Genomic DNA, 72,089 nt, shown 5'->3' with positions numbered 1-72,089 from the left:
CAGAGAGCTCTAGCGCCCAGAAACCTACGAGCACTTCCGTTCTTCAAATTCCCATAATCGTTTCCGCGAAGCGTCCTTCCTAGAAGAGATTTTCAAGCATCTCACCAGTCGTTTGTGAAGATACCCGTAAGTTCCATTTGTTGCGTCGCTTCGAATTTCTCCTCGGATTTTACTTTTCTCCTCGGTTTTTATTTCCGTCCCTCCAGTTCAGCCTAGATGGGTAGATTCAAAGACCTAGTAGACACTCCGGTTGCCATGGAGGCCTTTAGGGCAAAATACCACATCCCGCAGGGGGTGGTTCTGCGGTACTGTCCCCTAGAAGGAGTATTGCTAGATAGAGACGTGGGTGAAGTGGTCATTCCTATGATTGCCTTTATACAAGGAGGAATGACACTTCCCATGCGTAGGATTACCCGGGATTACTTGTTCCACCATAGGCTGACACCACACCAGTGCGCTCCAAACATGTTCAGGGTATTAGGCTGCATAGATGTCTTGAACGAGCGAATGGGTCTAGGCCTGACCTGGCATGATGCGGTTCACATGTACAAGTGCCACTACCTCGAGAAGAGAGGGTATTACCTTAAATCTCGATCCGAGGTGGTTAGGCTAATCTCCTGCCTCCCTATATCCAATAAAACTATGAAGGATGACTTCCTCATTGCCTCAGGAGAATGGAGCGATGGTTTTCATTGTCCAACTCGGGCAAGAATTCCAGGTGCGGCGCCTTTAGGGCCTTTAGGGAGGGGGTTTAGCTCTTTGGATTCACTCCCTTTTTTGCTTGAGTCATAAATTTTGTAGTTTAACTTTAATTTTCTTCTCGGCTGTATTGCAGATAGAGCTTTGGTTGCTCCCAGGCTGAGCCACGTGAATGTTCCGGCCTTGAACTATCTTCTAAGGTCAGAAATCTACGTTGCCGAGGACGGGCAACTATGCGCGTGTCATTTGGTTTTGGGCTATCAACCACTAACCTGTTCTTTCCAAGCCATTGGCCACGCCATCAGAGCTGGTAGTCCCAGGTTGGCTAGGATTGACGTATCCAAGCCTAAGTTTCTGGCCTGAGAAGATCTTAAGCCAGTCGTGCTACCTGGTGTTCGAGATCCTCCACCGGCCATGCAACTGCCTCCACCAGACAACCTTGAAGTTGCTGTGCCAGTTGAAGGAGAGACCGAATCATCTCGTCTTTCTCTTGAGGAGGAGATAGACGAGTTCTATTTTGAAGAGGAGGTTGATAAAGCCCCCTTGATTGAGCTTTCGAACCCTGAAGGAGAGCAGGATCGAAACTCCGTGGTCGGCGCTCCAATTATTATAGCCTGCTCGGACGACTCTTCAGACGAGGAAGTAGACAACATGGCTGGCAAGGGAAAAACCTTACGAGAATTGATGTCCAACCAAGGAAAGGGTCAATCTTCGAAAGTGCCTGCTCAGTCGCAGGCCTAGGACCTTCCTTCAGCTGCCCCTCAGGTTCCTTCAGACCTTGGCCTCAAGGTTAACCCGGACCCAAAAAAGAAAAGGCCGGTTGACATTCCTGAGGAAGGTGAAGTGGCCCTCCGCCCGGCCAAGCAGCAAAAAACCACTCGGGGGCAGAGGAGTAAAAGGGCCAATTCCGTGGAAAGCCGAGATGAGGAGAATCGGGCTGAAGTGCACATTAATCCACGCGTATGGAGTCCGAAGCTGGAGTTAGACGGGGTCGCTATCCCCTATACTGCCTCGGTCCGAGAATACAACAGGGGCAGAGCAGGTTACATAGCTGAGGCCCTGGAGCAGCCAGTGCTCCTTCCTCGGGACATGGAGGCCTACAAGCGATTCTCCCAGCCCGAGCTCTTTCTATCCCTTAAGAGGGACCTTGCGATGGTAAGTCATTCTTCTACCCTTTCATTAAGTCATCAGACATTGTTGCATTCTAACACAATTTTTGTTTTGTTTTGTTGGCAGATCACTCAGCAGGTGTTTGTGGCTGAGGAGTTCTGTCGCAGCAACCGCAGCTTGGCTAAAGCTGAGGTCCAGTCTCGGACAGAGGTGGAGAAGACCATGGGGTCCCTCAAGCAAGAGAACCTTGAACTTGCGGAGAAGTTCAAAGAGTCGGAGAAACAGCACCGGAGCGCTGAGGCTGGCCTGAAGAACGCTGAAACCCAAGCGGAGGATCAGCGCCAACAATTGTACGTGACCGAGACCAGTCTTGCCACTGAAAAGCAGACGGTACTGGATCTTAAGGCCGCTCTGCAGAAAGCTGAGGAGGAGATACGGCGGGTTAAAGAAGAGGCTCAGCTGATCCGGGAGGCTGCAAAGGTTGAAAAGAAAGCTGCTCATCAGCTCGGGATTCAGGAAACTGAGGCCAAGCTCTCTGAGGAAATTCCCGAGGTGTGCAGGGATTACTGCAGCATCTCATGGGCTCATGCCCTTGATGTTGCAGGAATTCCTGCAGATTCGACGCTGAGATTACCTGAGAAGGTCTTCTACCCTCAGGAGATCCGAGAGAATCCTGATGGCGCTCAAGCAGCTTCTGAGCAGGGCTTGGCTGTGCCTGATGCCATCCCCTTGCTTGATAAAGCCAAAGATCCTGCCAAGGACTCCATCTCCGAGGTTCCTCCTCCTTAGCCAGAGCAGAAAAAGGATCCTCCTGCTGAGGCTTAGCTTTTAGGTTTTTAATTATTGTACTCTTTTTTTTTTTGAATGAGAGTTGTCTTATTTTTGTTCTTTTGTAAAGACCTCTCTTTGTATTGACCTCGGAATATTAGTATAGAATGTTCTCTTCGTTTTCTACGGATGTTTACTAACACTATCCCTATATTTAACGTTCGCAATGATATAAATAAATATAAACGAATAAGAAAGAAGAATGCCGTGCAGTGAATTTGAATAATGGTTGTAATAATGCTAGACTACGCACGTACCTTGAAATTGCACAAGAGTTCTAAGTAATAATTTCCCCCAAGTCTGTGGTCCGAGGGGCCATGCAGGACTTAAGTTCTGTTTAAAACTTGAATAGATGCCATAAGTATTAATTTCCCCTAAGTCTGTGGTCCGAGAAACCATGCAGGATTTAGGTTCTGTTTAAAACTTGAATAGATGCCATAAGTATTAATTTCCTCTAAGTCTGTGGTCCGAGGAGCCATGTAGGACTTAGGTTCTGTTTAAAACTTGTATAGATGTCATAAGTATTAATTTCCTCTAAGCCTGTGGTCCGAGGAGCCATGTAGGACTTAGATTCTGTTTAAAACTTGTGTATATGTCATAAGTATTAATTTCCCCTAAGCCTGTGGTCCGAGGAGCCATGCAGGACTTAGGTTCTGTTTAAAACTTGTATAGATGTCATAAGTATTATTTCCCCTAAGCCTGTGGTCCGAGGAGCCATGCAGGACTTAGGTTCTGTTTAAAACTTGAATAGATGTCATAAGTATTAATTTCCCCTAAGACTGTGGTCCGAGGAGCCATGCAGGACTTAGGTTCTGTTTAAAACTTGAATAGATGTCATAAGTATTAATTTCCCCTAAGTCTGTGGTCCGAGGAGCCATGCAGAACTTAGGTTCTGTTTAAAACTTGTATAGATGTCATAAGTATTAATTTTCCCTAAGTCTGTGGTCCGAGGAGCCATGCAGGACTTAGGTTCTCTTTAAAACTTGTATAGATGTCATAAGTATTAATTTCCCCTAAGTCTGTGGTCCGAGGAGCCATGCAGGACTTAGGTTCTGTTTAAAACTTGTATAGCTGTCATAAGTATTAATTTCCCCTAAGTCTGTGGTCCGAAGAGCCATGCAGGACTTAGGTTTTGTTTAAAACTTGAATAGATGTCATAAGTATTAATTTCCCCTAAGTCTGTGGTCCGAGGAGCCATGTAGGATTTAAGTTCTATTTAAAACTTGTGTAGATGTCATAAGTATTAATTTTCCCTAAGTCTGTGGTCCGAGGAGCCATGCAGGACTTAGGTTCTATTTAAAACTTGTGTAGATGTCATAAGTATTAATTTCCCCTAAGTCTGTGGTCCGAGGAGCCATACAGGACTTAGGTTCTGTTTAAAACTTGTATAGATGGAAATGGATCGGTGGGTATGCGATGATCACGGAACAAAACACAGGAAAAGCCGTTTTCATTAATAATAATATCTTCTTAGGTTATTTACATTCCACGGGCGAGGTACAGTTTTTTCATCCAAATCTTCTAGATAATAAGCACCTATTCTGGCCATAGATGTGATGCGATACGGTCCTTCCCAATTGGGCCCCAGCTTTCCCCAAGAGGGGTTTTTTGCGCTGCCGAGAATCTTTCTCATCACGAGATCACCTGGACCTAAAGGTCGCAGTTTAACATTAGCATCATATCCTTGTCTTAGCTTCTGATGGTAATAGGCCATATGGATCATTGCTTTTTCCCTTCTTTCCTCGGCTAAGTCTAGACTTCTCCCCAATAACTCGTCATTGTTGTTTGGGGTAAAGGTGTTAGACTTCAGTGTGGGGAAGTTGTTCTTGATTGGGAGCACAGTCTCAGCCCCATAGGTCATTGAAAAGGGGGTTTCACCGGTTGACCGTCGCGGCGTCATCCGATAGGTCCATAAGACGTGTGGGAGCTCTTCCACCCATCTCCCCTTTGCCTCGTCCAACCTCTTTTTCAGTCCATTCACTATGACCTTGTTCACGGCCTCGGCTTGTCCGTTTCCTTGGGGGTAGGTAGGAGTGGAGTACCGGTTTGTGATCCCAAACTCGCAGCAATACTCCCTGAAGTTCTTGCTATCAAATTGGAGACTGTTGTCCGAGATGAGTGTGTGTGGAGTTCCGAAGCGGGTAATAATGTTTTTCCAGATGAATTTCTGGGCATCCATGTCCCGGATGTTGGCTAAAGGTTCAGCTTCCACCCATTTAGTAAAGTAATCAGTTCCAACTATTATGTATCGCTTATTCCCTGCAGCTTTGGGGAAAGGACCGACAATATCAAGACCCCATTGAGCAAACGGCCAGGGGCTGGAGAGGGGATTAAGGACTCCTCCGGGTTGGTGGATATTTAAGGCGAATCTCTGGCACTGATCACACTTCTTTGCATATTCTTGGGCCTCCCTTTGCATGTTTGGCCACCAGTATCCTTGGGTGAGCGCCCTGTGCGCCAGTGACCTCCCTCCAGTGTGACTTCCACAAATCCCCTCATGTAATTCTTCAAGCAAGGACTCGGATTCTTCTGGGTGTATACATAGTAGGTACGGCCCAGAATAGGAGCACCGATATAGTTTGTGGTCCTCTGATAACCAGAACTGAGGAGCATTCCTCCGTATCTTCTCGGCCTCCAGTTTTCCCTTTGGTAGTGTGTCGTCTTTGAGGAAGTTCTTTATAGGATCCATCCAGCTAGGACTCTTTCTAACCTGATGGACCTGAGTTGGGTCTTTTCTAATGGAACTTGCTTGGACCAGATCCTCAACAAGGATTATTCACGGCAAATCATGCACCGAGGATGTGGCAAGTGTGGCCAGCGAGTCTGCATGGGTGTTTGCACTTCTGGAAACGTGTGTCAGATTGAAGGATTCAAAACCTGACTGGAGGTATTTAACTCGTCCGAGATACTCTTGCATTCTAGCATCTCTAGCTTCTAACTCACCCATCACTTGGCCAACGATCAATTTGGAGTCCGAGAATGCTTCCATTACCCTTCCGCCCAATCTTTGAACCATCGTCATCCCTTGAAGTAAGGCTTCGTACTTGGCCTCGTTGTTCATAGCCGAGAACCTGAGTCTTAGTGATTTCTCAATGGCAACACCGTCGGGCGATATTAAAACTATCCCAACTCCAGATCCTCTTTGGTTGGCCGCGCCATCCACGTAAACCTTCCAACGCAAGGTCTCCCCTGCTGAAATTGTGCCAACCGATTTTCCATCCATGTCTTTCTTCTCGGTTATTGTTTCTATAGAGGGTTCAGCGAATTCTGCGACTAAGTCTGCGAGGACTTGACCTTTGATAGAGGATCTGGGCATATATTTAATATCAAAGGCTCCCAAAAGCGCACTCCACATGGCGATCCTTCCTGTATAGTCGGCGCTTCGAAGCACTGCTCGAAGGGGAAGCTGGGTTAGAACGATGACCGTATGTGCCTGAAAGTAGTGAGGGAGCTTCCGTGTGGCGTGCACTATCGCCAGAATTGCTTTTTCCAAAGGTAAGTATCGCACTTCGGCCTCGTGTAATGATTTGCTTACGTAGTAAACTGGTTGTTGTACCCCATTATCATCCCGTATCAGTACCAGGCTTACAGCATGGGGAGCTACAGCTATGTATGCAAACAGTACCTCGTCTGCCTCAGGGCTGGACATGATGGGTGGTCGCGACAAGTATTCCTTAAGTTGCTGGAAGGCCCGGACACAATCTTCTGACCACTCAAACCCTTTCCACTTATTTATCAAGAGGTAGAAAGGTCGACATCGGTCCGCAGATCGAGATATGAATCAGTTTAATGTTGCGATCATGCCAATGAGTTTCTGCACTTCTTTCGGATTCCGAGGAGCCTGTAGGCAATTAATCGCTTTGATTTGATCTGGGCTCACCTCTATCCCTTTGTGGGTGACCATATAGCCCAGGAATTTCCTAGACCCAACCCCGAATGAGCATTTGGAAGCATTGAGCCGCAACTTGTGCTCCCTTAAGATGCCAAAAATGATCTCTAGGTCTTTCACGTGCTCGGACACCATTTTACTTTTTACCACCATATCATCTATGTAGACTTCAATAACTTTGCCTAGTTGCGGTTCAAACATTCTGGTCATCATCCTTTGGTACGTTGACCCTGCGTTCTTTAGTCCGAATGGCATTACCTTATAGTGATAGTTTCCGATGGGTGTCATGAACGCCGTCTTCTCCTGATCCTCTAATGCAAGGGGTATCTGATGATAGCCCTAGAAGGTGTCCAGGAAACTCATTCGAGGGTGACCTACGGTTGCATCCACCAATCGGTCAATTCGTGGTAAGGGGAATGGATTCTTCACCACCACCGTATTTGCCAGCCATTCAGGGTAAAAAACTTCTTTAATAGCTCCTGCCTTTTTCAGTTTCATCACTTCGTCTCTAACGGCACTGGCATGCTCCTGTGAGGGACGTTGGGGTGGTTGTTTCTTTGGAATAGAAGATAGGTTAACATTCAAGTGGTGACAAATAAGGCTAGGGTCAACCCCTGGGGCGTCGTAAGCGTCCCATGCAAACACATCGACATTTCTTCTCAGGAATCCGACTAGTTTATCTTTTTCTTGAGGAGGCAACTCGGAGCCGACTTGGAAAAATTTCTCCAAGTCGTTGTCGACGATAAACTTTTCTAAACTTTCACACCTTATCTCCTCGGCTGGCTCATTATCTTGCCCTACCGAGGTGGCTGGTTGCTATGAGTTACCAGAGGCCGAGGACTGGGCATGGGACCGATGTGAGATGGTGGCCACCATACATTGCCTGGCCATAGCCTGATCTCCACGAATCTCTTCTACTTGGCCTCTAGATGGGTATTTTACTTTTTGGTGAAGTGTGAAGGATACAGCTTTTAGGGCATGGATCCATGGCTTGGCTACTATCGCTGTGTAGGGTGAGTAGGCATCGACCACGATAAAGTTCACCTCCACCACCTCTGATCCAGTCTGTATGGGTAGTCTGATCTGCCCTTTTGGCGTAACAATCTTCCTTTCAAAGCTGATAAGGGGAGAGTCATATGCCGTCAAATCCTCCGGCCTCAAGTTCAGCCCCTTGTATAGATCAGGGTACATTACCTCTACTGCGCTTCCTGGGTCTACCAACACCCTTCTCACATCGAAGCCTCCGATTCTTAGTGTAACCACTAAGGCATCGTCGTGAGGTTGGATAGTTCCCCTCTTATCCTCGTCCGAGAATCCTAGTATCAAAGAGTTTCCCTTTTTAGACCTTTTAGGTTCCCTCTGCCTGTCCTCGGAGGGGAGCCGACCAACAGCCAGTACCCTGGAAGGAGATGGCCCAGTTCTTCTTGGTGCGGCGAGGATGACGTGTATCGTCCCGGTGGGGGGTCTTAATGATTCATCCTTTTGAGGCTCTTGCATTGCCTGACTCGGATGGCCGCTCGAGGGGTACAAAAGGTAACGTAACTTCCCTTCTCGGACCAACTGATCTAGGTGATTCCATAGATTCCTGCAATCCTCGGTGGTATGCCCATGGTCCTGATGATAGTGGCAGTACAGGTTCTGGTTATGTTTTGAAGGGTCTCCAACCATCTTTCCCGGCCATCTGAAGAAGGGTTCGTTCCTTACTTTCTCCAGCACTTGTTGTACTGGCTCTCTGAACACGACATTCACCGTTTGCATGTTACTCTGTCCAGCCTGTCTCGAAAAATCTCTCCTCAGCTGGTTATGGTTATATCGTTCCGACCTGAAATCATTCGCTTTGGGGGGAATGATCTTCTCCTTTCCCTTTCCTTGTAGTTGATCTTCTTCCACCCTTTTGTATTTGTCAATCCTATCCATCAACTGATGAACGTTGGCAACTGGTTTACCAGTGAGAGATTTCCTTAAGCCATGCTCTGTGGGGAGACCGCTTTTGAATGTGCTGATAGCAACATCATCATGGTTCTCATCTAACTCGTTATACATCTCCCAATATCTATCCGAATATGCTTTCAGGGTTTCTCCCTCGTGCATGGATAAGGACAATAGTGAACTGAGGGGTCAAGGGACTCTGCTATTTGTAATAAAGCGGGAGTAGAAAGCCTGAGTGAGCTGCTTGTATGAGCCTATGAAATTTGTCTTTAGGCTGTTGAACCATCTCATCGCCATTGGTCCCAAGCTGGATGGGAAGACTTTACACATCAGGGCTTCATTTTGCGAGTAGATAGCCATTTTTTGGTTAAACTGACTCACGTGCTCCACCGGGTCTGCTCGGTCGTTATAGATGGTGAACGCTGATTGATTAAAACGTTGAGGCAACTTATCCCCTTCAATTCTGTACATGAAGGGTGATCTTGAAATCTGGTCTAGTGCCCTATTCATAGCATCGTTCCCCGAGCCCTTGCTGGATGGGCTCTCGTATTTTCGTACAGAGCGTGGTTCCCTCTCGTAAGAAAATGTTTCACTTGGGGGGGTTCTCGACCTCTGTCGATAACTCGCGTCCTCCCCATTAGAGGACTCATTTGAGCTAGAGGGAGATCGCTTTCACTGTACACGTCGTAACTTCCTTTTCAGGTCATCTATCTCTCGCTGCATGGTCTGATGACTGTTTCGATACGTGACTACCTATCTGGGTGTGACTCTGGCTCGTCTGGGTAGTATGCACGCTTCCCTCACGATTCCCTCTGCCGTTTGGGTTGGCAGGATTATTTTGCCGCTGGGACTCAATGGGTTCTGTCTGTTGAGGGTTAGCCTGGTGAGGATTCTCCTGGTGTGGACCTAGTTTTGCCATGCTCGATCGTTGTGCTTACTGATACTTTAGTTCTTCCCACAGACGGCGCCAATTGTAGGAACACAATTTTAGTTGACCCGGTCCTGAATGGTTAGGCCTTGGTTAGGCCTTGGCCCAAAAGGTCCCACACAATGAATTTTTGTAGAGTGTGGGCTGAAGAACTTGGTTCCAGTTGGCTTAAACGGTTCGTTGCATGGGCTCAGGAGATATAGAAACAAGAATGAAGAAAGTGGATGTGAAGGGGGGAATTTTATTCATGGGCATGCATTCGTACAGTGAACTTTTGCTCCTCTGTTCCTTCTCTCCTTTTTTTCTCCGTCCCCTTCTCTTAGGGGACTCTATTATATAGGCCCTCTTTTATCATCTGAGCCTTACACTTGTTGATCATCCAAACCCCTACATGAGCACTTGTTCCATCAGACACCCTTATCAGTTCTTTGTGAGTTGCAGTGACCAAGGTAGTATTGTTCAGGGGTCTTCTCTTCATTAATGTGGCCAGGAGAGTAGCTGTGGTGCATTTAATGTGGTGGTGACAGCCTTTGCTGGGATATTTTGGGACTCCTTTCTTTTTACGTGCTTGGAGGGAGGACTACAGTAGCTAGGATGCACCTTTGACTTGGATTTTGGAACGTCCGAGGAGGAATTACTCCTCGGATGTGTTCTCTTTGCTCCAGTGGGCCTGAGCAAGGATTCTAGGCCGCGACGTCTCCTCGGACGGGCCCAGGGCCCAACCAACCTATTATTCTGGGCCGGTCCCCACAATAATAATCTCCTTATTCCTTAAGAGTTGAGAAATTTAAATAATAAATTTGAAACTAATAAAGTTTAGTTGTATATTAGGCAAATATAATACATCGCAACAGAAGTTAGAAAAATATGATTCACCTTAAAAAATATTAATAAAAAAAAAAAAAAAATAGAATGATATATTTGTAGAGAAAAAAATAAAAAATATTTGTAGAAATATTTTTTTTAAATAAAAAATACTTGAAATAATTGTTAATTTTTATATATTATGCTTGGGTTTCTTCACTCCAAGGGCGGAATTAGGAATTTTTGTTTGGTGGGCCAAGTTGCAGCACTAATATATTTATTAAGACAACCCCCACATACATAGATAGATACACACACATTTTTTTTTATTTTTTTTTTTTATTTTTTTTACACACACGCACACACATATATATACACTTTTTTCTTTGATAAGTTATATATATACACACACCCAACAAAAAAAAAAAAGTTTAGTATTTTCAATCAAAATTATGTTTGATAGCGATCTTTCATAGAATAAAATTTATTTTTTCCATTTTCATAGTGAAATTCTTAAAAAGTTTCATTTTAAATACAAATTATCAAATTTTATATTAAAATAAGTAAAAAATCTTTCAATTGAATTAATGAAAATTTCAAAAAATGCAACTAAAGACTTTAAAATAAATTAGGCTCTAAACATAATTGAAACTATCTTGCTCTAGCCTATTATGTGGCAACTAAAGACACATTTCATCTATAATTTTAGTGACAAGAATTTTTTAATGAGTCAATGACTTGTTAATTGCCACATAACGGGTTAAAAAAGATAAATTCAAACATGGTTGATGTTAAACTTTATCAAATTTTTAATAGATATAAGAGAACAATTTACAATAAAAAATAGAATTGTGAAAAATAAGGTTATATCTCTATAACTATTAGGGGCGAGGGAGGACTTTTATTTTTATAAAATAAATTTTGAAAACATTAAAATAATTATATATATTTTAAAAACTTTCAAATTGGGAGGGGGGGGGGGGGGGGCATGGCAACCCCACCCTTCAACATAGCTTCGCCCTGCTTCACTCTCTCCCCTTCTCTATCATGGGTGGTTTTGTGAATCAATTGCAAATACTGGTTTAAATTTGGTATTGGTTTGTGAATTTCTTATGTGTAAATTTATTTTGTAATTTTTATTAGGCAAAAATGTAAAACTGACCCTTTAACTTTTAGCTTTTGTCATTTCAGTTCTCTAACTTTCAATTTTGTCATTTCAGTTCTCTAACTTTCAATTTTGTCATTTCAGTTCTCTAACTTTCAATTTTGTCATTTCAGTCCTCTAAGTTTCAATTTTTGTCAATGTAGTATTCTGTTAGGACTCAGTTATTGCTGCCGTTAAGAAAATAAAAAAAGCTGAAAAAAGAAAAAGAAAAAGAAAGAAAGAAAGAAAGAAAGAAAACATGGAAGGTCCCCCCCTTTCTGTCTTCATCCTCAGCCAAATAAACATTCATTTTTCTGACGCCTTCCGCTCTCGATCACGCTCGTCGGACTCTCAATCAGATCTAGCACTACCACCACGTCATCCCAGGGGATCTGATCGTGATCGTGATCGCTTCCTTCGTTCATTCCTCCTCTAACTCCTCCAATTCTCAACCTTCGAAACACGGCGTCGAGAGCAGAAAACGACGCAGCAGTGGTGAAGTCGTTGGAGGTGGCGGAGGAGCGGAGCAAAGCGTGGATGAGGAGGTTGAGTTGCTTGTTGAGTAGAGAGAGCTGTAAACGACATCATTTGGATGGAATAGTTGCGACTTGAATAGCGAGGCGGACATGGTGTTTGCAGTGATGGTGCTCGACGACGAGTTGGTTTGAATTTTTTTTTTCTTCAGTTCTTGAACTACTACTTTTCCTGCTGATGAGAATTACAGAGAAAATGATTTCCGTTTCATTATTTACAGCTTTTGTTATACAAGATTGAAAAAAATAACATAATAATAAGAAATCAAAACTTCAGATATAGATTAAAGTAACGAAAACGATGAGGAAAAAGAGATTAAACTTGAATCTTATAGAAAAAAAAAAAAAAAGCTTACCGGATAGAAGCAACGAAGAAGAATAGAGACTTTCTCTTCTGGTTTTAGAGAGAGAGCTCCATGTTTGGTGGTTGTCTACTTTAAAGCATAATGCATATATGATGGTGGATTTGAGAGAGAGAGAGAGACTGATCTTGAGAGAGAGATCAAGATTTTTCTGTTTTCCAGTTTTGATTTCAGGGTTCCCCTTACAATTTTTTTATTTTTATTTTTATTTTTTTTATTTTTTACAGTTTTTTTTTTCATTTTATTTTAATTACTAAAATTATCTATATATATATATATATATATATATATATATATATAAAACCGAAGCCTTTGTCGCTCCCACAATTTTCCACGTCAGCATTTTTTTTTTTAATTTTTAAATCTGATTTATTTCTTTTAATTATATATATATATATATATATATACCCTCCTTTCTCAATCCAAATACTCTTCCCGTTATAATTCTGAAACCAAACATAGAATGGCAAAACCTAAAGCAACAGTGTAAGGGCAGAACGGCAGAACCTCTCCTTTCGACAAAACCAAATCCAGCACCTCTCCTTTCGACATTACTCACCAAACACAGAACATCTTCACTCTCTCAAACACAGATCCAAGCTATTTCGCAGAAAGCTTGCAAGGGCACGACCATGGGAGCCAACGTTGTCAATCTCCGACCCAGCCTCCATACAGAGCATTCTATCTCGGTATCTCTCAATTAATCTATGAATAATCTCTTTTTCTATTCTCTTTAATTAGGTTTTTCTGATTCAATAAAAAAATTTGAATATTTGTTTGTGTTGTTTGGATGGTTGAGATCCATTAGTTCATGTGTTTGATAATATAAACCCAATGTTTTTAATTTTAATGGTAACGTGCTGGGCACTTTTTCGTTTTACTTTTTTAAGGGGTGAAATTATATTAAATGTGGCTGGTTGGTGGTGCAGAATGATGAATGCAAGAACCTAGCATTTAGGTCGCAGTTCCATGCAATTTTCGATCAGACCAAATTAACCCACAAACCTTCACCTTCATTCATCTTCGTGTACTCCTCTTCGCCTTCTTTTTAGGCTTCTGTTTCCAACATGGATTGAAGAGCTGAGATTCGTGGATTTAATTTTTCTGGGCTCTGGGTTCATGTTCAACAACAGATCTGAATTCATGTTTTTTCTTTTAATTTCTTTAAATTGATAAATTATTATTTTTGCTCATATGCTAATGTGTCATTTTATATTATTATTTTAGTTGCCACCTAAGCTTTAAGTATGCCAACCATGCATATCATTTATCACGTATGCATTTTCCGTTAGTGAGTTAACGGTAGGGATCAAATTGAGTGCAAGTTGAAAATATCAAGGACCAAATTGATTGCTACAAAAAGGTAGGGACCAAATTGATTATGACTTCAAAATGTAGGGACCAAAATAGTGTTTTTGCCTTCAAGTTTTGCTTTATTTTGCTATCTAGGTTTTCTAGCACATCTAATTTAGCTTAGCTTAATCATTTGATTGATGAAGTAATTATTTGGGCACCTAAAACGTCAGCCTTCTTTGTCTCCACTTAGTCCCCTATTTTTTTTTTTTCCAAACCTTCTACCTCTTCTATACAAGTTCATGTCTTTTTTGTTTTGGTCTGTCTCTGATTGTAAAATGTAGGAAGAAATTTTGGGTTGTAGCTGTTGTTTTGTTTTATAGTAGAATTGTAGTGAAACTCCAGTAATTATTCTTTTTAAGCTATTCTAGCAAATGTTAAGCTTATTCTTTGACATACTTGATGTTAAGTCTTTTGGAAAGTAAAAAAATAAAAATTTGATGATTTCTGATGCAGCAACAAAGGAAGAAGATACAAAAAACACTTTAAAATTGTCTTTCAATCTCTAAGATTTTCTATGCACAATTTGATTTTAATGAATTTGTGATTTTGGTACTAAAGATGTATTGTAACAAAGGAAATTTTTTTGCTTTTATGCACAATTTGGTTTTAAATTGAAACAGGTAGGAATTAAACTCTTATATTTAGTTGTTTGAGGATACAACTTTACTTCAACGTTTTTTAAATATAATGAATGCATTGAATATTTAGTAGAAGACATGAAATAAATGAAATTGAAAACTAAGAATGTGCTACTAGAGAATCGATGCTAAATTCCAATAGCTAATGTCACGTCATTTGGAAAAAATTGGTAGTTTTCCCGTGCATCGCACGGGTTAGCGACTAGTTAAAAATAAAACCAAACTTAATGGGAGGAATAATTTATACCTAACAGAATACTACATTGAAAAAACTTGAAACTTAGAAGACTAAAATGACAAAACTTAAAGTTAGAGGACTGAAATGACAAAGGCTAAAAGTTAAAGGGTCAATTTGTATTTTTGCCTTTTTATTAATAAAAAAAATACCATATCATTAAAAAAAATGTTAAGTTATTGTTCCATTAGTTACGTAAGTAACACCACTAACGGCAGTTAGTAAAAGTACTAATACAACTTAGTTTTAAAACTTGAAGGACCAATTGTATTTGCTTGAAACTTGAGGGACCAATTGTGTACACAGGGTAAACTTGAGGGACCAATATTGTAATTTTACCTAAAAAACAGTAATAAAAACACAAAAAAATAAATAGAATGATATATTTGTAGAGAAAAAAATTAAAAAAATATTCTTAGAAATTTTTTAAAAAATAAAAAATACTTGAAATAATTGTTACATTTTATATATTACATGCCCTATTACATAATATTTATCTATTTCCATGCATCGTGTGGGCCTGCAGCTTGTAATTAATAATAGTAATAATCTTGATGCAATACATCAATAGTATAAAAGGGTAGAAGTAAAATACATCTCCTTACACTCAATTAACCTTTTTTTTTTTTTTTAGAATCAACGTAATGCTTTTTATTCAATGAATTCCATTAGAATCAGCTAGTACAAGAGAATGAAATTGTGGTGGGACATCCTCCATCCACGCATTATAATCTAAGACATTTAAAGCAAAACGAGCTAAACCATAAACGACCATATTACCCTCTCTTTTTACATGAGAGTAGTGTAATTTACTAAAACATCTAGCCTTTGACCTCACACCATGAAGTATTATGCCATCTATTGACAAGAAGTGACTGTAATGTTTGAGAGCAAGCATGAGGACCTAACAATCCCCCTCCAAAATTACCTCTTGGAACCCCAGGTCCGAAGCTAGCTGCAAGGCAGAGGCTGCAGCTAGCCCTTCAACTTCAAACGGTGAATGTATACGGTGAAGGATCCTGGACAGAGAGGCCAAGACAGCTCCCTATGCATTGCGAATAACAACTCCAATTCCAGATTTTTGCTCCCTACTAAATAGTGCACCATCAAAATTAACCTTTACCATGTCCAAGATAGGAGCTCTCCAACGAACTCGGATCAGTGTGGACTGTGGTGGGGAAGGTAGCTGGACCGCCTGGAATTCCGAAAGGAGTTCTTTGGCCATGTTTGCGAGTTGATTGGGACTGCAATAAGGATGGTTGGTTCTGACTTGGTTCTGGTGTGTCCAAATTGTCCAAACCGTGACCGAGAACAGCTCTGTATTTTGCTGCGCACTAATCATCCACGACAGCAATTCTTCGAAATCCATGAATGTAGTGGTTCCACGACAAGCCCATAATGATTCATCTTCCCATACGACGTCCAGTTCGCTGCATGACCAGAGGGCATGAAGGGGAGTTTCAAGTTCTACCTTGCATCTGTTGCAAAGAGGGTTGTCAATGATTGTGCGATGAACCAGGTTCTGTTTTGTGGGTAAAGAATTCCGGCATGCTCTCCATAACAGATTTCTCATTTTGTTTGGGATTTGCAAAGACCAAACACCCTTCCACAGTGCCTGGTCTGAATCAACCTGTATCGTAACCTCGTTGGGAGCCTCATCTGCTTTGAGAAACTGGTACCCGGATTTACTATTAACACCCCGTTGTGTGTGAAAGGCCAGAAGAGATTGTCCTCACAAGCCACGGATGGTAATGGTAAATTCTTGATTAACTCCACCTCTTCCTGAATGAAAATGCCCTCAACCATGCTGTGATTCCACTCCCTTGGTTCGCTGTCAATAAGAAGTTCGATTTTCGCCTCAGCCAAAGTTTCACAGATTGGAGATAGGACTTGTGGAGCTTGCTGCCTTGGAAGCCAATTACTAACCCATATGCCCACTGATTTCCCACTTGCTATTCTCCATCTACAACCCCTTTGTAACACATCCCTCCCATGTAAAATACTACTCCAAGCATATGATCCTCACCTAGAATTTTTGGCTTCCATGATCGAACACTTGGGAAAAACCGAGCCGTAAATACTTTATAGAAAAGAGAGTCTTGGTTTTTCAAGAGTTGCCATGCTTGTTTCACCAAAAGTGAATCATTATACAAAGCCAAATCTCTAAATCCCATTCCTCCAAGTTTTGATTTTGTCAACTCTTCCCATTTCAACCAATGAATTTTCCATCTCTCTCCCTTTTGTCCCCACCAAAATTTCTTGATCAATGCTTCAATATCATGACAAAGCCCCAATGATAATTTGAAGCATCCCATGGCATAAGTTGGGATAGCTTGAATGACCGTCTTAATCAATACTTCACGACCTGCTTGAGACAAAAGTTTTCCTTCCCAACTTTGTAATTTCCTCCATATCTTTTCTTTAATGAGGTTAAAGCTTTGTTTCTTCCTCCTACCCACCAAGGATAGTAGACCCAAATATTGCTCTTAGTGTTTTTAGAAAAGATACTGCTATTTGTGCTTTCTTGATTAATACAATCATGTGTTTGTATTTAATTGGAAAACCTAACATATTACAGTTAAGGAACTATACCTAAATTTTGCTTTGTATGAAAACTTTTATTATAAATTCAGAAGGACTAAATTTTTTGAATTACGTAAATCCTTTCACATTTCACAATTATAGAGATTTTAGATGTGAGAAATAACAACAAAAAAATGACATAATGAATGTGCTCTGCATTTTCGTAATCAATTTTTCACCAAATTATTATTCTTAGTAATATTAGTATTAGACTATATATTAGTTTGCATTTTTAGTTATTTTTATTGATATTTTCATTTTGAAAAATAAGTACCGATATCATTTCCCTTAAAAGTTGGAATAATAATCAAAAAAGAGTTTTAATTCAAAGTTTCAAAATTTTAACTTTAACTTAAAGAAAATTTTCAGTTTTACACATAAAAGATCTTGCAAAATTACATGGAAAAATTTGCTAAAAATATTCAAACCTTTGTAATTTCTTTAGAGCTTCTTATTGCATAGCCAGGAAATCACAACTCGCACATGTTATTTTATATTATTTTTAATGGGAAATAAAATGGCAACAATGTTTAAACTAGAGATACATACTTTGATATCATGATAAATTACTTATTATTTCATAAACTTAAAATCTTGAAACAATTTTTAATTTATTAATTCTTGCCTAGTGGTATGTTATTGAGCCTTGGATTAGATTTTATTAATACTTCAAATATTTCACTTAGATTCTTATTATGAGCGATACCACTTGCACAATATAAGTCCACAAATCAATGTCCATTAGATTCAAACCAGTATATAACCAATGCTTTGAAGAAATTTATTTATGCTGATTATCTCTCACAATCTAAGAAAATTTAGTCACCTTAGTCAATTTGTAAGTAAAGTTCCTCTTTAAGTTGTTTGTAAAGTTCACCTAATTATAAATATCTTACGTAAGATTTAACATGTTTTCACTATACACACTTATCCAATTCAACTTAGGTATCACAATTTTTCTTTTAAACTAGAGATATACCTTCTTACATTCTATGGTGTGTTAATCTAGCCTCAACTAAAATTGAAAATTTCAACTGTCAAGGACATAATAATTTGCAGAAGTCATTAAATCGAAAGAAACTTAGAGCATTCTCATCAAAGGTCTTAAAAACCCAACTTTATAACATATAACACATCATTTTACAATATACCTTACATCAAAACTTCTATTTTTTTAACGCTTCATTTAAATATTCTTCCTTTATTATTTTTTATTCTTCCTCTCTCTCCTTGTCTCTCTTTCCTCTATCTTTCTCTTTCTCAACCCAACTATTCTCAACATTGCCAACCACCACAATACTAACAGTTACCACAAAACCCACCACCCAACCACCCACCAAAAACCCACCACCCATACCACAAACCTACCACCCATGCCACAACTAACAAAAAACAGAAGAAAAAAGAAAAAAGAAAAAGAAAAAACCACAGAAGAAACAAAGAAAAGAGAAATAAAAGAAACCTCCACATCCATGAACCACACCCACCACATCCACATTCGCCCATACCACAACCACCACATCCGCCCACCATCACTGCCACCAGCCACCAGCCACCAGCCAGATCCACCTTCAACCACAAACACCAGCAGAAAAAAAAAAAAAAAAAAAAATTCCACATCCACCCACCACACCCACCACATCCACATCCACCCATACCAAGAGTTTGTTTAAACCCCTTTAATAACAGATTATTTACCCTAATTTGTTAGGACATATGTAGGATATGTTAGAACATATGTCATATAGAATTGGCTAAATCTTTTGACAAAATGCACTTTACTTGTACTTTGGTAGATTTAGGATGTGTTTAATACTTCAAGAAACAAGAGTTCAAGTTTAAGTTTTGAAACCATGCAAATCTGTCTAAGAATCAAGTGAAGAAGTGTTGTTCATTAAAACTCGAAAGATATCTCGACAGATGTATTTATTGAGATTTAATATGTGAAGCTCGACAGATAGCTCGACAGCAGTATCTATCGTGAATTACGAAATTTAGATTTCCAGATCTATTTTTCACGCATATCCAAGTTATTTGTGTAGGGTTTCTTTTCTCACAACCCTAGACTTTTCTCACAACCTTAGACATATATAAGGATTATTTTAAGGGCCATCAAAGGTGATGCAAAGGGTTTTATTGATGCATATTGTGACCGAAGACAATCTGCCCTAGTTCATCTTTCTCTTGAAGAAACTACTGCGTTTGTACACCAAGAGTTTTGTAATCAAGGAGCTTCTTGATCTTCATCATGTGGATGAATTGAAGAACTTTGTAGCTAACATCCTTCTCAAGTTGATGTTTTAGTCATGTACTTAGATCCGTACATTGATTGGTTAGTCACGTAATTGGAGCCGTGCATTGAAAGAAGAGATTATCACTATATTACAAATCCAATTATGTATTGGGGTAAGGGTTTAACTGTAGGTTGGTATAAAGTACTGGGATTCCTTTATTTGTAACTGTTTGTTTTGATAATAGTGGATTTTCGGGAGTAGTGACCTTAAATTCACCCAGTGGAGTTTTGCCTCGGTGGTTTTCCCTATTCTTTAAAAAATCTCTCGTGTCAAATTTAATTTCTACTTGTAAGGTTGAATTTATTCAACCATCTAATTGGCTTTATTCCGTGCCAAATTTGCTTGTAATTCAGCATTTAGTAACCCTGTATTTAGGTGGGATTGTTGTAAGGGTAGTGAGTGAGATAGTGTGAAGATTGCTCAAGAGTGTGCAAGAAAACAGAGTGTCGCGGCTGGGACTCGCGGCTTCAACCCGCCAGAAGATGCACACGTGCCAAGCATGCTGGAAGATGAACAGTCATGCTAGCTGGAGCACTACAGGACAAAACAGGACAACTGGCCATACGGTTAACTCGCGACTGGAACTCGCGACTTAGTCAAGCCGCGAGGTCAAGCCGTGAGCCACCCCTGTTTTGGAAAAACCTGACGTTTCGCATTCCACTCTTCTTAAGTATAAATACCCTTTTAACCCACGATTGAAAGAGAGCTTCCAGAGAGAATTTTGAGAGAGAAACCCTAAAGAAAAACCAGATTGTTTCACCCACAATCTCTACCTTAGAGTCTCATCAAATTCCCTCACTCTCTTCCTCTCCATTGTCATATCCTTGAGAGGCCATTATACCAAACCTGGTTCTCACCATTATCATCTCTGTGAGACAGACGTTTGGAGTTCTGGGAAGCAGTTAGGAAGGAGCCAATATTCATTGGTTGATGCTACGGTGAAGTAGCGGAATCCGGAAAGCTAGAAAAGAAAAAGGTTCGGCGCAACCTCGTTGGAGCAAGAAGCTTGGAGGGCTTAGGTGCATTGGGTAGATTAGGCTTGGAGGGTCTATTGCTGTCCTTGTATCCCAACTGTATTTTCTAGTGGATTGATTACCGCTTGGAGGGCGGCGGAGAGGTTTTTCGCCGAGGTCTTCGGTTTCCTCTTCGATAACATATCTGGTGTTATCGCTGTGTTTGCATCTTCCTTCCTCTCTATCTCTGCCTTTACATTAATCTGCTGTGGTTTATTTTGATGTGGCTTAGATAGTTGTTTAATCAATTCCTTGTTATAGCATATGTTAAGTTTCCGCACACTAGTTGTTTAACATATTGCATGTGTTGATTAAATTGGTTTTTGGGGGTCTAAACGTTCAAAAGTGTTTTTGTACACGTTTTTGAACTTTCATTTGGTATCAGAGCGGGTACACATCTGTTTGGTTTCATTACCATTGTGTGATCCTTGACTCCCTTTCTTTTTGAGATGGATAGGTCTCAATCCCTTAATGCACCTCCATATTTTGATGGAAGTAATTATGCATTTTGGAAGGTTCGTATGAGAGCCTTTTTATGCTCTATTGATGAATCCGTGTGGGATGCTGTTGAGATGGGTTGGACCAAACCTGAAGCAGCCAAATCCACATGGGATAAGGCAGCACTTACTGCATCTAATGCTAACAGTAAAGCACTAAATGCTATTTTCTGTGGTGTGTCTCCAGATGAATTTCACAGGATTTCTCACATTATTATTGCCAAAGATGCATGGGAGATTCTGGAAACAACTTATGAAGGCACGAAGAAGGTGAAAGATACCAAGTTACAAATGCTGACCACTCGGTTTGAGGAGCTCAAGATGAGTGAGGATGAGTCTTTCGACTCGTTCTATGGGAAGTTAAATGAAGTGGTTGTCAGCAAGTTTAACTTGGGGGAGAAGATGGAGGATTCTAAGATTGTAAGGAAGATCCTTCGATCATTGCCGGAAAGCTTCCGTGCCAAAGTAACAGCCATTGAAGAGAGCAAGGATCTTGACGACATCAAGGTTCAGGAGCTGGTTGGTTCTCTACAAACCTATGAAATGTCGCTGCCAAATCAACGGAAGGGTAAATCCATTGCTCTAAAGACTGTTAATGAGAAGGTGGAAGATCAAGGCTCTTCGGGAGAAGATATGGTGGACAAGGATGTAGCCTATCTTGTTAAAAATTTCAAGAAGTTTTTGAAATTCAAAAACAATGGAAAATTTGATGATAAGAGAAAATTCCAAAATTCTGGAAGGGAGAAGAGGGATTTCCAAAGGAAAGATGGAAAAGAATCCCAATCCACACAAGGTGTTACTTGTTTTGAATGCAACGGGCATGGACACTTCAAGAGGGAATGTCCTAACTATTTGAAATCAAAAGGCAAGGTGTATGCCACGACCTTGAGTGATTCAGACTCGTCCGACTCAGAATCTGAAGAGAGCTGTGATGGAGAAGGGAACTACTCAGCTTTCATGACTATTGCTCATGTTGAGTCTTCGGATGAATTGAATTTGCTTGTTCAAGACCTTGGAGAACATAGTGAGGATGACTCACTAGGAATTGCTGAAGAATCTGAAGCTGAAGAAGAAGAAAGCACAGCAACTCTTCAAGAAAATTACAACTCACTTTTGGAGAAATCAGGTGAATACACAAGGGTAGCCAAGGCTGCTGTGAGAAAGATGAAGAAGGCTGAGGAGGACTACAAAAGTCTCCTAATCCGGTATAGGGAGGCCAAATGCGAGATTGAAACTCTTAATGGTGAGCTGTCCGAAGCCTACACTAAAGTGAGATTCCTTGAGAATGAGGTTGTTCAAGCAAATGCAAAAATAGAGAGGGTCACCACCAAGAAGCTTGATGATGTTATATCATCTCAAAAGAGCTTCTCAGACAAATCCGGACTGGGATATACCGGAGGAAGTAGCTCAACTGGAAATGTCACTAAAGAAGTGAAGTTTGTGAAGTCCAAAGATCCAGTTGTAGCTGACTCTACGAGTGTGAACCTCGAGGTGGAGAAAAAGAAGAATGTGGTGGACCAACGGATGCTGAATCATCGGAATCAGTCTATGGGCAGGTCTGAGTCTCGTGCCAAGTCACGTCCTCGACCACAAAGAGGTCCTAGAGGAATGTATGTGTGCCATTATTGCGGACTTCAAGGGCACACTCGACCGAATTGCCAAAAGCTGAGAGCAAAGAACAGTGCTACTCCTCAAAGGTCAGGAGGACCAAGAACTGATAGGAGAACTTGGGCAGGGGATCAACCTAGAGAGCAAAATGGAGATCCCGGAATGATGGACGTGATGAAGATGATTGGTGCATTCACCAACTGCTTGGAAAGCTTCTCACGAAGGTTTGAAAGCCCTAACTCCCGTACCCAATCCTTTAAGGAAATCACCCCAAACGCAAGTGCCGTGTGGGTGAAAAGGGGTACTCATGCATAAGCATTACAACATGTCCATGCATTAATACTTCCTATGCTTTGTGACTATGTTTGTTCGGTATGCTTGTTGCTTTTGATTTTGTTTGTTTGTTTGTGAATTTTTCTTAATTGTGTTTTATCAATCTTTTTGTTTCTTGAGTCAAAAATCCAAAAATTACATAAAAAGTTGAAAATCAAAAAGCTTGATTGACTTTGTTGAGTTTTGTCTTAAAACTCGTTTTGCCGTGTACCTTTGTGCTAATGGCTTTGTGCATTTTCGAACATTACTTGTTTTCATGCACTCATATCACTATGGGAAAAATCTTGAAATCTATGTGATTGTTGTAAATAGATCTTCAAACTTGTCATGAATGATTAGTGAATGGTTATGTTGATCTTGAAACATGCATAGACTTGTGTCTATATCTCTTCCCATTTTTTATTTTTTTTGCTAAAAAGAGCTCACTAAATGTAAATCTCCAAATGAAAAGAGATATTGAGCTGCAAAAGCCTGTCGCACATTCTAGTATTTGACTAGGAAAAAGGGTAAGCGACCTTATATCAAAAGTGAAATTTCTTTCAAAAAGGCCAAAGGCCTGTTCTTCAAAGAAAAATGTTGTCTATACCTCTCACAATGAGAGATGATTGCCTCAAAAGATCAAATGTTATGGCTGAAAGTGGAGTCAAATGAAAGGCTCCAAGTTATGTTATCAAGTTGTGTGGGAAGTCATATATTCATATTTCTATAATTGAGATTGGTCACATGATCTAGTGCTAATTGTGTATGCCTTGGTTGAATTGATCATTGAAGCTTCACATTAGACAAAGGACTATTTCATTGTTGATATCCACACACAACACACAAGTTTATGTTTGATAAATGCCGTATTCATTTGTGTGATTGTACTTGATAAAATGTGTTTTCACATGCTCAATCTTTGTTAATTCAAGCACAAAAAGATTTTTGAGTGTTTTAGGTGTTTTTGGAAAGTATTTTGCTGGAAAAATCTGAAAATTTCAAAAATACAGTTTTGCCCTGTTTTGGCGGCTCAGTCGCGGGTATGTCAAGTCGCGAGCTTCAGTCGCATCTTCGCTGGTCAGTTTTGGCGATTTGTTCGCGAGTGGAAGGTCCAGTCGCGAGATTCACTCAGAGATTTTCGCGGCTCAGCTCGCGATTCACTCGCGGGTAGACCTTCCAGTCGCGAAAAACACTTAGAAAAATTTTTCAAAATTTTCCTCTTGTGTGCTTTGGCGGCTTGAGCTGGCGACTGTGTGGCGACTTGAACCAGTCGCGAAAATCGCGTGTTTTGCAGAAACAGGAGCAGTTTTTAAACATCTTTCAGTTTTCCCTCGAACTTTTGTAACTGTTCATTTTCTTTTAAAACTGTTATTTCCTCCCAAAACTCTTCGTGAATCCTTTTCTCAAACCCCTTTGGTGCTTCGTTTCTTCTCCGAATCATCAAGAAAAGGTATGGGTTTTGTCTTCTCAATCTCTTTTTCTTTTCCCTGCATATTTTTGTTGCTGTTTGGACTGGTATTGTATTCGTTATACTTATCTCTATGTGTAATGGGTATGGAGTGTATTGGTTGATATTGTTCTCACCTGTTTTCATGCTGAGCAATCACAATGTGTTTTTTTATTGTTCTGATTTTTGCTTATTATTGAATCTGAGAATCGTTTCTGAAATGGGTTTGGTGTCTATGTGACTTACTCATTACATTTGCCTGATTATTGATGTTGGTGTTTGGTTTTGGTTTCTGGGTTGATATGATAACATACTGTTTGTCTCTCAAACACGTGCTCCAGTGTGGATGTTAGGTTTCTTCATGATTGAAATATTTTCCCCATGTTCATGTCTCTGATGGAGTGATTTTTGTTATCTGTTCTAAATGTTCATATGCTGTTTGTTATTGCATATCATGGTCATGTTAACCTGTCTCAATGACAGTTGTGACGTCTCTCTTTGTCTTGGTGCACTTTCACCAAGTTTGATGCACGTATTGGTTTGTGCTTCTGTGGTTTGTTGGAAGGATTGGTTGGGTCTGCACTATATTCAGTCTGGGTTTTTATATTGAAATATTGTTTATACTGAATCTTGTTGACAATCTTTTGTGGGGTATTGTTGCTTGGTTCGTTTCTGTTGGCCTGTTCTCTTGCAGATGTCTCGTCGATCTTCAAGGGGTAAAGACATTGTTTCTGACGAACCAGCAACCCCAGTTGCTAAAAGGACTCGTCTTTCATCTCAAGCATCTCAAGATCCCAATGAGGATAGATTCAGAGTTCCCCTGAACTCACACGCCTACTCAAATGTGTTTGACAAGTCAACAACTATAGTGGAGCGGGTAGTAGAGTTCAACACCTTAGGGACTACTTTCATCCCTCGAATCTTTGAGAAACGAGACTGGGCAAACTTGTTCGGAAACTTTGATGATCCAATGGATGAGCTGGTCAAGGAATGCTTCTCCAATGCATCTGATCTTGGACCTATCCTCATTTTCTGGGTCAGAGGAACTGAATTTAGTGTTACCCCAGACTCCATCGCAGATCTTCTCGGCATCACCAGACCTCAGAATGTGAATTTAACTCCCTATGATGAACGAAATCCAGAGGTTGGGGAAATTCTACAAATCCTAGGACACGATCATGAGGTGTCTAGTGCAGGAACTTCCATCAGCACCGCAAAGTTTGCACCTGAGTTGACCACACTGAAGTTGATCATGTTCACCAATCTCTACCCACTGTCCAACACTACATTCATCAATCTTGGGAGAGCTATATTTCTGTGTGATCTCATTACCGGAGCCCCCATTGATATATGTGCTCACATCTACTACAACTTGAGGAAGACCGCTTGTCGATCTACAGCTAGAGGAATCATTCCTTTTTGCAGTCTCATCATGAAACTCATCCTTAGTGCTGGCATTACTCCTCCTGCAGATGGTAAAATGTTGACTCGTCAACGTCCCATTTCTTTGTTCACTCTTCAAGCGAGCAGAAGTCACTCCTCCAAATCACCAAGACATGCTCACATCTCTCCGGGTCCTTCATTTGCCCCTGACTCAGAGACACCTGCACATACCACATCTGCATCTCGTGATGTTCCTGAAGCTTCACCGGCTGGTATTCCGCAAGCTCAAACTGCTTCTCATACTGACAGAGTTGGCAGTGTTCTTGAGCATATTCAGAAACGAGTTGATGAGCTTGTGGCACTTCTCTACTCCACAAACAACCATGTCCAAATGCGCCTCGAGACTATGGAGAATCAGCTAGATGAGATTCAACGGAAGTTGGACGAGAGTCTTTAGCTATTCGTGACAAAAAGGGGGAGAGCATTCAGTAAGGGGGAGAAAAGTTCAAAGGGAAGTGTGTATAGTGATAGGGGGAGTACACACACACACATATTTTTGTTTTCGTCTTATCTTCTAAACTAATGGTTATTTTGGTTTTGATACACTGTGTTTTGGTGTATAACTGTTTCTAACTTTCTTCATATACTCTTGGATAAACTTTTATATATATGTTTGATGATGTTATTCAGGTATTTGTTGGTTTGTACCCATATGCTTTTGTAAGCTTTGAGGGTTTATGTTTTATGCATAGTTTGTAGGCCTTGTGGTTTGTACCATGCTTAAGTGCAGCCTTTATGCTATGTTGAAATCAGTACTTTAAATCTAAATGTTATGCATTATGATTGTTGTACTGTCACTCTTGTGCCCTTGTAGGATTGTTCCTAGATGCATATGCCTTGTGTGCTATGCATTGGTTGAGTGTTGTACATACAAGTGTCTTGCCTTGTGCTTGTTAACTTGTATGTCCTTGTGTTCATTCCAAGTGTGAATGAACACTGTGATCACTACCTTGTGGTGTTCACTTGGTTGATCAAGCCATGGTTTGTTCATTAACTCCATCTTATGCTTGATCTTATATTGCCTGTTTCATATGCATTTATAATTTTCTGCTTACAATGATCATGGTGTGTTGTTGTGTTTCAGGAGTGTATGTTCATATGATTCAAGTGCTTCACAGCTTCTAGAATTAGGTGTGAGTGAGTTTTGATCAACTGTTCCCAACTCACATGTTAAGTCTAGAGTCTGTTTTAGGGTTTTGTCACGGAATAGCCAAAGGGGGAGATTGTAAGGTTGAATTTATTCAACCATCTAATTGGCTTTATTCCGTGCCAAATTTGCTTGTAATTCAGCATTTAGTAACCCTGTATTTAGGTGGGATTGTTGTAAGGGTAGTGAGTGAGATAGTGTGAAGATTGCTCAAGAGTGTGCAAGAAAACAGAGTGTCGCGGCTGGGACTCGCGGCTTCAACCCGCCAGAAGATGCACACGTGCCAAGCATGCTGGAAGATGAACAGTCATGCTAGCTGGAGCACTACAGGACAAAACAGGACAACTGGCCATACGGTTAACTCGCGACTGGAACTCGCGACTTAGTCAAGCCGCGAGGTCAAGCCGTGAGCCACCCCTGTTTTGGAAAAACCTGACGTTTCGCATTCCACTCTTCTTAAGTATAAATACCCTTTTAACCCACGATTGAAAGAGAGCTTCCAGAGAGAATTTTGAGAGAGAAACCCTAAAGAAAAACCAGATTGTTTCACCCACAATCTCTACCTTAGAGTCTCATCAAATTCCCTCACTCTCTTCCTCTCCATTGTCATATCCTTGAGAGGCCATTATACCAAACCTGGTTCTCACCATTATCATCTCTGTGAGACAGACGTTTGGAGTTCTGGGAAGCAGTTAGGAAGGAGCCAATATTCATTGGTTGATACTACGGTGAAGTAGCGGAATCCGGAAAGCTAGAAAAGAAAAAGGTTCGGCGCAACCTCGTTGGAGCAAGAAGCTTGGAGGGCTTAGGTGCATTGGGTAGATTAGGCTTGGAGGGTCTATTGCTGTCCTTGTATCCCAACTGTATTTTCTAGTGGATTGATTACCGCTTGGAGGGCGGCGGAGAGGTTTTTCGCCGAGGTCTTCGGTTTCCTCTTCGATAACATATCTGGTGTTATCGCTGTGTTTGCATCTTCCTTCCTCTCTATCTCTGCCTTTACATTAATCTGCTGTGGTTTATTTTGATGTGGCTTAGATAGTTGTTTAATCAATTCCTTGTTATAGCATATGTTAAGTTTCCGCACACTAGTTGTTTAACATATTGCATGTGTTGATTAAATTGGTTTTTGGGGGTTTAAACGTTCAAAAGTGTTTTTGTACACGTTTTTGAACTTTCACTACTACATTTAGTTATTTAGTGATTTGTTTGTACTACCATGTGTGTTACATGTTAATTAACTTAATTAATTCACTTGACTAATTAACTGGTTAATTTACCTAAGGAGTCAATACATTCTTTGTTAATTATTCATGGGCTGTTGTCATGAGGTTAATTCCTGATTGTATTATGAAATTAATTTCACTGAGTCCTGCCATTAGATCCTTTCTTCAAGTAACGTAACATGCACAGTACTTTCTAAATAATACATCCAGACAGAGAACCTTTCTTCAAGTAACGTAACATGCACAATACTTTCTAAATAATAAATCCAAACAGAGAACGCATATAGATAATTGAGTAAAAGTTATTTGTCAATACTCATAGTGTTTCAAATTATGCTCCACAAATTGTAGTATGTTATGCGTTTGATTTTTTTTTTTTTTTTTTTTTTTTTTTTTTTTTTAATTTTAAAATTCGGTTACTTTATAGAGAGAGATAGATGTGATAGACAATTTTTATTTTTTATGATAGAGATGTGATAGACATTTTTTATTTTTTATTATAGAGATGTGATAGACATTGTTATGGTATAAAGTAAAATATATAAAGTGAGATAAGATTTTTATTGATAGATAATCTTGCTTGGCCTTACGATGAGTCCATAAAAAGTACATCAACAAAATTATTCATAATACCACAAAAAGTGAATAATAACTCATTTTTCACACTTATAAGCCAACTAGCTCTCAAGGATTCACCACACTACAGTTCTTCCTAATCTCCCCCGAAGTTCCTGTAAGCACTTGAATGGCTCCCATCCTCATAATCGATTGAGCAAACTCCGTGAAAAAATTCTGAGAGTTAAGCAGCTCATTGACATTGAAGGTAGCTTCACTGTCAGTTAAAAGTGCAGCATCAGATTGGAAAAGACCTTCCTTTTGCTTCAAGATTTTGAAATAATTGTTGTCAAAGGATAGGGGGCTTCCAGGATCCATTGGCACGGTAGTTACATTGTTTGAGAGGCTTTTGCATTGGGTTTTCAAGAAAGCAGCATAGGTTGAGTTTAGAGAAGGATCTTCATCATTTTTTCCTGTGAAATTGTATAGCCTGTTGCTGAAGAAATTGCAAAGCCCAACACCAATTGTATGTCCACCTAACCAAAATTAATTTATAAATCTTTGGGGCACAGCAGAAGATATCATTTTGAAAGAAATAGAAATAGATTGTTACTACTTAAGACTACTAGCAATAGGGCTTAAATTTTACATCTACATTTTGTAATATAATAATACTTTGTGAAAACAGAATTATTGAAACCATGTTATCATATTACAAGCTTATTATATAAACCTTCCCTCCCCCTCCCCCCCAAAAAAAAAATAGAATCTTTACCTGATAAAACAACAAGATCATGAACTGAGAGGCTTTTGTTTGCAAAAGATTGTTTCAGGGAGGTGAAATTGAAGAATGGTGATGGGATATTGGCAAGGGCCTCTGACTTGCGCGATATGATTCCATCCCTTCTACCGGTAAGTACATCCCAAATTGGCCTTTGAAACTGCAATCATTTCCACAAGCACTTGATTACCTAATGCTAAATTAAGAATGTTATTCAAAAAAGAAGAAGATAGAAAGAGCTTGAGGTATGGCATTTTGCTAGCAAAATTAATTTATATACACAAAAAAGGTAGATTTTCCCTTAAAAGATAACATAAACTAGGTGAACTGGTGCAAAACTCGAAAAGCATCCTCTTCATTTGAAATGGATTTGTTTCGTAATTTTAAATAAATATTAGAAATCTATATATATATATATATATATATATATGTAGAGTCATATTATATAAAATTTTAAATGACGTGGCATTTTATACACCGTTAGATATATTAAAAATAAAATCTTAATTGTGAATTTGGTCAAAAACATCAATTTCACTAGCTTGGCTTGGTTTTTCAAACCAAACACATCCCACTTGTGCTACTCTGTTGTTTCCAAGTCACACTAGAATATTTTCAGTACTTACTTGGTAGGAAACCGAGTCTCTAGCAGCCAAAGCAACGATATCTGCACAAGAAACTACTCCAGGACAAGTCTTCTCTAGTTCGGTCTTCACCTCATCTATTATGTCGAATCCTGCTAGAGATAGGTTTGGAATTGCTGCCTTCTCAGCCAAGTTATTTGCAGTAGAGTCTATCAATACAGAGGCATCACAACCCTTACACATTATAACCATTCAAGACCTTAGATGTTTGGTAAACATATAACAATGCATGTGTTTCCTAGTATGAGAAATAAATGCTAGCTATGAATGTAACTAACATGACCCGTTATGATTTAAAAAATATCACTTACACCTAAGTTTACTAGTGACAATACTTTTATTATGTGTCAATTATAAGAAATCATGTTAATAATTGTAAAAAATGTTGTAATCTTAGATTTATTGTAATTTTAGGACGTGTATCATAAGGAGGGGCATAATTCATGAAGAGAGAAAGAAGGGAGAGAGATGAATTACCCTGACGAAACAATCATGAAAATGCATCCTCAGAAACTTGGCAGGCAAAGTTGAATTGCATGCCACACGGTTCCATATGATTTCCTTCACAATTTCCTCAGCATGGGGGCAACTCTCCTCATAAAAATGCATTCTCAACTGTCCATGACAAACTCCTAGAAGCCCAAACACTGCTATAAAGATAAAGAAGGAACTCAAATTAGTATTCATCTCTCTTTGTTTCTTTGCTCTACTACATACTTTTCCAACACAAGCATTGCATCCTTAAATAGAGGTAATGGTTTTCTTTCTCCGAGTAAATGGTTTCATTACAGGAATGTAAAATAAATTTAAATAATGTTCAATCTGTAGTTGATATTGAGATTTGCGATAGGGAGAGATTGTTTGACTTGGCTTACCACTTTTTATATATTTCTTTCTTTGCCTTAGTTAAAATTACCTAACATAGCAAATAAATTATTTAGGGGAACAACGTCAATTGGTTAGGGCAGTTATATATATATATATATATATATGTATATATATTTATATATTAATTTCAATTATCAATGTTGTGTATAGATCTCGAGTCTACTTAGACATTACAATGTCTTCTTTCTTTTCCTTATCATCAAGTATGACTTAAGCAGCGGATTCTTTTTAATCGAGAAAGACACATGCGGAGAGTAGCATATGGATGTGACATGTTTTTCATGACAGTCATGACTTACGACCGATTCTAAAATTTTGAGGACTTGGTTGTTGTTATTATTATATATGTTCTTACCTACTGTAGTGTAGGTCAGTGCTTCATTTCTTCGCTGACCAATGTGCGTTTAGATCTTAATTATAAGATAGTTTATTTTTTCTTCTTTTTTGTACTATATTTTATAACAGTACAGCAAAAAACTATAAATAAACTATTCCCAAACAAAAACGTTTGTTTTTCACTAAAAAAAAACCATAGGAAGCATAGTCGAACATGCATGCTTTATTCTTGGAAATAAACACTCTAATTTCTTCTGCATTAAATTGACAATCTGGCTGGTGGTAGCCATTTGAACTAATTATTCCTTCCAAATGCTGACACAAATTGAAAACAAATTGAATTTAACGCAAATTTAGTCGAATTTGTTGCATCCTCCATCGAGGTTTCTTTGCTAGTTGTGCAAGGGTGCCTTTTCTTTTTTCTATGTTGTGAAAGTTTACAGAATCTTAGATTAGTGACTATAGTCAAAGACTACTGTCTCAAATAAGATATATTGCATTTCTTTCTTATTTTTCATTTAAATTTTATTAACGTATATCTTAAGTTATATATTAATAAATTATTTTATAAATTATCTTTTTTAAGTATTATCTTTAGTTCACTACTCTGCATGGTATATAATATATATATATACATATATATATATATATATATATATATAAGTTGTGTTTACGGACACCGTAAACAACAATTTTTTTGCAACTTTTTATCTATTTTTTGTAGCTTTTTATTATTTTTTTTGACAAATTTTTAGTAATTTTTTATCCTTTTTGACATCCTTTTTAATAACCTTTTGTCATTTTTATTAAGTGAGACTTAAATAGGAAAATCTTAACAAGCATATATATATATATAGATATATATATATATATATATATTTTGCTTCCATGCAAGGACACAATATTTCTTCTTTTTCATGACATTGTAGTCATAGTTGTACACTTGATTATATGGGCCAGCTCAAATGGAAATTAATGTCAATGCAGCAGAAGATAACCGAAATGGCACGATGTTGGCCATGCACATCAGAATGTCAACTTGACAAGATGCTTGATGAATATAACTACGTACAGACAAAGAGATAATTACATTATAATGTAATTCACGAGCAGAGGATTCCTTGACAACTGATGAATGATGATAACCATCAAGATCATTGGCATTATAAAAAATTTAAAATGGTTGTCAATTTTAACGTAAGATTTTTTATTTAAATATTTATATAGCTACTTTTTAAAAATACTTGTATTATATTATTTATTTTATACTATATTTTATTAAAATATTATTTCTTTATTAATTATTTATTACTCTCTCAAAACATTTCTTTTTGTATATGAGTAAAAAATATTAAAAAAATATTTACATGTAAATAGTAACCGTGTATATTTATATGATTATGTAACAACTACACAAGTTTACATAAATTAATGTAGGTGATTTTTGGAGTTTGATGAGCAAGATTTATCCTTTATAATATTATACATTAACTAATATGAGTGGTCTTATGCTTATTATTAAACTTTATGATATTCAATCTGGCTATTTCTCCCATGATGGGTCTTATATTTATAAGATCTTTTTTGACATAGTAGGAAGCATATAACTTTTCAGATTAATAAAGTGTTGTGGCTTTTGCAAAAATCGGAGCTGGGTGCTCACACTTTAAACGCGCAAGCCTTTGTATTTTAAAACGTAACTTTCTTCAAAACACTTTTTTAATTGGTTACTAAATGCTCATTTTAAAATTTCAGTTTTAAAAAGTTCATTTTGGCTCAAGAAAGTGGAAACAAATGCACACTAAAGCCAATACCTAACCTTGTTGATAAGCTTTTCAGACTTAATTTGCTATCTTTTATGATCCATTATTAAATTAATTAGCTGTACAGCCTGTGGACAATAGACACCTACAAAAAAAAATATATATATATATATATATATATATATAAATGGCCATCGATTTTGTGCTAGTCAGTGATCATCTGATGATTAAGTCAGTAAATATTATTTTGAAATAAAAGAAATATTTTCCTTGACTCAAATATCATATCTATGTTGTTTTTCTTTCATTTGTGCAAGATCATTTATGGCCGTTTTTCTAAATCTTTGTCATCATGGACAGTTGTAATTATTGACATGGTTTTTTTTTTAATATATATGATTAATTAATGAGTTGATTGGTCTTTGGGTAGGTTCAGATGAAATCATCACCGCCTTTGCTTGGTTGCTCAAGCTGGGTTGTCCGAGATGAATTGGTAGCCGAACCGAGTGGGCGTTAAGGTTGAATTCAGCTGATGAAATAGATCAAATGCGACTAAATCCATATTATTTTGTATTGGTTTTTTACTTAATGCCCAAGATATATTCATGCTTACACGGTTTCGCCTCCATGTTTAATAGATTTAAATAGCTAAGAACGTGTACTACAACTAAATTTTTGGTGCAATCAAATTGTTTACTTAAATAAATAAATATTTTGTTTTCCTATAAAAAAAATGTCTCGGTCACTAGGAACTTTGATTATATCTAGTCAAAGGAACACGGAGTTGTTTGCCAAATTAATCACAAATTTTTTGGGGGTGATGATTTTTCTGTTATAGAAGAATTTTACAATAATGTCAAAGTCAATGATGTTTTATTAAACTATTGATAAAATTAATAATGCTATATTATTAAAGTACACACAAATAAGATGTGATTCTGAATCCATTGTATTAACCTCAATAATGATCAATAAGTAAATTTTGCTTTCCAACCTTGTGGAGGTGGAGAACAGCACCAAACAATTTGGCAAGTCAGCATAATCAGTACTTTAGAAAGCAAATATTAATGAGAAAGCCTTGCAGATTAAGTGGTTGACACATGCTAGCATCTACCTCCAGAGTTCAAATCTCCTTTCTTATTTATCGAATCATAAATAATAAAAAATAAATAGAAACAAATATTACCTTTATGAAAAAAGTTTTCCTCTAAAGCAATTTAAAATTTTTTCCTCCAATCCACTACATGATTGTTAAAAGGTCCATATTCATGTATAGTTTTAGTCACATAACATTTTTAATAAATTATAAATTGTTTAAATAATACACATGGTCGATGGATAGTCTTACCTTTATATTGTGCAGGAAGCAAAAATTAAAAACAAAAACTAATTATTGTCAAGTTCGACACTATCACAAATACCCTGGCATCCAAAATTTCACATCCTATAACAAATTAAGAACATCTTTCAATTAGCCTAGACCAAAAAGGAGACTTATTGTTAATTGAGCAACAAATTAAACAGTTGAACCGTACTAGTGAATAATACAGTACCATTATTCTGGAGTTCTAATTTCTAACTGCCTTTAAGGAGAATTCAATTGAACACAGTAATTACAAGGAGACTAACAAATGTGTGCTTAGAAAATGGGATGTCATCAGGAAGATTAGTTTTCATTTTGTTGCCCCAACAGTCAATAAATATATTGTTCCTTGCTTCCATTAGATTTCTAGAATAAGTGTATATGAGTCCAGTTAACGGGTGCGCTTAAAGTATTTGTTAATGAATAATTTTAGAAAAATTTTAATACCACCTTCATGAGAAATATAAAAAAAGTTGTCAAAATTTTAATTACTTTTTTCTTTTCCCATAAAAAGTTTGAAAAAAATATTTTCTAACCTAACGCCCTTAGGACATTAGTTAACTTTTTTTTTTTTTTTTTTTGGTGCTATCTAGAATATGTATTATTTAATGTACTAATCGATTTTCCTTTGACAAAACAACCGCCCTCCCATAACTAGCTCACTTGGTGAAGAGAATGAACTTAGCCGAATCCCCTAAAAAAAACCTACCTTACAAAAACCTACTATTGAATGCAACGTGGACATAGATAATTATATTAAAGAGGGGAAGAGTCGGTCATATTTTTATTTAATTAGGAGGTTGAATTATGATATTGATATACTGAGTTAAGAAAAATTTAAACCACATAATTATATATACATTTACATGTGTATGCATTAATAAAAAAAGAATATTAGATTAAGTCATAAGTTATTAATGGAACCTCTATTTGGAACCTATTGAAAGCTATCTTCAATAAGTGGATTGATCATGTTTACCACGAAACTAACCAATGTGCTGATGCATTGGCAAGACTTGGATCGGGAATTATCTCCTCTTTTGTAATATTTTTGGAACCACTGCATGTGATGGAAAAACTAGTAAATTTTGATAAAGCTGGTATGTTATGTAACAGGCTTATTAATTCTTAATCTATGCATATCCTCTACTTATCCTCGAAAAAAAAAAAAAAAAATTTAAGAGAACTTATTTTTATAAATTATTCATAATGACACAAAAAATAAAAAAAATACAACTTATTTGTCACACTTATAAACCAACTAACTCTCAAGAATTAACCACATTACACTTCTTCCTAATCTCTCCCGAACTTCCTGTAAGCACATGAATGGCTCCCATCCTCTTCATCGATTGACCAAACTCCGTGAAAAAATCTTGAGAGTCAAGCAGCTCATCGACAGTATTGGTAGCTTCATTGTTGGTTAAAAGTGCAGCATCAGATTGGAAAAGACCTTGATCCAGTTTCAAGTTTTTGAAGTAGTTGTTGTCAAATGATAGGGGGCTTCCAGGATCCATTGGCACGATAGTTATGTTGTTTGAGAGGCTTTTGCATTGGGTTTTCAAGAAATCAGCATAGGTAGAGTTTAGAGAAGGATCTGCATCATTTTTTCCTGCGAAATTGTATAGCCTTTGGCTGAAGAATTTGCAATGCCCAACTCCAATTGTATGTCCACCTAAACAAAACTAATTTCTTAATCACTTGTACATAACTTAAGATATCATTTTGAAAGAAATAGATTGTTACTGCTTAAGACTAGCAATAGGGCTTAGATTTTTACATCAAAAGACTTTGACTTAGTGAAACAACTTTATCATATTACAAACTTATATAAAGCTTTTTCCCCCATATAGAATCTCTACTTGATAAAACAACAAGATCATGAACTGTGAGGCTTTTGTTGGCAAAAGATTGTTTTAGGCTGCTGAAATTGAAGTATAGTGATGGGATGTTGTTGAGGGCATCTGAAAATACGCGATATGCTTCCGTCCCTCCTACTGGTAAGTCCTTCCCAGATTGGCCTCTGAAACTGCAATCATTTCCACAAGCATTTGATTACATAATGCTAAATTCAAGATGTTGATGAAAAAAAAAGGGGGAAAGAGAAAGAGCTTGAGGTATTGCATTTTGCTTGTAGAATTGATTTATAGGAACAGTAAAGGTAGTGTTATTTTGGTAATGGCGTGTGTATTTATACTTGAAAGAGTAACATAAACCAAGTGAAGGTGTAGAACTAGGAAAGGAGATAGTTTCATTGTTCAGATTAAAATTTTACGAATCTAAAAGTAAATCTAGTGTCACATTATTTTAAATGATAAATAACATGACATTCTATATGCTGTTAGATGTTTGAAAATAAAATCTTAATCATGAAAGGGACTCTTTTCATTTCCATTCCATTTGAAATGAGAAGGAATTTGGTCAAAAACATCAACTCCACTGCCTTGGCATGGTTTTTCAGACCAGACACATCTCACCAATGCTACTATTTTGTTTTCAAGTCACACTAAAATATAAAATATTTCCAATACTTACTTGGTAGGAAACCAAGTCTCTAGCAGCCAAAGCAACGATATCTGCACAAGAAACTACTCCAGGATAGGTCTTCTCTAACTCAGTCTTCACCTCATTTATTACATTGAATCCTACTAGAGACAGGTTTGGAGTTGCCGCCTTCTTAGCCTGGTTATTTGATGTAGAGTCTAGCAATACAGAGGCATTACAACCCTGATACATTATAACCATTCAAGACCTTAGATGTCTAGTAAACATATAACAGTGCATGTGTTTCATGGTTTAAGAAATTAATGCGAGTTATGAACGTTGTTGATATGACCTATCACTACAACAAAATGTATTTTTAGTGACGAAAATTAGTGAGGAAATATTTTTCGTCGCTAAAAATATAGCTTTAGTGTCGAAATATGAATTTTGTCACTAATAATGAAAAAAATTATAACATTTAGTGACGAAAAATAAATTTCGTCGCTATTGTGATCTGAAAAATAAGCGCCAATGGAGGGAAACTTTGGCGCAAGTTTAATTAATCTATAGTGACAAAATATTTCATCTCTAAAAGTTGAAATTTTTAGTGACGAAATTTTTCATCATTGTAGGTACTACTATGGATAGTATTAGTGACGGAAATCTTTTCGTCACTATAAGGAAGAATTAGCGACGAAAAATATTCATCACTAAAAATAATAGTATGTTTGCACTTATATGTTTTTAGTGACGAAATCACAATTCGTCACTAAAAGTATGATTTAGTGACAAAATATAAATTTCGTCTCTAAAAATCTTAACAAAGCCCGGTCTTCAGTGACGAAACTGGAATTCGTCACTAAAGACTTATAAGCCTAATTTCAATACCCAGCACACCCAAAAAAAAAATCCAAGAGCCACAAAATACATTTCAATAGTAAAAAAAAAAAGAAAAAAAAAACCCCAACGCTTTAGTTCTTCAGCTCGCCATTGCAAATGGTTAAACTCCAAATCGCCGACGACTCCAACCAGCGTCGCCGTTGAGCTCAGCTATCGTGATTAAACTTAACGGCAACGCTTTAGCTGTTGCCGTTGAGCTTAGCCGTTGCAAATAAACTGTTGCCGTTCCAAATCCAACTCCAAATCGTCGACGACTCCAACCCACACTAATACCCACTCCAAATCACACCAGCGACCCTTCACATTCCTTCGAACCAGCGACCATTGGACTTCCGGCGACCATTCGGCTTTCGCTGTTGGCATCGTTGTGACGCTTAAGCATCGCCGTCGCGACGCTTAAGCATCGCCATTGGCGATTGGTGCCGATCGCGACACTTAAGCGTTGCTGTTGGCAATTGGCGCCGATCGCGACACTTAAGCGTCGCCGTTGGTTGGCTCCATTCGAGTTTCTAGTGAAGAGCGTGGCTGGCTCCACCGCTGAGCTCCTCTGTGGATTAAAGAAAGGCGATGTGGTTGAGCTCAGCCAGGTCATGGGACGTGGATTCGATATCGATCGGGTCGACCCGCCCGAGTCATTTCCTACGCTTCTCATTTTTGCCATTGGATCCAGAATTAGGTCAGATTTCTGTTTCGTTTACTTTGTTTTTTTAAATTTTAATGTCTACGTGTCTCTGCAAGATTTGAATTTGAGTTCGAACTTTATGAATGTGTTAATATGGGATCAATTTGCTAATTAATTTCAGTTTTGATTTGGAGATTTAGTCAAACTAGTGTTTGAATTGGATTGGTAAGCTTGTAAAGGCAATGCAAAGTTGAATGGGGAACTTCTTTGATCTTTATGAGTTAATGTTAGAAAGTTGCAAGATTTGCTTTGTCTGGCCTCTTTGTGTAGAAAGTTTAGGGGAAAAGGGAAATGTGCCAATGAGCTCTAAGTCAAATGGCATGAAGGGTTAAGTTGTGGGTTTAAAGTTCACTTGGTGTGTGTATAACTTACACTGTTATGCTTTTATTTTATTAGGTTTGTTTTTGTTCACTAAGGAAAACGTCTTCAATTTATTTATGTTTTCCATCATACCAAACATCAAAAGATGTGGAAAACGTTTTCCATAGAACCAATGGAGTGTATTAAAGAAACGAAGGTGTAACTGTGTAATGCTTTTCCCTATGTTTTTTTTCTCATCATAAATGGGAGTATTTTTGTGCTCAATGATGGAAAATTTTGTAATGCTTTTCCCTATGTTTTTTTCTCATCATAAATGGGTGTATTTTTGTGCTCAATGATGGAAAATTTTGTAATCCTAAGAGTACTTAGGAATTAGTTTGCTTGTCTAAATTACTAATCATCCTTTGTTCTTAGAATTTATCGAGTTTCATGGTAAAGCGTAATGCAGTGTTGTTTTACTTGTGGATTGACATAACATATGGTTAAGGTATCTGGTGTGTAATAAAAATTGTTCATCAAGCTTGTCCTTGGATTTTAACTACATATTGTTTTGTTACTTAAATTTTGTTTTTGAGAAAGCTGTGTTATTGGTTTGCTCTTGATAGTGCTTAATCTTCTACTTTATTGTTTATCATGATTGTATGAACTTCAGATTATAATTCTTTATGGTACTCTTTTGTCTACTTCCTATGTATTTGTGTGTCTCATTTTGCCAATAAGATTTCTATTACTTATAGAAATAAAAACAAAGGAATTTATTTTTTGAAGTTTTGTTGTACGTGTATATTTCTTAGATTCAGTATGTGAAGAGCCTATGCCTTATGGTCTCTTGATGTTTACTATTTGGTGGATGGGTTTTAGTTATTTGGAAGACTTGTCATCATAATTTTATTAATTTGTTTGTTCTATTTGGATTGTGCAGAAGATTCTTTGAAACGAGAGTCGGGAAGTAAGGTACAACATGCCAACATTCAAGCATCAAAGGTATGATGCATGTTCATTTAGGTTATGTGTTGAATGACTTGAATTCTTATGATAAAATGTTCTATATATATGCCAGTTTAGTTATAATTCTTTACCCATGAAATAAGGGGTGCAAACCTCCATAAGTATCTGGAAAATTAGGTCTAGTATCTTAATTTGTATGCTTTTGGATGAATAATTGAAACCCTTGAAGATGAGTTTATACATTTTCTATGATGTTTAGGCTATGGTGTTCTGATACAGGGCAGTTATGATAATCTGCCTATTTATGCATATATGGTGGTAGAGATTTTGGAAATTTTGTGGTTTAAGGGCTTTGGTGTCTTGGATTAATTAGTTGTTTATGGGGGATTCTTTGGTTTCACATTATTTCAAGGTGATCTAATGTAAGGGCTATATACATAAAACTTGGATAGAAAAGGGTAAAATGAGCAGGTAAAGAGGCGTGTTCTTGTTAAGTAATTTTTTTTTTTTTTTTTTTTTTTTTTTTTTTTTTTTTTTTTTTTTTTTTTTCAGGAAAAGGATCCTCTTCATTTGTCTTTGAAATGGAAAATGTCCATTTAATGGTGTGCATGGTATCTTGTCCTCAAAAATAAGTATTCATTCCTTGATGTAGTAAGAATAGAATATTAAATGATGTGCCACCATGTACACCTTTACATCCGAACACTGAAATGGAAAGTATAAGGGAGTCCTATAATTTGAATGTATATGTCACCAAGAGCCTTGTACTTTGCAGCATTGGCACATTGTCCAGTTCTCTATAGAGGCAGGAGAACTTGAGTTTGAATCTCCCTCCTCCACTTAATGTTAGCCAAAAAAAAAAAAACTTGAACATGTATGTCAGAAATATTAAACAATGTTAGTTTTAAGAATCTAGTTTCATATTTGATGGTAGATGCTAAGATTTTGTTTGTGGTAATATGTAGGTTTTTGGTCCCTCAGCTCAACAAAGAGATCTTTATGATCAAGCAGTGATTCCAATAGTACATGAAGTTTTAGAATGCTTCAATGTACCAAGAGGAGCGAGCTAGGGACCAAGAGGAACGAGCTAAGCAAGAGGCATGAGGACATCTTCCGTTAGTTCTAATTATATTATGCTATACTTTTTGTATTGCTATAAAACATCTTGAGTTATTATATGTGTTGCAAACAATTATTGTATACTTGTATGGAAGGAGTTTGAATTGGATACTTGTTTTATTTTTTACTTATGGAATGTATGGATCTTTTTTTATAAATGTGTTGTTGAAATAAATGTGTTATTCAAATGTGAGGTTTTAATAATGTAATGACAGATTACAGGTTAATATCAAAGCCATGAAAAAAATAAAAACAAAAAATAAGTTTTAGTGATGAATTTTTTCGTTACAAATATAGCAAAAAAATTGTTTTAGTGACGAAAATTTCATCACTAAATATAGCAAAATTTTGTAAGAAATGGTTTTAGTGACGAAAATTTTCGTCACTATATGTGCCTGGATTTTATTAAAAATAGTTTTAGTGACGAATTTTTTCATCACTATATGTAACCGAACATAGTTTTAGTGATGAAATTATTCGTCACTAAATATAATTTAGTAAACTAAAGTGTTTTTAGTGACAAAATATTTTCGTCACTGAATAATGTTTTTAGTGAGGAAAAAATTTAGTGATGAAACGTTTTCGTCACTAAAAGTTAAAAAAAAAAAAAAATCAAATCAGACTTTTAGTGACGAAATTTTTCGTCACCGGGACTTTTAGTGACGGGGCTACAGTGACGAAATGAGTTTCGTCACTAAAAGTCCAATTTCGTCACTAAAGGTCCTTAGTGACGAAAAACTAGACTTTTAGTGACGAATTGTTTGGTCACTGAAAATACATTTTGTTGTAGTGTATGTTATGATTAGGATAATATTACTTCCATTTGAGTCTACCACTGACAATATTTTATTATGCGCCAATCATAACAAGCTATGTCAACAGTTATAAAAAATATTAATTCCTAAATATTGCAATTTTAGGACATGAATGATAAGGAGGAATGTAATGTATGGAGAGATATAGAAAGATAAAAGATGTGAATTACGTTGACAAAACAATCATGAAAATGCATCCTCAGAAACTTGGCAAGCAAAGTTGAATTGCTTGCAACACGTTTCCAAATGATTTCCTTCACAATGTCCTCAACCAGGGGACAACTATCCTTGTAAAATTGTTTTCTCAACTCTCCTCCATGAAAATCTCCTAGAAGTGATCCAAAGACTACTGTAGAGATCAAGAAGGAACTCAAATTAGTATTCATCTCTCTCTTTGTTTCTTCCTTTTCTCCACTACCTTGCTAACACACACATTGCATCCTTAAATAATAGTGGTAGTGTTCATTTTCTCTTAGTAAATAGTTCATTATAGGAAGGAAAAATTTATTTTAATAATTGTTAGGACATATGTAGGAGTTGTTAGAACATATATCATATAGAATTGGCTAAATCTTTTGACAAAACACACTTTACTTGTAATTGGGTAGATCTAGGATGTGTTTAATACTTCAAGGAATAAGAGTTCAAGTTCAAGTTTTGAAGCCATGCAAATCTGTCCAAGAATCAAGTGAAGAAGTGCTGTTCATTAAAACTCGACAGATATCTTGACAGATGTATCTATCGAGATTTAATATGTGAAGCTCGATAGATAGCTTGACAGCTATATCTATCAAGAATTATGAAATTCGGATTTGTGTAGGGTTTCTTTTCTCACAACCCTAGACATATATAAGGATTATTTTAAGGGCCATCAAAGGTGATGCAAAGGGTTATTGATGCATATTGTGACCGGAGACAATCTACCCTAATTCATATTTCTCTTGAAGAAGCTGCTGCATTTGTATGCCAAGGGTTTTGTAACAAAGGAGGTTCTTGATCTTCATCATACGGATAAACTGAAGAAATTTGCAGCCAACATCCTTTTCAAATTGGTGTGTTAGTCATGTACTTGGATCCGTACATCGATTGGTTAGTCATGTACTTGGTGTCGTGCATTGAAATGAGAGATTGTCACTACATTACAAGTCCAATTGTGTATTGGGGTAAGGGTTTAACTGTAGGTTGGTATAAGGTACTAGGATTCCTTTACTTGTAATCGCTTGTTTTGATAATAGTGGATTCTCAGGAGTGGTGTCCTTAAATTCCCCCGGTGGGGTTTTGCTTCGGTAGTTTTCCCCATTCGTAAACAAATCACCCATGTCAAATTTAATTTTCGCTGCATTTAGTTATTTGGTGATTTTTTTGTGTTATCATGCCTATTGCATGTTAATTAACTTAATTAATTAACTTGGCTAATTAATTAGTTAATTTACCTAAGGGGTTAATACATTCTTGACATATCAAGTGGTATTTGAGCAGGTACACTCTGATTAGGGTTAATCTTTGCTGTGTGATCCATTGACCCCTGTTTGTCATGGATAGAGGATAGTCTCTTATTATACCTTCTTTATTTGATGGCACTAACTAAGCATACTAAAAAGTACACATGAGAGCTTTCTTGCAGTCATTAGATAAGAAAGTGTGGCAAGTTGTGGAGATAGGCTGGACCAAGCCAAAGGAAGCTGACTGATTAGGATGATGCTAAGATCAAAGCAGAAAACTTCAACAACAGAGCATTGAATGCTTTATTCAATGCGGTCACAAATGAGGAGTTCAAGAAGATATCCTCCATTGAAACTGCCAAGGAAGCATGGATCATCCTTCAGAAAACTTATGAAGGAACTAAGACTGTCAAGGATTCAAAACTTCAAAGGCTTACCACGAACATTGAAGAGATTAAGATGGAGGAGGATGAATCATTTAATGAGTTCTATGCCAAGCTGAAGGACATAGTGAACTCTGCATTTAATCTTGGAGAAACCATTCCAGAACTCAAGATTGTTAGAAAAGTGCTCTGATCTCTTTCAGAGAGATTCCATGCTAAGATCACCACCATTGAGGAATCAAAGGACATTGATTAAATTCCTTTGACAGAGTTGGTTGGCAACTTGCAAACCTATGAATTAGGTTTGTCTAGGATAGGGAAATCAAGCAAGAGCAAAAGCATGGCTTTGAAAGCCAAAAGCAGTGATATTGATGAGTCTTCTAATGATGAAGATTCTAAGATGAAATCCTATACCACAAGGTAGTTCAAAAAGTTCATGAAGAATGCCAATGCGAAAGCATTCAACAAAGACCATAAGCAATCCAGTTCTTCACAGTTCAAGAGCCAAGATAGAGGGAAGAAGGATGCTAGGGATGGTGGTCAATACACTGTTCCCTCCAGACCAAAATGTTTCAGATGTCAAGGTTTTGGACATATGAAACAAGAATATCCAACTTATCTTAAGACTATTGGGAAAAGCAAGGCCCTTGCTGCTACCTTGAGTGACACCGAGCCTGAGGATGATTCAGATGATGAGGGAATCTTGAATGCTTTCACAGCTACAGTTGATCCTATTGATGGGGGTTCAGAAATAGTAAATGATGAAGATGACTTGGTGGACTCTAAGTTTGAGAAAATGGACGATCAAGATGACATCCATACAGCCTATGAAAAATTGTACAAAATTTCTGAGAAGCATGAGAAACTATATAGGCTCACCACCAAGGAGCTGAGTGATGTGGAACTTGATCAAGAAGAGCTTTCCACAAAGTTTGACGAAACTAATTAGACCATTGGAGCACTGCGGTTCAAGAACAATTTTTTAGCTAAAAAGACCAAGAAGCTTGAAGCTGAGCTGTTTCAAGTCAGAGCTCAATTGGAGAGGACTTCCAGTGCAAAGCTTGATAAGATGCTTAGCTTTCAGAAATCTGTTTCTGATAGAACCGGTTTAGGGTATGATTTCACTTCTCATAATATTGCTTATTCTAGTACTACTGTGTTTGTTTTACCTGCTAATAATGTTAATTCTGAGAAAAATGATGTTAAAATTGTTTTAGCTAGTGAGAACATAGATAAGGGTAAATTTATCTTAGGAGCATCCCCTAAACTTGATAAGAAAGAGACTAGAAACCCTAGGACTAAGAAGGGAAGTAATCAAAAGTCTAAACAGAAGAAGCAGCATCTCTGTCATCATTGTGGAGCTTCAGGACATACTCGACCTAATTGCTATAAGTGGTTAGCCACTCAACAAAGCAATAGTATGATCTCATCTGGAAACCAGATTCAGTTTCTATCCTCTTTTGCTCCTCTTGGAGATCTTCTTAAGGCCCTCATGTTCCTTTCGAACTTGAATGGTTTCAATTCTTCCCCCTCACCACCGAATCACAGGTTCGCTCAAAGGAAAGGTTCTTTCAAGGTGTGGAAGGAAAAAGGCTCATAGTGATTTAGTCACTTTTTCTCTCTCTCCCTCTTTTTGTTTATGCATTATTTGTGAGTTTTTCTTTCTTGTTTTGAGTCAATCTAGTTTTATACTATGTTTTGTTTAACATGTTTTTGTTTGTTTATTTTCAGTTTTTGCTTTATTTTGTTTTTTTATAAAAAAAGAAAAAGAAAAATCAGGAAAATACAAAAACAGTGTGTGTTTTGTGTACATTGGTACTTGTGTACCTTGGATGGCCATTGTAGTAAAGTTTTCTAAACTTTGTATCTTTTGTAGCTTAGATGAACATCTTAATGCACAACTAAGCAAATGAGCCTTGTGGCTCGTGTCTGTGATGAGTACGATTAAGTAATCTCTAGTACTTAATACTCATATCACTCTTTTTGACAGGAAGGACAAAAAAAATCCTAAGAAAAAAGCATAAATAACCATCTCACCACAAAAACCCGCCAATCATGTATAACATCTGTGTGCTTTGGCATAGCAAAATTGTGATGTTTTTGGCTTAACATAATTAGGTATTGCTTCTCTCTCTCTCTCTCTCTTATATGCCTATGCATGATATGCTCAAAAGAAAAAATATGCAAAGAAAAATCAAAAGCAAAAAGAATCAAAATGCTTTTAAATATGGTTACAAGTGTGTTTCTAGGAGATGTGAGAGTTATAGAATGTACCTCAAAGATGATAGTCCCCATCAAGCAATTATGATTGTGTGTGAGTTAAATTGATTTTCTCATATCTCAAATCGTCATAACATGTAGACATTTATGCAATCTTGCAATGTTTTTCGTACATAACACACAAAATTATTTGCTACTTTTGATACATGTGCAGGTACAATGTGATTTGGCCATCACAAGGAATACATGTATTAATGTATGCTCACTAAACTATTTTGACTTGTTTTTGAAATATAAAATTAGTTAGACTTGTTTAGTGTGTGTGTGTGTGTGTGTGTGTGTGTGTGTGTGTGTGTTTGGATCCTAAATGCTTTACATTTTTCTTGTTGATAGATGTTTTTAAGAACTTAAAATGTTGATTGGATCTTTGGTTGAGTAGCTTGCTTGATTGCATTCATTTCTGTGTTTTTCTCCTCTTTGAAAAACTGTTTTTATCAAGCTTGACAACTTCTCAATAGATCTCGACAGATAGCTATCTATCAAGACCTTTGGACTGTGTTTTCTCGACAGATCTTATCACATCTTCTATCCATCGAAGTTTTCTAGAATTTTTCTTGATAGCTTCTTGACAGATTCTCGATCCATCGAGAAAATTTCTGTTTTCTTGATAGATTGTCAATAGCTTTTCGATCTATCGAGGCATTTTTGCCATCGACAGATTCTCGACAGTACCTCGATAGATTCATTTGTTAAGAATTAGTGCTCGACAGATCCTAGATCCATTGAGATGCGTTTTCTATATATAGGTCCAACTCAAAATCTGTTTCACTTCTCCTCGATCTCTCTCGATAGAAAACCTCCCTCTTCTCTCCCAAACACTCTATTTTCTCTCTAAACCTCAAACCCACTTGGATTTCGACTTAAAGTGATCTTTTCTTCATTGGTATGATCTTGTTTTCTATCTTTCTTCATGCATTTCATACATTTAGACCTAGGTTTTTGGGTTTTGAAATTTTTTTAGGGTTTTTGAAAATTTATGAGTTATTTGAAAAAAATTTGAGTTGGGTTTTGCTTAAATGATGTTATATGCACATGCATTGCATTTCATTTGCATTTTTAACAATGTTTCATGCATTTCGATATGTGTTTCTTTGTTGGAACCTTGTGTGCTGGTAGGTTTGGATTGGGCTGAGCCCATGATGATATTTTTGTTGCATATCACATGATCATGCATTATTCATGCATGCGTACCTTTTATTTCCTTCCTTTTGGTACTATATGTTGATTGGTGCTTTTCTGTTTCTCTCTCTCTCTCTCTCTCTCTCTCTCTCGGATAGTATGTGCATGGCACCCAAGTGCAAAACTACTCTGTCCCAGAACCCTCTTCATTCTGGAGCATCATCGTCTAATTCCACTCCTCTCTCTATCAGGTTCCGTGATGATAAAGCCCGTCAAAACTTTTCAAAGAACTTCTCCAAATGTGGCATTCATTCGGAACACCATGTTATCCTATTGAACTTCTTCGATACTACTCTTGCGGCTGTCATATATAGGTGGGGTTGGGAATCTCTTTATGAGATACCCGTGAGTTGTCCCTCCAATATGCATGGTTTTGATTATTCTATACCTCGTTTCATCACTTCTGTTCGAGGTCCTTATATAGTAGTCACTCTAGAGCTTATCTCTAATGTGCTACATGTTCTGAGGGAATCACATCCTGATTACCCCGGATGTCCTTGTCTATGGACTGTGTCCAAAGATGAATTCGTCTCTCTTTTATGAGACACCTTCATCATGGGGTGACCGTCAAAACACCTCATGCTTGGGCTTTGCAAAAGGTTTGAGGTTCCTGAATATGTTGATGACATTTGTTCTACATCCCTTGTCTCATTATAATTCTATTACTGAGCCTCGTGCTCGCTTTTTGTTGTCCCTCATCGAGGACCTCACTATTGACTTTCCCTCTCACTTGATACTCTCCCTTATAGATGTCTATATGGATACGGCAACCCATGATAAGCTATTTTTTCCTTTTGCTATCACAAGGATCATTTGCCACTCCTCTGTCTCCTATCCCGAGTCTGCTCACTTCATCGTTATGGGTGCCATCAGTGTGGTGTCCGTTAGATGGAGCAAGGCTAAGCTTCTACCAAAGCAGCCACGGACCGAGACGGCGACTTCTTTAGCCCATTCTGTTCCATCCACCTCCGCTCCTTCTTCTTCTTCTGTGGGTGGTGTGACGCTTGAGGCGATCACGGCACAGCTTCAATGCATGGATGCTCGCCTTGACACTTTCACTGATGAGATGAGTTTGGTGGCCATCCGTGTGGGTGGTATTGCACGACGTCAGGCTCGCCTTGGTGGCTTTGTTGCTTCTCCCTCTCCATCTCCACAGGCTTTAGAGGATAAGGATGGTGATGATGGCTCCAGTGATGATGATGATGATAAGGATGAGGATGCTAGCTCTTTCGGTGATGAGGAGATGACTACTTCTCAATGACTTGTCCTTTGTCACTCATGACAAAAAAGGGGAGTAGTTTTGGGTATGAGAGTAGTCATGTACTTAGGGGGAGAGTTAGGATAGGACATTTTTGTTAGGAGGAGTATTTTCATTTTTATGAAGGATATAGTGAGGACTTTTGTATCTTTTCTTTTCTTTCTTTTTGTACATCGATCTTGTGACCACTTAGTGATAGCAAACATTGTATTTATCCTTGAGATATATATATATATATATATATATTTGATGATGTTGTTATCACATTTCACCTATCTCTCCATGTGTTGTTTCTTTTCTCTCTTTATACACATGTTTCTTATTTATTGTATGCAATCTTTTATTTTTGTTTCATACTAAGATGCCTTGATGAGTTTTCTTTAAAGTGTTTTAAAAATACAGGTTGTCAAAATCTATTATGCCATGAACTCTCTTCTTACAAAGATTTTCAAGAGTTTGTGTTAGGATTAGATTTTATTGTATTCAACAAGTGATTATGAGTTGAGTGATTTATGACTTCTCTCATATTTCATTTGTTTGTTGTGGTTTTGTCATGGATTGCCAAAGAGGGAGATTGTTAGGACATATGTAGGACTTGTTAAAACATATGTCATATAGAATTGGCTAAATCCTTTGACAAAATGCACTTTACTTATAATTGGGTAGATCTAGGATGTGTTTAATACTTCAAAAATAAGAGTTCAAGTTCAAGTTCAAGTTTTGAATCCATGCAAATCTGTCCAACAATCAAGTGAAGAAGTGCAGTTCATTAAAGCTTGATAGATATCTCGAGATATGTATTTATCAAGATCTAATATGTGAAGCTCGACAGATAGCTCAATAGTTGTATTTATCGAGAATTACGAAATTCAGATTTCTAGATCTGTTTTTCACACATATCCAAGCTATTTGTGTAGGGTTTTTTTTCTCACAACCCTAGACATATATAATGATTATTTTAAGGGCCGTTAAAGGTGATGCAAAGGGTTTTATTGATGCATATTGTGACCGGAGACAATCTGCCCTAGTTCATCTTTCTCTTGAAGAAGCTGCTACGTTTGTACGCCAATGGTTTTTTAACCAAGGAGCTTCTTGATCTTCATTGTGTGGATGAACTGAAGAACTTTGTAGCCAATATCCTTCTCAAGTTGGTGTGTTGATCACATACTTGGATCTCTGCATCAATTGGTGAGTTACGTACTTGGAGCTGTGCATTGAAAGGAGAGATTCTCACTACATTACAAGTCTAATTGTGTATTGGGGTAAGGATTTAACTGTAGGTTGGTATAAGGTACTAGGATTCCTTTACTTGTAACTGCTTGTTTTGATAATAGTGGATTTTCGGAAGTGGTGACCTAAAATTCACCTGGTGGGGTTTTGCCTTAGTGGTTTTCCCCATTCGTAAACAAATCACCCTTGTCAAATTTAATTTCCGTTGCATTTAGTTATTTGGTGATTTGTTTGTGCTACCATGCATATTGCATGTTAATTAACTTAATTAATTCACTTGGCTAATTAATTGGTTAATTTACCTAAGGGGTCAATACATTCTTGGCCTATCATAATTGATTAACCAAGTGATTACTTAGATAAATTTTCAGATCTATTTTAAACACAAATAAATCATATCATGCAATGATGCAGAAAAGTAAATAACACACTAATATGATTACCCAGGAAAACTAATGAAACTAACCGTTTCAAGGTAAAAACCTGGGGAGAATTTGACCTAGCTATCCTCAATGTAAACCAAATCCACTATAAGAGAATTGAAGTTTTTACAAAAGATTTAATCCTAAATCTAATGCTACCTCATGTAATAACTTATTGACACGACCATGTGCAAGCTTCGAATCCACAGACTCCTTTTCTTGGATTTACAGCAACACAAGCACACCCTTGCTTGTGACTTTGAGACTCCACTAAAAGGTTTTAGATCATTCTTTCTTGTTGATCTTGGTGCAGCAACTAGTTCAACCAATCCTTGATTGTAGTTTAAGCTCCGGTAGAATCTTGTGTAGTTAAAAGGTACATAACCTCCCAGATCTCACAAAAAGTAACACACAAGTCTCATCACTCTCCCAAAACATGGCTAGGGTTTCCCTTTTATATGTGAAGAAGTTTAAGTGAAACCCAAAACGTTATTGCGGGATTAGGCCTGTTTAAAAAATCTATAGAAAAATTGAGCCTGTGATTTTTGATCTGTTGAGCCTAATTTTCGATTGGTCGAGAAAGGTAGAACCTCACTTTTCTTTTCTGCAAACATCTGGACTTCAAAAACTTGAAACACCCTTATTTGAGCATTGTCTAAATGCCTAGACTAGACATGTTTTGATCTCAATTTGCCAACACAAAACAATAATGATTCTAAATATTTAATTCTTAAATATTTAGAATTAAATATTTAGAACCTAACACTCAATTACATGTACAGTGTTTAACAAAGATTTGCTTGTGGTGTGTGCAACTAGCAAGTGCATGAGATACTCACATGGTGACATGCAAATAGAGAATAAATACACTTTCTACATTATCCATCACATAAGTTTGAAATTGACTATCACCTAAAGAGTTACATCATATAACTCCTACATCTCCTAAAAAACATGCTTGCAACCATGCAATTTTTTTAATATTTATTTTGGAACATATTTTTCTTTTTGTTTTGTTTTTTATTTTTTATTTTTTATTTTGCTTCTTTTAACTAATGTACAATAACACCTTTAGAATTTTGCTGTGCAAGTGCTACACCTTACCGAGCATGGCTTTTATGATTTGCACACAAGTGTTCATGATTGGCAAGTAACAGTGATGAGATGATTATTTATGTCTTTCTCCTAGAATTTTTTAGTTCTTACAATCAAAAGAATGAGACTTCAAAATCAAGAGCAGGTGATTAAAATCCATAAACAGCTCACACAATATAAGCACTACATAGCATAACCTAGCAAAGTGCAGAAAAATAAAGCTCATCAAAGTTAAACAAGGTACACAGTCATGAAATGTAAATTTCATAGGCCAACCTCAATTACACATTTGAAGATGTATAATACAAATAATTTTTTTAAAAAAAAAAACTGAAAAACATAAATCAAAACAAGCCTAGAATGCAATGTATCAATGTTATGCAAATGCATTTCTAAATAAAAACAGTTTTGGTCACAAAAGATAGAAAGAATTAACATAAGGACCGTGATAGATAGACTTACTGAGATTGAGTCTTTTTCATCCAAACTCTTTTAGATGCAAACTTGGAGTTGGGATTTGTCTTAATTTCAGCTCTAGCATTGGTATAAAGGTTAAGAACCTTTACCAACTCATGAATAAGTGCAATAGGACCTTATGCTTTTTGCACATGCACTTTTTGTTTGGGAGATTGTTTTAAAGCTTGCAGCTTAAAGCAATTTGGTCTGGTATACCTAGCTCTACCACAAAAGTAACAAAACCATTGAGGTTTGTGGTTTTTCTTGCTTCCAGATTGATTTGACTTTTTAGATTCTGACTCACTTAGATCCACTCTAGTTGTTCTAGAAGCAGGAGGTACTACTTTTTGAACCTTAACATTAGAAAGAGTTTGACAAACAACAGAAGATGATGTAGCAGGTACAAATTTAGGAGGATTCACTATGGTTGTAGATCCATTCTCAACAAACCCTAGACCAGTCTTATTAGAAACAGACTTTTGAACATGCAACATCTCATCTAGTTTAGAGGTAGAAGTTCTATCTATTTGTTCTTTAGCAACTGATAATTCTATTTCTAAACTTTTAACTTTTTCAAGCAACGACATGTTCTCAGTCTTAACAGAGTTCAAGAGTTCATTAGCATCAAACAACTTTAGCAGCAAATTCTTATTTTCTTGTTCAAGAGTATTTATCATTTTCAGACCTATTTCAACACTTATAGCATCATTAGCTGCTATCTTGCAAAGCTTGTTACAAGCTTCCTGCAAATCTGCATTCTCAGAGAGTTCCCCATCAAAAGGTTTCTTATTAATAGTCTTAATTTCACTTACTACTGCAGTAGTAGTGAAAGCCATGAAATTTCCTTCTTGATCACTTTTAAACTCATGATCGAAAACTTCATAATCACTCAAAGTAATAGCCATAGTCTTACCTTTTGACTTCAAAAAAGTTGAACACTCAGATTTCATATGACCATAACCTTGACAACCATAACACTGTTGTCCTAAAGAATTATTTGAAGATTGACCTACTCTATCTTTAGATTTTTTAGCATTATTGTTTTTAGCAGTGTTATTCTTCTTAACATTCCTAGAATCAGCAGTGTTTCTATTTCTTGCCCTCCTATTATTATTTCTTAGAAAATTTCTAAAGTTCTCGGTGAGATAAGCAATCTCAATAGATGAGAGGTCATCATTAAATCCACCATCTTCAACATCATCAACAGTTTTTAAAGCCATAGATTTGGATTTATTAGTCTTTGGGGCAAGTTAGATTCATAGGACTGAAGAGATCCTACAAGTTCATCTACAGGGATAGAATCAACATCTTTACTTTTAGTTATGGTAGTCACTTTGGGTCTAAATTCCTCAGTCAAAGATTTAAGAATTTTCCTAACAATTTTAGGTTGATCTTAAACTTCATCCAGATTAAAAGCAGAATTAACAATATCATTCAATTTAGCATAGCATTCATCAAAAGACTCATCATTCGGCATTCTAATATTTTCAAATCTAGATGTTAACTATTGAAGTTTATTGATATTTACTGTCTTAGTGCCTTCATGCACTGTTTGCAAGATGTTCCATGCAGTGTAAGAAATCTCCACATTTGAGATTCTCTTAAACTCTTCCATGGAAACAGCATTGAATATCGCATTCATAGCCTTACTGTTAAAGCTTGCTACTTCCTTTTGGGTAGTAGTCCATTCACCAATAGCAATGGTTAGTCTTTCCCAACCATTATCAATAAAGAGCCACACTCTCTCATCAATGGATTTCAAGAAGGCTTTCATCCTAACCTTCTAGTAAGCATAGTTATTTCCATCAAAGTGTGGCGGGATCACAAGAGAGTGATCATGTTCCATGACAGAAAGGGGTCAAGGATCAACTCTAGGTAAAGATACCTAAAAACAAGAGCTAACTCGCTTTGATACCAATTGAGAGTTTGTTTAGACCCCTTTAATTGATTGTTTAACCTAATTTATTAACCAAGTTATTACTCAGATAAATTTTCAGATCTAGGTTAAACACAAATAAATTATATCATGCAAAGATGCATAAAAGTAAATAATGATAGGCCAAAAACATATTGACCCCTTATGATTAAATTAATTGATTAATTAGCCAAGTTTAATTGATGACTTCAACACTTGATCTTGAAACACAGTTTCTTAAAGTATTAAAAATACCTAGATCTACCAAATTACAAGTAAAGTGCGTTTTGTTAAAAGATTAGCCAATTACATAAAATAGTGACATATGTTCCTAACAAGTGAATCACATATGTCCTAACAAATAACACACTAATATGATTATCTAGGAAAACCGATGAAACTAACCATTTCAAGGTAAAAACCTGGGAGGATTTGACCTAACTGTAAAGTTGTGATTTACAAATATGTATTTTGTTGGCTTTTATTCCGTGTCAAATTTGATTGTAAGTTTATTCAATCTTTTGTACCTTGTATTTATTGTGGGATTTGATTGTAAGGGTTGTGTGATAGAGAGAGTGTGTGAAGACTCAAGCAACTGAAGCCAAAAGATTTCTCGCGGGTAGCTTACGACTAAGCATCCTGCGAAGTGAAGCATGTGCCTTGCACATGATTGGAATGTGAAGAGGCAGTACAAATAGAGACAGCTGTGTTTCGCGAGTAGCTCGCGGGTAAGGCCTTCCCATGAGACACCCGCGAAACATTCTATTCTGCCAGAATGTATTATCTGATACACACTTTTTGTACCCACACTATTTATACCCTCATTACCCACAAATGTTAAGGAGTGCTTTTGAGAGAAAACCCTAGCCAAACACCTTGAGAGTTAGAGATTATCGTACCCAACTCCTATCTCTCCATTTCCATACCATTGAGAGGTTGATAGCCCAAACACTTACCACACCCTTTCAAAGTGTCAAGTGAGGTTTTGGTGTTGTTGGGAAGTATTGGAAGAAGCCAAGGATGGTAGATGCAACATGGAGCTTGTTGCGGGATTCGGAGAGCTAGGCAAGACACAGTTTCGAGAAGCCTTGTTGGAGTAGAAGTTTGGAGGACTTAGGTATAGCGGGTAGATTAGGCTTGAGGGGTTTCTTGCTAACCCATGTATCCCAACTGATTGTCCAGTGGATTGATTACTGCTTGGAGGGCGGCGGAGAGGTTTTTCGCCGAGTTCTTCAGTTTCCTCTTCGATAACACATCGGCGTGTTATCTGTGTTTGCATTCTTCTTCCCTACTCTTTTACATTTCATTTTACTGCTGTGTTTATATGAATATGTGTTAGACTAGCTTGTTTGTTTATCCGCTCCCATTTACACTATTCTGCACTTAGAATTAAGTTAGTGTAAAATCTATCGAGCCGTAATTTTGATTTGGGGGTCTAAACAGCTCTTGTATTTCTAACACATTTTCGAACTTTCACTAGCTATCCTCAAGGTAAACCAAATCCACTCTAAGAGAATTGAAGTTTTTACAAAAGATTTAACCCTAATTCTAATGCTACCTCATGTAGTAACTTACTAACATCACCACATGCAAGTTTCGAATCCACAGACTCTTTCTCTTCTTGGATTTACAGCAACACAAGCACGTCCTTACTTGTGACTTTGAGACTCCACTCAAAGGTTTCAAATCACTCTTTCTTATTGGACTTGATGCAGCAATTAGTTCTACCAATCCTTGATTGTAGTTTAAGCTTTGGTAGAATCTTGTGTAGTTAGAAGGTACAGAACCTCTCAGATCTCACAAAGAGTAACACACAAGTCTTCTTCAGCTCTCCCAAAACATGGCTAGGGTTTCCCTTTTATATGTGGAGAAGTTTAAGTGACCCTAAACATTTTCACGAGCTTGGGCTTGTTTAAAAAATTTGCAGAAAAACTAAGCCTGCGATTTTCAATCGGTCGAAGCAAAGATAATTATTGAGTCATTTACAAGATAATTATTGAGTCATTACCATTTCTCCTGTGTACGAAGCAAATTTCTTTGAACCACTAGTATGTACATTTGTTTGCTTGGAACGATTGTTCTTGTTTACCAAAGCAAGATCCTACATTCAAAAAAATTACATATTTAAACAAAGTATTATTTGAATATATTTTCCATAGTAGATATTCAATGTAGAATAAGGACTAAGTCCATCTATATTCTCATTCACACAAATGGACTAAGTCTTGTATCTCTACAAACCTAAGCAAAAACCATGGAAGTAGAATTACACATGCACTTAAATATAATGCACAACATATTCAAAACCACATGCAAATATGATTAAACATAATCTTAAATATATTAAATAAACCATATCAAGTCTATCAATATCCTCATTCACACAAATGGACTAAGTTTTAAAATTTTACAAACTTAAGTAAAAACCATGGTAGTAGAATTACATATACACATAAATATAGTGCACAACATATTCAAAACCACTTAGTTTCATAAACATGCAAATAGGATTAAAAATAATCTTAAATATACTAAACAAACCATATCAAGTCTATCAATATCCTCATTCACACAAATGGACTAAGTTTTAAAATTTTACAAACTGAAGTAAAAACCATGGAAGTAGAATTACATATACACTTAAATATAGTGCACAACATATTCAAAACCACTTAGTTTTGTAAACATGCAAATATGTTTAAACATAATCTTAAATATACTAAACAAACTATATCAATTCTATCTATGTCCTCATTCACACAAATGGACTAAGTCTTAAAATTCTACAAACTTAAGTAAAAACCATGGAAGTAGAATTACACATACACTTAAATAAAGTACACAACATATTCAAAACCACATAGTTTCATAAACATGTAAATAGGATTAAACATAATCTTAAATATTCTAAACAAACCATATCAAGTCTATCTTTATCCATTTCTATCCATATCTTCATTTACACAACAAATTCAAAACCATTTAGTTTCATAAACACGCAAATAAGATTACACATAATCTTGAATATAATAAACAAATCATATCACGTCTATCTATATCCTCATTCACACAAATGGACAAAGTCTTGAATCTCTACAAATTTAAGCAAAAACCATGGAAGTAGAATTACACATCCACTTAAATATAGTGCACAACATATTCAAAACCTCAAAGTATTTTATTAATACATTTGGTAACTAATCAATATCACTTGATAATTGTCATTTAGTTTGCATGTTTGACATATGAAAGAAATGAAATAATCAAACAACTATCCACCACAAAACAATTATCGATAGAATGCTTACAAGTATTGAAGTCCAAAAAGTAGTCAACAAACATAACTCAACAACTATATCCACCCAAATTTCCAAATTTGATAAACACTCTCAATATCAATTGTAACGACCTTATAATACTATGCAAGCCACCCACTTGATCCAACACAACAATCCACCCAATACTATTATCATAATCACAAATATAAAATACTTACAAGTATTAAAGTTCAAAAAGTAATCAACAAATATAACTCAAAAATATCGATCCAAATTTTTAACAAATAATAAACACTTTCAATATGAATGTAAACCACCTTATAGCACCATCCAAGCCACCCGCTTGCTCCAACTCAACAATCCACTCCAACACAATTATCATAATCACAAATAGAAAATGCTTACAAGTATTAAGTCCAAAAATTAATCAAAAAATATAACTCATCCATATCCATCCAAATTTCTAAATTTAATGAACACTCCCAATATCAACTTATCTTTCAAAATAGCATACATTGATACATCTATATAATACGTATTTTAGAATTCTAGTAGTAGGAGTAGTACCATACATGGATCTAAAACTATATTGTGCTTATAGTTTTTTAAATGAACCAATGGGCCAAGTTGATTAGCTTTTCCTTATAGTGAACTATTGGGCAATATATGTTAAATAGATGTAGCTATCAATTGGTAAATTCTTCTCCCCCCTCTTTGATTAAACTGTAATTGAATCAATCTTGGGTGTGAATTCAAAACCCCAGAAACAATGTGAAAATTCGTTGAGTCCATGTTAGAGCTTGGTTTATTTAATAATTTTTACCTTATATTATAGTGGTTTGGATAAGCATTATTATTAGCTTAGGTGTTCAAACTTTTTTTAGGCTTTTAATCAAAGAACATGGACAAGAGCAAAGACAATGATAAACAAATACTTACAATGATTCAAATACTTAAAATTAATCTCAAGCTAGCAAAACAAATACTTACAATGATTTAGCCCTTGATCCTCAAGTCCTTTTGCCCAAGAAGCCAATTTTGAATAAGAGCTTTCTCTACCAGTTTCCAACAGAAAAAAGAGCAAAAATTAGCACAAATCCCCATGACCCATTAAAGAAAAACCAAATTAAAGCAAACCCATAAGCTAAAAACAAATACTTACACTCTAAGGAAACTTGAACAACAAAAACTTTCCAACCAAAACTGAAAAATAGCAAAAATTAGCACAAAAGCTCAATGACCCATTAAAGAAAAATCATACAAAAGCAAACCCATAAGCCAAGAATAAAGACATACACTCTAAAGAAACTTGAACATCAAAAAAGAGGGAAAAGAGTATGGTGGTGGTAGTGGGTCTTAGTGGAGGTCGACAACGGCTGCGGTGGCTATGGTGGTGGCAGTGGTGGAAGGGAAAAGATGTGTGGTGGTGTTGAAGTGGTTCACAAAGAAAAGACTATGAACAAAGAAAAGAAGAAGGGGAGAATGAATAGTGAATTTAAGAAAAGAAAAGAACAAAGAAGTGGGACACAGAGTGGAGAAAAGAAAAGAAAGAAAAATAAAAGTGTAGGAAAAAAAAAAAAAAAGAGGGAAAAAAGTGTGGGAACTGAAAATAATGGCGGAATGTTAAAAGATTAGAACATATAGTGATGTTTCGAAAACATCGCTATAGAGTATTTGTTTTTTAACCAAGTGTTGCACACGCTAGCACATTTTCATTAATCACTATAGCGATGTTTCCTAAAACGTCGCTATAGAGTATTTCTGGGAAAGTACCAAAAAGTGGGAAACTTGTGCGGGAAATTAAATTTTTAGGAAAACATATAGCAGTGTTTTGAGAACGTCGCTATAAGCCAAATAAATGCTGCTAAAACTACATTTTATGTGATCTTTTAGAAAACGCCGCTATTGATTTGTGATATAGCAACGTTTTGTAGAAAATGTCGCTATAGCATCACTATTTAGCGACGCTAGCTTGAAACGTCACAATAGACCATTTATAGTGGCGTCTTTGAAAACACCACTAAAAAAAAATGCTGCCTAAACCTGGATTTCTTGTAGTGCAGCCACCATGGTTCGTGAAGTTTGGTACGAATTTGATTATGTGGAAGGTGGGTGTGGCCAAGATGGATCTAATAGTTCATAATTTCATGTACACCAATATTATGTGAGTTTTTATATATATAAAAAAAAAAAAAAATTTTGAAAAAAATTGTTCATCATTCTCTATTTCTCCATGTTTTTCACCTACATGGTTTACGATTAATGAAAACATCTTTGATGTCATATTGCAATAAGTATTAGGGTGACTATAAAATGTTGAAGTTTAGGGTATATGTTACAAATACCCCTATATAGTTTTGAGTTAGAGAAATTGCATCAGTTGATGTAAAAATTTTGTAAATTTTGCAAATCAAACTTATTTTTTCTATTTTGCACATCTATTTTTACAAAACATCCACATCAGTTTGTCTATTCTACACATTTATTCAATAAAATATTCATTCTTTTACAATTTTTTATTATTTCCTTCACCCTTCGCACTTCTCTCTTCTCTTGAAATCCTCTCACACACAAACCCAAAATCAAAGAACAGAAACTCCAATCCTCCATCAACCCCATATCTCCCCATCCTTTCACACATATACATATGTCCTTTTTTGAAACAAGCCCCAAACTCAACATCAAATCCACAGCTAAACAACTAATCCCAAAATCCCTTCTTTTCAAATCTCCACAGCCACACCCAAATAAAAAAAATAAAATAAATAAAATAAAATCCCATTTTTCAATCCTCAAACCCAGAAATAACCAAACCAACGGAGGAGATTTCGGATCAAACAAAAAATAAATATAAAGAAGATAAAAAGAGAAGAGAGTCTTGGCCCTAAGTTGGAGATCAGAGAGAGAGAGCTTGAGGTCTTCGGCCTTGGGTTTTAGATCCAGATATAGAGGGAAGAGTGCTTAGGTTCAGCCATGGAGGCTTAACCTGGGGTTGAGCGAGAGAAAGAGACGGAGCTGCCTTAGATGGTGGCTCGCGGCGGCGGCTTGTGGTGGCATGAAGTGGAAGAGCTTTAGGTAGATCGGCCATGGTGGGTTTGGGATAAAAGAAATCTGAGAGAAGAACTAAGAAGGTCACGGGTTAGAGTTAGAGAGTGGTGGTGGTGGTAGGTTGTTGGATTGGGTGGTGGTGGGTTGCTGAATTGGGTGGTCGGTGGTTGATCAGTTTTGTCCGGTTCAGAGGAAGAGGAAGAGGGAGAGAGAGAGAGAAGTCGAATGGAGAAAGAAGAGAGGTGAGAAAAAAATATAAAATAATAATATGCACATCTATAGTAACTGTGCATATATGCATGGTCACTGTAGCAATTGTGCATAAATGTACAATTTTACATCCATTGATGTGGGTATTTTTTTTGCGCAAAATGTGTAAAATGAGCAAATTTTTCTATTTTGCAAGACTTTGCATCAACTGATGCAGTTGCTGTTAATGGTTGTAATTAAAATTTTAGAAACTTGTCACTAAATTAGAAGCATTTGAAATTTGAAAGTGAGGAATATGGATGGAAAATGACCAACAAATTTTCATTCTTTTAGCAAGTGAGGATGTAATATTATATAATTATAGTCCTTCATTTCATAAATCTATACATTACACAAATTATATATGTATGCAGTATAAATATCTGTACAGTCTCTCGGTTCCAAGTGTAGCTCATTTTGTAAATAAGCAGAGAGTATATCACTATATTTGTATTAATATACACAGCTTTCTTTCTCATTTCTAACTCTTATAACTATTCTTTCTTCTTCCTTTCTGCATTATAGATTTTGTTTTGCTTGTTTTCAGTTAGTAACCCATTTCGCTTTTGCAAAGGGAGGTACACAAAATCTGTAACGTTTTTAGACCCCTTAAAACACAAGTTGTTTAACCTAGTTATTTAGCCAAGTGATTACTTAGATAAATTATTCAAATCTAGGTTAACACAATCAAATCATATCATGTAAGTAATGTGGAAAAGTAAATAACACAACGATATGATAACCCAAGAAAACCAAACTGGTAAAAAACCTGGGGAGGATTTAACCTAGCTATCCTCAAGGTAAAACAGATCCACTATGAAAGAATTGAAGTTTTTACAATAAGACTTAGACCACTAACATCCTATAGCTATCTCGTGTAAAAAACTTACTACCATGACCACGTGACAACTCCGAGTCCACGAACTACTTCTTTCCTTGATCCACTGCAACCATAAGTACTCCCACTTGTGACTTTGAGACTTCACTCAAAGGTTTTAGATCTCCTTTAAATTCTTTATGCAACAACTGAAATGATTACCAAGTTCTTGACATGAATCTTGATAACCTTAAGTGTGTATGAAAGTAAACACCTCTAGATCTCACAAGAGATTCAACACACAGCATATCAACAACTCCTAAAACCTGGCTAGGGTTTTTCCTTTTATACTTGGAGTAAAATATAAAACCCTACATGTTAAACCGGGCATGGACTGAGTTTGAAATTCTGCAGAAAATAATTTGCACGAGGCTTGATCGATCGAGACTAATTTTCGATCGATCAAGCCTTGCAGATTTAGCCAATAAATCCTGCAATTTACTCGATACAAACTTTTCAAATAAATGCACTTTGAGCAGCCTAAATTTAGACTCTAAGTTTTCATCATGGTTTGCCAACACATTACAAAATGAAGTTCTAATACATTTAGTTCCTAAAGTCTTAGAACCTAACAAACTCTCCCTTTGGCAATTCGTGACAAAACACATCACAAAACTGAAATGCTCAAAGTTACAAATAGCCCATTAAACATTAAACATTAAACATGCCCATAAACGCATGTGTGAAAAATACAAGTAAAACAAAAGTAAATTCTTGTTTTCACAAAACAGAAAATAAAAGACATATTATGAATAACCTCATAATATAAATCAATAACCAATGTATCATATGTGAAACAAGAAATAGTAAAACATAAAATATAAAAAGAAAGTGTCTCCCCCTAACATATACAAATCATAAACAATAAATAAATCACAAGCCAAAAACATATACACAAAAAGCTCCTAGATACAATCTAAAGTAGACCGTTGAGCACTTTCCAAATCAGCACGCAAAGCCTGAAGCTCCGTGAGCACATCCATCAAAATTTGTCCATGTGCCACTTGAACGATCATGACAGTGTCCAGCATACTCCGTAGAGAAGTATTGCTCGATGAAGAAGGTGGAGGATCAACATCAGCAATAGGATTTACATACTCCTCAATAGTGGGGTCACCAGATGGAGGCATAGATGCACCTATAGAAGACTCAACTCTAAGGCGTTTAGAGCTAGCTTTTAACTAAGCCACTCTTTGCCAAAGGAAGGTGGCACCTATGGGAGCAATGATATGTATAGGCTCGAATGCAGGAAAATCCTCTAAACCTAAATGTAACAAAATCCTATGGATAAAAACAGGGAAGAAAAGACCATGTGATTTAGTACTACTCCTATGAACCTCAACTAGAGATTGAATGAAAAGAGTAGGAAAAACTCATAGGAGCATCAGTCACATGGGCATTCAAAAATGCACATCTCTCAATAGGAATGGTGTGCAAGTGAGAGATAGGCTAAATAGAATGACAAACAATTCGGAAAAATAGATAATTAAGCTTAGTAAGCTCATGAGTAGTGATATGAGGATCAGTACCCCATCTAATGGTAATACTAGTGATGTGAGACATGATCTCATCAAGGGGAGGGACCTCGGTATAAGCATAGACTAGCTGCTACAAAAGGAACACCAAGAGTAGAGGCCACTACCTGAGGTGTAATAACATACTCCTCACCCTTTATCCAACTCATCACATATTGAGTGTTGGAATCATTGGAGTGGATAGAGAGGTTCAAGTAGAACTCTCTAATCAAGGTAGCAAGAGGAGGATGATCAATGTTCATAAGAGGTAACCAACCCTGACTCTCAAAATTCCTACGTATCTCTGGATCTAACTCATCTAGAATGACCTTATGCTCAGCCCAGACCGACCTATAGATATAGAGTTTCTCATAGTTCTCTTGGTTTTTCTCAAGTCGGAACCTATCACTCTCAAAAACAAGGTTAGAGGAAGAGGAGGTTTTCTTATTTGCTCTAGGTTTCCTAACCATGATGCTAAGAGATTGGAATAAAAGGAAAACAGAAACAAAGAAAGAAACACAAGGGCAAGTTGCATTAGAGAGGATTAGAGCACAAAAATCTCAAAAAATAACAATCTATATGATGCATGGAAGGAATGCACATATGATGCATGCACTAATGCATTGAAATTTGTTCAAATTTACTTCATAACCCATCAATTGACTTGAACATAGAGTTTTAGAGAAAAAACCCCAATTTCAAAAAATAAACCAAATTGATCAATTAAACGTTACACTAGTTAAACAATATCATATAATGTTACCATCAATCAATAACACAAATCAATTTTACCAATTTAAGTCCAATTGAACAAAATCCCCAATTTCACAAAGTTTCAAGCCCTAGAATTTCAAAATTTTCCAAATTCACAAAATTGATCAAATTAATGCATGAGGATCATGTTTATACCATCTAAAGACAAAAACCCAATGATCAAATGTGAATAAAAACACCCCAAAATTCAAAAATCCCAAAAAGCATGAGTTCGAAAATTTTAAGTAGAATGCATGAAAAATTCATGAAAAATGTGAATAAATTGAAAAAGAAAGGGTAAAGGTGACTTACAAGCACAAGAAGACAAAAACCTTTAAGAAATTTGAGGAAGAAAACAACAAATTTGGCTTAGATTGGATCAGCCAAAGAAGAATAGTTGAACAAGTGTTTGAAAAGTTTTAAAAAATATGAAGAACACATGAGAAAAGACTTTTTAAAACACATTCGATCAGTCAAAAATAAGTCTCGATCGATTGAAAAATAGATTTGATCGATCTAGCATCAATCGAGCATCGATTGAGCCATACAGATTCAAACCTAAATTTTTATCGCAATTTCGATTGGTCGAGCAACAACTTCGATCTATCAAAAATATGGAAAAGTGAATTTTTTGAAAAACAGAGCAAGCTAATGTAGAAACAACTCAAGACACCATATTTCATGAATGAAATGTATGAGTATGAGTTTAAAAGTTTTCCAAAAACACATGAATTCAACCCAGATTTTCCAAAAACACATTTTTGACTCAATTTGTCCTCAAACTCTCAAATATTAAACACATTTTGCATTAAAATCAAGAAATTTTTAATCTTGGATGGCCACAACAAGATCAAACACAATACCATGTACTAAGTTTAGCAAAAAATAACTTGTGTCGTGTATGCAACTAGTAATAGCTTGAGATACATGTGAGGTGATAAGTAGATAGTGATCAATCACAATTTCTACAAAATTCATTACATAAGTTTGAAAGAGACTGTCACCTAAAGAGTTACATCATATAACTCTCACATCTCCTAGAAAACAAGCTTGCAATCATGTAAGTTTCTTGTTTTACCTCATAATGTACACACCAATTTTATTTTATTTGAAATTATGAGATTAGTCAAGTAATATACACACCAATTTTATTTCATTGTGAATTTATTATAGCCCAATAATGTACACACCAATTTTAGCATTAATTCGAGACTACACCTTATGTTCTTTTTGTGCATGTGCTACACTTTCTCGGGCACAAAATCTTATGATATGCACTAAGGTGTTCATGATTAGCTAGTAAACAATGTTGAGATGGTTAATTATGCATTTCTCTTAGGATTTTTGAGTCCTTACAATCAAAAGCATGTGACTTCAAAATCAAGATCATGTGATAAAAAACTATAGACAGTTCCCACATAATATGCACTACATAGCCAAAACTAGCAAAGTGCAGTAAAATAAGCTTATCCAAGCTAAACAAGGTACACAAGTATGTTATGTAAAGATAATATGGCCAACCTTGATTACAAGTCCAAGAGAAATAATGCAAAACACATTTTTCCTTCCTTCCTTTTTTTTAATTTTTTTTAATTTTTTTTATTATATATAAAAGGAATAACAAAAACAACCTATCATGAAATACATGAATGTTATTCAATGCAAATCCTTATAAAAAAAATAAAAAAATAAAAAAGCAAAAGGAGAATGGTCACAAAGAATATTGAGATGAAGCACAATGACCATGTTAGAAAGACTCAATTAGATTGAGCCTTTTGGATCCAAAACCTTTTAGATGCAACTCTTGCATTGGAGTTATTATTCATATTAGAATGATGAGCAACTCCAGGATTGGTATAAATGTTTAACGCCTTTACCAACTCACCAATAAGTACTATAGGATCTTGTACTTGAGGCACAGGTACTTTTGGATTATTTGCTCGCTTTGCAACTTGCAGCTTGAAACAGTTTGTGTTAGGACATATGTGATTCACTTGTTAGGAATATATGACACTATTTTATGTAATTGGCTTATCCTTTGACAAAACGCACTTCACTTGTATTTGGGTAGATTTAGGATGTGTTTAATACTTTAAGAAATTGTGTTTCAAGATCAAGTATTGAAGATATGCAAGTCTGTCCAAGATTCAAGTTGAAGAAGTGCTATTCCTTAAAGCTTGACAGCTAACTATCCATCGAGCTTAAGAAGTTGTTCCAACCCCAAGGCTAGACAGCTGCTCCACAGACAGGTATCTAACGAGCTTTATGAAAAACAGAATTCCAGTACTGTTTTGACTATAATCTGTGGTTATGTGTTTGGGTTTTCTTTTCTTCTAACGCTAGACATATAAAAGGATTATTTTAAGGGCTGTCAAAATATATACAAGTTGCACAAGTGTTGAGCCAAGTTTATTCAAGCAATTTGTAATCAGAGACAAAGTTTTGCCCTAATTCATCATTCTTGTGAAAAAGTTGCTGTGTATGTGTACCGTAGGGTTTTGTGACTAAGCATCTTCTTGATCTTCATCGTTGGGATGAACTGAAGAACTTTACAGCCAACAACCTTCTCTAGTTGGTGATTGAAGTCGCGTACTGGGATCCGCGCATTGGTTAGTCACGTACTTAGGAGCCGTGCATCGAAAGGAGAAATTGTCACTACAGAACAAGTCCAATTGGGTATTGGGGTAAGGGTTCAACTGTAGTTTTGTATAAGGTACTGGGATTCCTTTACTTGTAACCACTTGTTTTGATAATAGTGGAATTTCGGGAGTGGTGACCTGAAAATCACTCGGAGGGGTTTTTGCCGTTAGGTTTTCCCCATTCGTAAACAAATCACCGTGTTATTTATTTTTCGCTGTATAATTAGTTTATTGGTGATTTGTTTGTGCTACCACGCGTTTACATGATTAACTAACTTAATTAATTCACTTTGCTAAATTAATTGGTTAATTTATCACAAAAGGTCAATTCGTTTTTGGAATATCAAGTGGTATTAGAGCAGGCACACTCTGATTAGGGTTTAATCTTTGCTGTGTTGATCCATTGACCCCTGTTTGTCATGGATAGAGGATAGTCATTAATCATACCTCCTTTATTTGATGACACTAACTATGCATGCTGGAATGTACGCATGAGAGCTTTCTTGTAGTCTTTAGATGAGAAAGTGTGGCAAGTTGTTGAGATAGGCTAGACCAAGCCGAAGGAAGTGCCGGCCGATTGGGATGATGCCAAGATCAAGGCGGCAAACTTCAACAGTAAAGCATTGAATGCCTTATTTAGTGCGGTCATCAATGAGGAGTTCAAGAAGATATCCTCCACTGAAACTGCTAAGGAAGCATGGACCATTCTCTAGACAACCTATAAGGGAACAAAGGCCATTAAGGATTCAAAGTTTCAGAGGCTCACTACAAGCTTCGAAGAGATTATGATGGAGGAGGATGAGTCATCCGATGAGTTCTATGCCAAGCTCAAGGACATAGTGAACTTAGCTTTCAATCTTGGGAAAACCATTCCTAAACCCAAGATTGTGAGAAAGGTACTCAAATCTTTACCTGAAAGATTCCATGCCAAGATTACGACAATCGAGGAATCAAAGGACATTGACAAGATTCCTTTAATAGAGTTGGTTGGAAATCTACAGACCTACGAGCTAGGGTTGACTAGGATTGGCAAGACGGGTAAAGGCAAGAGCATGGCACTAAAGGCCAAAAGCAGTGAAATAGATGAATCTTCAGATGAAGAAGATTCTAAGATGAAGTCCTACATCACCAGGCAGTTCAAGAAGTTTATGAAGAATGCCAATGGAAAGGGCTTCAACAAGGACCGTAGGCAATCCAGTTCTTCTCAGTTCAAGATCCAAGACAAAGGGAAGGAGGATGTAAGGGATGGTGATCAGTACACTGTTCCCGTAGGACCTAAGTGCTTTGGGTGTCAAGGCTTTGGTCACATGAAACAAGAGTGTCCTACATATCTCAAGAGCATTGGGAAGAGCAAGACACTTGCTGCTACCTTGAGTGACACCGAGACTAAGGATGATTCCGACAATGAGGATGACGAAATCTTGAATGCCTTTACTGCCATTGTCAATCCTACTGATGGGATTGTTGAAGATGTGGTTGAAGAAGAGGAATTGGTAGAGTCCAAGTTTGAGAAGATGGATGATCAAGATGATATCCATACAACCTATGAGAAATTATACAAGCTTTTTGAGAAACATGAGAAACTTTAAAATCTCATGCATTGCATCACATTAGCATAATAATAGTATTATCATGCATTTAGATGTGTGCAAATTGATTGTGTGCTGATAGGATTGGATTGGGCTGAGCCCACGATGCAATTTCTTTTGCATATCACATGTTCATGCATTCTCGATGCATACGTACTCTTTTTTCAATATACTTGTTATATTTGAATTACTTTGGGACTTTTCTGATTGTCTCTCTTTCTCTCCGTCTCTTTCTGTTTACGTTAGTCGTGTCTATGGTACCTAAGCATAAGTCAGCTCCGTCCTAGAACCCTTTGCGTTCTAGGGCATCGCCTTCTTCTAATCCTACTCCTTCTCATATCCGGTTCCGTGATTAGGATGACCGAAAGGACTTCTCGGAGAACTTTTCTCGACGAGGTGTTCATTCGGAACGTCGAGTCATTTTGGCGAACTTCGCTGACACTGACCTTCCCACTGTCATTCACAGTCGGGGATGGGAGTCATTGTATGATGTCCCAGTCACTTGTCCGACCGTGCTGATCTAGGAGTTTTACTCCAACATGCATGGTTTCGATTTTTCAGTACCTCTCTTTTCTACTTACGTTCGAGTTACGTGCATTGTAGTCATACCGTAGCTTGTTGCGGATGTACTTCATGTTTCGAGGGTAGAGCATCTTGACTACCCCGGTTGTGAGCGTCTGAGGACTGTGTCCAAAGACGAGATGATTTCCGCTTTCTGTGAGCGTCCCGTAGATTGGGGTGATCGTCAGTTCACACCATGTAGGCCCTTTGCTAAAGGTCCTAGATTCATGAACATGGTGATGACTTTTGTTTTGCACCCACTCTTTCACTATAACTTTATCATAGAGCCTCGTGCTCGATTTTTGCTTTCTTTGTTAGAGCACCTCACTATAGATTTTCCTTCACATTTTATTCTTTTTATCTTAGATGTGTATAGGGATACGGCTACCCATGATAAGCTCATTTTCCCTTCGACTATCACGCAGATTCTATGCCATTTTTCTGTTCCTTTTCCATCTTCCGACCATTTTTCTATCATGTGTGACATAGACTACGCTACCGTTAAACGTAGCGAGGCACAGTTTCGATCTCGGCAGTCAGATTCAGTAGCTCCTCCCTCCCGTTTTGCTCCGTCTCATTCTGCTTCATCCACATCCGCTCTCTTCTCTTCTTTGGGCGATGTGACTCTAGGAGACATCATGGCGCACCTGTAGTGCATGGATGCTCGCCTTGATACACTCTCTACAGAGTTGTATCAGGTGAACGTTCGTGTCGGTCGTATTGCACGATGACAGGCGACCATAGGTGGTTTTGCTCCTGAGGCTTCTCCTCCACCACCTCCTCTAGTGGCTTCTAAGTCTGAGGATGAGGATGATGATGATGGTGATGATGATGATGCTTCGGATGATGATGATGAAGATGCTAGCTCTATCGATGAGATGTCTACTTGACATTCTTACCCTTTGTTACTTGTGACAAAAAGGGGAAGTAGTTTTGGATATGAGAGTAGTCATTCTTAGGGGAGAGTTAGTATAGGACATTTTGTTAATGGGAGTGTTGATTTTTTTTAGGGATGTAGTGAGGATTACTTGTATCTTTTTTCTTTTCATTATTTTAGATACATGTGTTCTTGTACATGGGTCTTGTGACCATTTTTGACATACATTGTACTTATCTTCTTTATATATGTTGATGTATGTTTCTTTCACCTACCCTTACATGTATTGTTTTTTTTTTCTCTCTTTATACACATACTTCTTATTACATGTATGCAATCTATTATTTCCGTTTCACACAAAGATGCCTTGATGAGTTTTGTTTAAAGTGTTTCAGAAATATAGGTTACCAAAGTCTACTTGCCATAAACTCTCTTCTTGCAAAGTTTTTCAAGAGTTTGTGTTAGGATAGAATTTATTGTATTCAACAAGTGAATATGAGTTGAGTGATTTATGACTTCTCTCATATGTTCATTTGTTTGTTATGGTTTTGTCACGGATTGCCAAATGGGGAGATTGTTAGGACATATGTGATTCACTTGTTAGGAACATATGTCACTATTTTATGTAATTGGCTTATCCTTTGACAAAACGCACTTTACTTGTATTTGGGTAGATCTAGGATGTGTTTAATATTTTAAGAAACTGTGTTTCAAGATTAAGTGTTGAAGACATGCAAGTCTGTCCAAGATTCAAGCTAAAGAAGTGCTGTTCATTAAAGCTCGACAACTAGCTATTCATCGAGCATAAGAAGCTATTCTAGCCCCGAGGCTCGACAGCTGCTCGACAGCATCTCGACAGACAGATATCTATCGAGCTTTATGAAAAACATAATTCCAGTGTTTTGATTCTAATCCGTGATTATGTGTTTGGGCCGTCAAAATATATACAAGTTGCATAAGTATTGAGCAAAGTTTGTTTAAGCAATTTGTAACCGGGGACAAAGTTTTGCCCCAGTTCATCATTCTTGGGAAGAAGTTGCTGTGTATGTGCACCGTAGGGTTTTGTGACCAAGCATCTTCTTGATCTTCATTGTTGGAATGAACCGAAGAACTTTGCAGCCAACAACTTTCTCTAGTTGGTGATTGAAGTCACGTACTAGGATTCGCGTATTGGTTAGTCATGTACTTGGGAGCCGTGCATCAAAAGGAGAAATTGTCACTACAGAACAAGTCCAATTGAGTATTGAGGTAAGGGTTCAACTATAGGTTGGTATAAGGTACTTGAATTCCTTTACTTGTAGCCGCTTGTTTTGATAATAGTGGAATTTCGGGAGTGATGACCTAAAAATCACCTGATGAGGTTTTTGCCTTTAGGTTTTCCCTATTTGTAAACAAATCACCATGTTATTTATTTTCCGCTACATAATTAGTTTATTGGTGATTTGTTTGTGCTACCACACATTTGCATGATTAATTAACTTAATTAATTCACTTGGCTAAATTAATTAGTTAATTTATTATAAGGGATCAATTCGTTTTTGGCTTATCAGTTTGGACGAATATGCCCAATCTTTCCACAAAAATGACAAACCCTTAAAGGTCTATCATGTAACTTATCCTTAGAAAGATGAGGATTCTTAGGCTTAGACTCATTAAGATCAACCCTAATCTTCTTAGGAGGTGATGTAACTTCTACTAGTTTGACAATCTCACTCTTGGGGGGCTCAGAAGAAGAAATAAAGTTTGTGGAATGAGTTTTAGACATAGAGATACTATCTTCAAAACCTAGACCAATTTTGTCTAAGAAAGACTTCTGAATAATTAACATGTGTTCAAGTTTAGAACTAGTAGACCTATTTGTTTGTTCTCTAACAACAGATAATTCTAGTTCCAAGTTCTTAACTTTATCAAGTAACAACATGTTTTCAGTCTTCACCTTACTAATCAATTCATTCGTATCAAACAATTTCAACAACAAATTTTTCTTATCAAGTTCAAGCAAAGCAATTTTTTACGAGCCTAAGTCAACATTCATAGTATCCTTTGTAACAACTTTGCAAAATTTATTATAGGTTTCTTGCAAATCAGCATTCTTAGAGAGTTCCCTATTAGAAGGGTTCTTATCAACCACAACACTTTCATCAACTATAGCAGTAGCTGTGAAAGCAATGAAATTTCCATTATCATCACTACTAGACTCATGATCAGAAACTTCATCATCATAAGGGTTACATCCATAACTTTACCTTTTGATCTCAAGAATGTAGAACATTCTGATTTCACATGATCGTACCCTTGACAGCCAAAACATTGTTGACCTATGGAATTTTTAGAGGTTTGACTTACTCTTTCTTTAGATTTATCAGTATTATTCACTTTAGTGGGTTTATTCCTCTTAAAATTCCTAGATTCAACATCGTTTTTACCTCTTACCCTTCTGTTGTTATTCCTAAGAAAGTTTATAATGTTCTTGGCAAGATATGCAATCTCTGTAGAAGAGAGTTCATCATCAAATCCATTACCATCAACATCATCAACTAACTTAAGAGCCATTGATTTGGATTTGTTTGTCTTAGGTAGGTCTAGCTCATAGGACTGGAGAGATCCTACAAGCTCATCAACAAAGATGGAGTCCACATCCTTGCTTTCAATAATGACGGTCACTTTGGGTCTAAAATCTTTAGTCAAGGATCTAAGAATCTTCCTAATAATCTTAGGTTGATCATAAATTTCACCCAAATTATAAGCAGAGTTAACAATATCATTCAGTTTAGCATAAAATTCATCAAAACACTCATCATCAGACATTCCAATACTTTCAAATCTAGTAGTTAATCGTTGCAGTTTGTTAATTTTAACTGCGTTTATACCTTCATGCACAGTTTGGAAAATATTCCATGCAATATGAGCAACCTCAACATTAGAGATTCTCTTGAATTCCTCCGTAAAAATAGCATTAAAAATAGCATTCATGGCTTTGCTATTAAAAACGACTGCTTCTTTCTAAAAAGTTTGCTAGTGGCTTACAGATGTAGTCAGTTTCTCCCATCCGTATTCAACGAAATTCTAGACTCTCTCATCAATAGATTTCAAGAATGCTTTCATCCTTACTTTCCAGTAGGCATAGTTGTTCCCATCAAATTGAGGTGGGATCATAAGAGAGTGACTGTGTTCCATGACAACAGGGGTCAATGATCAACTCTTAGATCAAAGAATGTAAATACAAGAGCTAACCCGCTCTGATACCAATTGTAATGTTTTTAGACCCCTTAAAACACAAGTTGTTTAGCCTAGTTATTTAGCCAAGTGATTACTTAAATAAATTATTCAGATCTAGGTTAATACAATTAAATCATATCATGTAAGTAATGCGGAAAAGTAAATAACACAACGATATGATAACTCAGGAAAGCCAAATGGGTA

The 72,089-nt window shown here is 36.8% G+C and overlaps 1 pseudogene; it reads right to left on the bottom strand.

The window, feature by feature from the left end:
• Nucleotides 1-28,560: 28,560 nt before the first annotated feature.
• LOC126704842 (uncharacterized) lies at nt 28,561-42,007 on the bottom strand (annotated as a pseudogene).
• Between the last annotated feature and the right edge of the window lie 30,082 nt (nt 42,008-72,089).

The sequence above is a fragment of the Quercus robur genome, chromosome 11 (genome assembly GCF_932294415.1).
Source record: "Quercus robur chromosome 11, dhQueRobu3.1, whole genome shotgun sequence".
Lineage (NCBI taxonomy): Eukaryota > Viridiplantae > Streptophyta > Magnoliopsida > Fagales > Fagaceae > Quercus > Quercus robur.
Note: the sequence above shows the minus strand (reverse complement) of the source record. Positions and strands in the feature narration are given on the sequence as shown.